Source organism: Sebastes fasciatus, chromosome 3 (genome assembly GCF_043250625.1).
Source record: "Sebastes fasciatus isolate fSebFas1 chromosome 3, fSebFas1.pri, whole genome shotgun sequence".
Lineage (NCBI taxonomy): Eukaryota > Metazoa > Chordata > Actinopteri > Perciformes > Sebastidae > Sebastes > Sebastes fasciatus.
In genome coordinates, this window is record NC_133797.1 from 21,178,566 (window position 1) to 21,250,654 (window position 72,089).

Genomic DNA, 72,089 nt, shown 5'->3' on the forward strand with positions numbered 1-72,089 from the left:
CCCTCTGTCTGAAACGCTCCATTTAAGTGCATTTCAATGGAATTGCAACGGAATTGCAACAGAATTGCGTTGCTAGGCGACAGCTTGGGTCCATGTTTACCTCCTGTCACCTGTTGGCATTCACATACACTGCAACGGGAAATAAACTGGGATCCATTTAGAATGTTTATGTTTAAAACTTTATAATGGTCTAAATATTGTATATTCGTGACATCACAAATGGACAGAAATCCTGACGGCTTGTTTCAAAAGCTCAGTTTCTGAATACGGGCTGTGTGTATTTCTCCATGGATTAAGCGTTTCGATACTTTCACAGTATTTATATAGAACTTAAACTTGCTTTATAATACAAAAGCTATGAATATGTCTTTTTTTTTTTTACAATATGGGACCTTTAAAATAAGCAAGTTTCTTGTTGTCTTATAGACTTTTTTTCTGAAGGAGATAAAACATGAATGATCCCTCCAAATGAGAATGAATGGGGCTTGCTGAGGTAAATCAAATCAAAGCGACCGCAGAGAGCCATGAATGAAGAGAGAAGAAGTAGGACGCTTCATCAACCTGCTGTTCCTCCTCTCCTCCACCAGGCGACACTGTTTCTCTCCTCCACAAAAAATAAAACGCGCTCCTCTCCGGACTAGTCTGATCACATGCTGGGAGAGGTTTGAAGTTGCAGCTTCATGTCACACACACATGCGTAACCGACAAAGTGAATGGCACAAAGTGACACCGAGGAGGCGACCACCAGAGTAAGGAAGAGGAGAGACTATACCGGAGTTGATGATCCACAACAGCTGGGTGAAGAGGGAGGAAGCAGAAGAAGAAGGATGATGAAGATGAGAGCCGCGGGAGGCTGTAGTAGTATCCCACCACCCGGGCTTTTTAGGAGTTGAAGCTGAATTTGGGACCAGTTTTTTGAGAAAAAGTTGTATACAATGGTTATAAATGGGTCTCACCTGAACAGCTCCTCGTGGCCAGCAGCAGCAGACCCCAGCAGCAGCCTGAACCGCCCGCCGTGGGTCACCACAACTTTAGGGTGCTTCCTCATCTTCACCATCGTCGTCGACATCCTGGGCAACCTCTTGGTCATCTTCTCCGTGTATCGCAACAAGAAGCTCAGGAACGCAGGTGAGTCAGAGTCACTGTGGTGCGTGCATGCATGACGACGTTTAAAAACAACAACAGCAAAAGTCACATTTTTGAAGTGACAACACAGGGTGAGAAAAATCCAGTTTTATGAATCAATGTCGTGCTGCTTATCGGCTGTGTTATTGTGAGTTTATTGTGTCATTTTTTTGGACGGTTGTCCATCTTCTGTCATCACAAAGCGTGAATATGCACGATATCACACCAGCCCCCAATGACGTGGCTTAATATTGTTGTTTTTTATTATTTCCCTCATGTTGTATCACTTTAATATCACTGTAAATAATTGTATTTGTGGTTGCTGTACAGTTCGGCTTTATTGTCAACTGACAACAATAACAAAAAACTATGTCACATTTTTTTTTAAATTGACAACACAGTGTGAGACAAATCCAGTTTTATGAATCAATGTCGTGCTGCTTATCGGCGCTGTTATTGTGAGTTTATTGTGTCATTTTTGGACGGTTGTCCATCTTCTGTCATCACAAAGCGTGAAGATGCACGATATCACGCCAGCCCCCAATGACGTGGCTTAATATTGTTTTTGTTTTTTTTATCTCCCTCATGTTGTATCACTTTAATATCACTGTAAATACTTAGTAAAATAATAGTTTTGGTTGCTGCACAGTTCGGCTTTATTGTAACGCTCTGTTGTGAAGGGGATTAAATGTCACAGTGTGGGTCAGTGACATGTCTGTATGGCAGACCACACTATACTGTAACAGTAGTGCAGCAATTATTGACACAGTCTGAATGAAGCCTGCATGGGGAAAGCCCGGCTCTCTAATGCTTCCCAGGGCTTTTCCACTATCGATGTTACTCCAAGCCTGCAGATTTAATTCAATAATGACATTGTTTTTAATGCATTAGTGCAGCTCCATGATGAATGTGTGTGTTTTTGTATGCACACCACTTCACTGTGAATTTAATTAACATTATGGGGCTGTGGATTAAATCCCCAAGATTGATACACACACACACACACACACACAATCACACAGCAGTGAAAGTGGTAAAAAGCTCGTAATGTAATAGTCAGAGAGGATAGAGAGAGAGAGAGAGAGGGGAAAACCCAGGAGGCTCCTGTCTGTCTGTCCTGCTGTGAGATCCAGCACACACACACACTGACTGGCAGCTCCACATATCATGGCTGTCATCATTTGGAGGCTGCAGTAGGGTGATTTGCTAAATACACTCCTGACATTACCGTTTCACTCACCGCAGAAAATGTTGGGGGTCAGAATAGATTTCCATCATGTTGGATAGAGAGCGGAGAGAGAGCCCCGACTGAGGGATATTAAGTGTTATCTGGGATGTACAAGGATATGATTGGCTCTTAACTGCAGAGATTTCGCCTGCAAGCTCCCGTTGCTTTACAGTTATCAGCGTTTGATAAAGCACACATGCAGTATAGGTGCCCTGGATTTTTTTTGTATAGAGCTGCTCGCTGTAGCCGAGAAATAGAATTTGTCTCTGAAACTGTGTGATTTTGTAAAAGTCACGTCATTGCATGTGAAATTGTGAAAGTACGATACAAGACTAGGGATGCACAGATTTTTACTTTTTCAATCCCGATAGCGATACCGAGTTCGGATCCGATACCAGTGTTTAATAAATAAAGCTGTATGCCTCACTGTGTGGAAGCTTGACTTAAACATTCCTAACTTTGTAAAACAAAATGTAACAAATAAATACATAGATAACATAACAGAAATTGACTGAATCTTTATTTATCATTCAAATAATAAATCGTACACCAATAACTTCTTCAAAATCTTCAAAATTAACAGGAATTACAATTCAGGTGTAAACCTTTTTTAATGCAGCAACAAATAGGTCAAAACTTAAACAGGAATTCAAATTCCAGTATATAATCTATATAGTATATAAACATAGAATTGAATTGAATAGATTGACCTCATTGTCACAAATATCCAGCTATTTGAGCCAGTAATGGGCCCGATATCTGATCCGGTATCGGTGCATCCCTTTAAAAGAGGAGATACACATTTAGGAAACTTTGAAGTTTTCCCATTAATTATGATTAATTACATGTAAGGAGGTCATAATGCAGCAGAAGCAGGGATTTAATCAAGCGTGCCTCATATTATCTGCATATTCATCACTATATGGTCGAGCATTACTAGCTGGAATCACCATTTATTTATTCAGCTCATTGGACAATTACATTTTCTTTTCGCCACGCCGGATCCACGACGAAGCATCCCGAGGAAAAGTCAAACGTTTGAGGGATCAAATGATGAAAAAACCCTTGGCTTAATTGTGTTACGCAAAAAAACGTCCGTGAATACTAACAAGTCGTACGCCGACTGATGACGTGGTTCCTCGTGTTCATGCCTCTGAGGCGCATTCGCTACTTTCCATTCAAGCTGTGAAGACGTGCATGCCTAACTAAAGGCTCTCACAATTTTCTGTTCAACGAGCCATTGGCAAATCGTATGCAAGTTGGCAGACATATTGATTAGTGTGAAAACTTTTCCATTCATACTTTCATCACTGCTGGAATGTTTTGGCGACGGGCGGGCTGCCACTGTTTGTGTTCCTGGCCCTTATCTGTGGGAACTTGATGCCACAGATGATTGTTTAACACACATCCACAAATCTCACCAGTCTAAACTTTCAGGGGTGTTTTATTTTAACTGCGAACATTTTCTGTCCACAAAGAACTCAATTTCCTCTTGTTGGAATAGATCGGATTTCCTCCACGGAAATACAAGTGGGCATAAATCTTCTTGGCATGAGCTAAACGCTGTTAGAGATTGCACAGCAGTCAAACAACAAGGGGATAAATTAACGAGTAATGGAATATACTCAGCGGAGAAGCTGGCAGGCGTTGTGGTCACATATTGCGCTGCGGTCTGTGCATGGCCAAACCCTACGTCGGTGCACGGAATGAGTGAGCGAGCGTGAAGCCAGCAACACATGGTGAGCGGTTTGAGCTGCATGACTGGATACAGAATCAGCGCTGTGAGCCCAGCTCACTGCCAATAAATCATAATAAATGTACCTGTTCTGTTGTAGATAAAGGCGTTTTTAAATTCATGCTGAAGAATAAACAACAGATGCCAACAAGGAGCAGTCTCAGCTGACTGCTTGTCCAGAGAGTGAGACGTTAGCTCACAAAATATAACACGAGAGAGTTTTATGTGGCTGTTTTTTTATCTTTTTGATGACAACAGACAACCCGGTCTCACGGGAAGTCGTATAAATAGCACAACATTACATGGACATTCCGTGTGTCATGCAACACATCTACGGTAACGTTCGCAGTTAGGTTGACGCAACAAAATAACTCACTTAGGTTTAGGCTACAAAACCACTAAGGGGCCGTACCCATGCCGTGTTTTTTGGGTGCTCAAACACGGGAGCGATGCCGTCGCGACGCGCAAGTGTTCCCAAGCGCCTATTTTTCTGGGCTAAACAGCTGCACCCCGAGATAAAAATAGTTCAACTTTTGGAACGTTGTAGCGCGCACCTATCATGTGACGAGGAACAACCAATCACAGCCGGGAGATGTCTTTTCTTTCTTCTGTCAATATCAGTCCACGGTAAATATATGGAGGATAAGTTTATTGTTTTAGTGCAGGACTACCCAGAGCTTTATGATCTGTCCCAGGAACTATTTTACTTCACCTTTTCTGTCCGAGAACATCACAACACTGAAAGGTCAGCCAGACTGACACGAACAAATCGAGCAGTAAAGCTACTGTGAGGGATTGACGGTGCTGGAAATCCATTTATCTCTGTTTTGATTGTGTAGTCATTGAGGCTTACTGATTAATTACCACAACTTCATCATCATCATCATCATCGCACCACGCAGGTATTTGTTGCTTAGTAACGGTGGGCACAACAGTAGCACAACCTCCTAAACACCTTGGATAAAAGGATGAAAGCTGCACAGCTGGCGTTTTCCACGCATTTTAGACGCAGCATGTGAAAGGCCCCTTAGTTGAGCAATTGTATGCATACAATGTCAGTACAGACTACATGGCTTCTAAAAGACACGCCAAAAGCAAAAAAGGCGTTATTGCACTCTAAATGCCTTGTGCATTTCCGTGTCATTCATACTTCTTTTCGTGTGAACGGGCTGCAACAGAAGAGAATACCAAACAGGGTCGCCCTGTGTGAATGCCTTTTCATCGTGTAGATTTCTTTTTTAGTACAACACTCTTAGCTTCTCCGTTTTGTTATATAATGTATGTCAAAGAAGAGAATATGCTGATTTGACACGCTGAGAAAAGGGGTTAACATTTGATTTAAAAGTGGAAAATCTGAGCAGTCCTTGATGGCCAGTGTAGCGTTTCGGCAAGGTTGTGTGTCAGCAGTCCTAACAGCACAACAGTGGCATCATTGCTCTTTTCCACTCGTGTGTAGTCAGCTTGAGTTAGTGGATGAGAACGAAAGAGAGCTGCAAGATGTCTGTAGAAAATCTGAAAAGTCGTATTCGTGTCACATCATCATGATTTGTTCCAAGGCAGAAAACTTTACAGGTTCAACAGCACGGGAGGTTTAAACGTACCTACTGTACCATTCACAGTCTGAGGTGACAGACAAAGACGAGCCTCAGTGTGCTGGGACCTCGGGTTCGGGTAGAGACAAGGTTGTCGTGTGACTGTGACAGTTTATCCTTTTTCAGTATTGCGCGACTTGGCTGACTGCCTGCACAATGTTATTTCCGATCGTTCATTACACCTCTAGTATCTGTTACAGCTCTCAATGTAATGAATATTTTGAGGCATTAATGCAGAATTAAGTGGTATTTACATGTGTCTCCATTTAAAAAAATGAATGTTTTAGGTTCCTAAATATCCATTGGCTTTGTCGGGAGATCCTAAAAGGAAATTGGCTCTGCGCTGTGGAGCTTAATAAAGAGATGACTGTGAAAAGAAAACAAATCCCCTTCTGTGGACGCTGTACGTATGTAGTAGATGTTGATTTCGCAGCGTCCTCTTTTATGTCATCATGAGGGGAGCCGTTTGAAAGACTTGTTTTGTGAGAAACTGTAATCCTTTAGACCAGGCTTTGTCCATGCCGCATATATCTGTATCTAGATAGCACGAGCGACGTGATTGAACTGGTGAACAACAAGTTTCTTGGGTTGGATTTGTTATGCCAGAACAGAGGTTAAGGAAAGAATGTGCTCGTGTCTCTTACGGATACATTTATTAAATTAAAAAGTTGGTTGAAGGTCACTTTGTTGAGTTGAAATTGAGTGGCAGCTGTTGTTTTTACTTTGCTTTAATGTTTCACTTGCATCTATAAATACCTGGCCCTGTCTACTGTATGTTGTCCTTTTCTTTTAATAATCCTCAGTTTAGTTCTCAAACAATATCAGTTTCTCAATTCATGCTGTGCTCAGGGACCATCTGGTCTTTTTTTAATTTTTTTTTATTATCAATTTAACCTTTATTTTACTAAGATAGTCCCATTGAAATCGGTTTTCCAAGGGAGTCCTGGCCAAGACGACAGCATAAAAGCTTCACATAAAAGCACAAATAACAGACTTAACAACAAAACAGCAAAAAGTTAAAAACAACATATGAAGTGACAGAGTTTGTGACGGTTGCTGGAGGGTGACCTTGAAGATGTATTTTGTTGATTGTTTGGAGCAGGTGATGCAAGACAAAGTTTCGTGTGAATGGACAATTAGGTTTTTATCTTATCTTAAGATCTTAAAACAAACAAACAAAATTGCATCAACCAATGAATTAAAATATCTTTAAATGTCCTCTATGGGCTGACCTTTTTTATTTAAAAATATGCTAGTTGTTCCATTCTACTATTGTATTAGGAAGACAAATACTACTTATTGTACTCTCTGAAACTGTGTGTTCCCTGAATGGCCAAACACCACGTTCAAAAAACTTTTATTGCAAAGTCTAGGTGAAGAATTCAGTAACACGTCTTTAAAAAGGTTGCAGGTATTGTGGAGCTACACGGCGTAATGTATCCTCTGCCAGCGGTATCAATACCGGCCTGCTGGATCATGTGTTCTCACCTCTGATGACAATGCTACCTCTTTGTGAACCCTGCTGTGCCCCCTTTGGCTGACACAGCTACAGTTTCACCCACAGTGACTGAGGGACAGGAGTGTTGAGAGCATACTGGCTAAGGTAAGGAAGTGATCAAATCATGATCAAAGCCATTATAGCTTTAAGTAGTAAGATGTGTTGTATCGAGGAAAGGAGTACATACTCTATGACAGTTATTAGTCCCCCTCCACTCAAAAATGTTATGACTTCACGTGGGTGTTTGAGCTTCAAGGTGCATGAATGATATATGTGCGGAGTTTGACACCAAAAGGCTGTTTTTGTCTCTGAGACGTCTCTCTGCGCTCACCTTAAAGTCGTAATCCTTAAGATTTAGATCGTCCTGGTTGATTTGGTGCCAGGCGAAAGCTTTTAATGTGAAGCAGCGACGGCGGTGGGATTTTCTGTTTGCATTAGCAGTAATTTATAACAGTTCTGACACTATGGAAAGAGAGTGAACCGTAAAGAACAAATAACCCCCATAAATGGTATCAAAAACTGTGTCGTAAGCATTATAACTTAGTTTAAAATGTGTGCATACTGCATAAGGATGACGTGTGTTGTGGAAACTTGAGACCTGAAGTGCACATACATTGAGAGTGGACTTTACAGAATCAGAGTCAGAATAACTTTTTTTTTGCCAAGTACATACATACAAGGAATTTGACTCCGGTTTCATGCATCTCTCTAAGCGAACGTACACAATACGAAAAGAAAAACAAACAAACAGCAAGGGCCAAGGACAACAAAGCTGAACAAAAAAGGTGAGGAAACAAGACAAGACAAGTTACAGTATGTACACAATTAGTGGAAAAAATAGGTGTATATGTTCAAAATGTACCTTAAAGGGAGATTTATCAAATATGTAATACTCTTATAAACATGGGAGTGGGTAAATATGATTGCTTTATGCAAATGTATGTATATATGTATTACTGGAAATAAATAACTGACACGAAACACTCAAAGGTACTGCATTTAGCATAAAAAAATGCATAAATCATAGCAGGCAGGCAACAACAGCTGTCAGTGTGTCAGTGTGCTGACTTGACTATGACTTGCCCCAAACTGCATTTGATTATTATAAAGTGGGCATGTCTGTAAAGGGGAGACTCGTGGGTACCCATAGAACCCATTTTCATTCACCTATCTTGAGGTCAGAGGTAAAGGGACCCCTTTGAAAATGGCAATGTCAGTTTTTCCTCGCCAAAATTTAACGTATGTTCGGAGCGTTATTTATCCTCTTTCACGACAAGCTAATATGTCATGGTTAGTACCAATGGATTCAGTAGGTTTTCCAGTTTCATATGATACCAGTAACATCACTCTAACTTTAAAACTCAGCCCGCTCAAACCTAAAAATCGCAAGTTGTGTTAATGCGTTAAAGAAATTAGTGGCGTTAAAACTAATTTGCATTAACGCTTTATTATCATGTTAACTTTGACCGCCCTAAAATACATATATAAAGCACCAATGACCAACAATAAAATAAGAATAAAGTAAAAATGTCTATGAGCAAATCAAGTGTAAACAATACAAATAGCGCAAAGAAGTAGATACTGAATGCATATACATGGACTGGTTGATTATGTACATGTATACATGTCTATATACTGTATGTACAGCATGTAGGATTTATACAGTGAAGTAGGAGACATACTGTGTGCAGCAGTTAAACTTTTGAAGTTAAAAATGTTTGCATGCTCATAGATTCAGAAGGATTAGATGTAATTTGATGAAAAACATATTAGAAACAAATTCTTTATGTCATAGAACATGTACGGAGGGGATCTATAATGTTTCTCCTTTGTGTGTGAGGCCGTTTCAGCTTTTCTATAAAGTATTTAACAGAGTTAAAGTGGGCCCCAAAGCTCAAGTTATTAAAGGGGCCCTCAATAACAGAGAAGGCCTCAGGTTAGGGAGTATGCCTGTATGCTGACGTTGACACCATTATCAGATTAAGCTCCTTATAAAATAAACTCAATCTCAGAGCGGTCGTCATCATGACTGAAATATTGGATCAGAATTTGATAGCAGTCCGAGTGTTTATGCTGGAGTTCATTGTAATTTGAAGAAAAAACACCAGGTAATGCAAACGGTAATGTAATAGACAACTTTATTTAATTAAAGCCCGTATTTGGCCGAGGGCTGGCGTCTTATCATTCCTACTGTTCTCTAATGGACACGCGAACGCGCGGGAGTCACAGCTGCTCGCTGGGTTTGTCAGTTTCTGTGGTGATTGCTGTGATAAGCATCGGAGCTGCACAGTGTGGTGGAGCAGCTTAACAGTATCAGGACGGAGAGAAAAGGGCTCAGTGGGTGAAAAACACGGACTAATTGGGGACCCACAACAGCCAGCAGGTCATGACTTTGCAATTAATTTATAGTTTGCCCGAGCTGAATAAATGAACATTGAGTGGGAGAGGATAAAGATCTCCTTCTTTTACTCATGAGGCACTTAACTCCCAGATATAGATTAGTTAATGCCCCTGCTGTCAGCCGGGACACGGAGAAAAAAAAATTAAAAAAAAGGAGCGCTTGCTATCGTGCCCCGAGGCTGCTTTGCACCTGATAACTTACAGTCAGCAGTAACCGTTTCTGTCAGTGCTCCTGTGTGTCCTAAAACATGTTAAAGACTTTATACGTTTTAATTACGCCTGGCTTGCAGATCTACTTTGCACAGATTTCCTGTCAAAGTGGCTTCTTGGCTCTCCGCGAGGATTAAAAGTCAAACATTACATCACACACAGATCTAATTAGGTAGCAGATATATGTGGCGCTGTGGCTCCGCTGCTGGGATTGAGTGTGCATGATGTTATCGTTGTTTGTGTTGCCAGCCTTATCTGGCTTGTTTGCTGTTGCCTTTCACTCTCGGACGGTACATGATAGCGGAGATAAAGACAAGAAACGGGAGGCAGCAGATTGGTGCGAGCCGGTCATAGAACGCTACAGTGAGGCTTACATTTTTATTCTGAATTGCCCTTTCAGTCATGTTTGTTGCTCCCACCATGAGCGACTGGGCCTCTGTTTTTGTAACATCAATAGCAACAATCATGGGGAAATTGCTCTGCAAAAAACACTCTGTTTTTCTCTACTTGACCGCACTATTTCAGCCTTGGCAGGTGCCACCTTGTCCTGCTGGGTTTGGGCCTCTTTCAAGAGTCATCAGAGGAAGAAAAATTGACCCAGCAGCAAGTGTTCATTTGACTTACTCGTTCCCAGGTGCCTCAGCTTCTAGACGATTTCCTGATTTTCTAATATTTGCCGGATTATCTGTACACACACACAAAGCCCGCCTGCAGTAATCCATTCTGTATACAGTATATGATGTGCGTCTGCTGGATGACAAAGAATGTAGGCTGTGTTTGTTCCACATTCCTCCTCCTGAGAAAACACCTTTCTGTTTCTTTCTTTTTCTGGTTTATATTTTACGTTTTTCCACATTCCCCTCGCCAAGTTTTTTGGCGCCTCATCTTGGCCTCCCACCTTCTTTGTACTCCTCTTCCTCCTCCTCCCAAACTCACTCACCCTACACGCACACTCAATTTTTTTTTTTTGCTTTTCACTTAAATTTGACCTTCCAGGCTTCATATTCCATGACACCCTGTCTGTTTGCATCACTCTGATCCAACACCCCCATCGTTCTCGGTGGACGTTATGTTGTCAGGCCGCATACCTGTAGAGGAATTCTGCCAATAGCGCTTTGCATCAAGCCGGTCAGGCAACAAGACGGTTATCACACAAACCCTGTGGATTCCAGATTATATAATGGTTAAGTGGGCAAAATGAATTAAGCTTGTTATTTTGATCAGTGTTAAACAACGGACCAGCCTGACATGGTCGAATTTAACAAGAGCAGGCGTCTGGCATCTGGTCTTCTCCGTGGCAACCCCCCCCTGTGCATGTTTCCTTCCTCTCTCTGTCTAACACCCTCGCAGAGTAGAGCATGTTTTCACTTCAAAAGGAAGACATAATGAGTCTATAAATACTTATACATACAAGAGAGCATATTTGCAGGCATTTAAGACTCCCGCTACCCCCCTTTGCCTCTTTTCATGCCTCCCTCCCTTTGCTATTTTTAATCATTTACAATATTATACAGTGAAAACTTCTTTCTGCTTGACGGGAGCTCGGGATGACGCACATGGGAAGCTTAGGGCAGTGAGATCAAGTAAAACCTAATGCTCATCCAAGGGGAACTGTGCATAACACATGCATACTGTAGAGCACTCACTGCAGAGCGGTAACTATTTGATTACACACACATAAACATAAGCTCAGAGAGATGCTGGCTGGTGATGAGAAAGGGTGCCAGTTTGAATTCCGGTTGGGAGAATCGGAACGGGGGGAAGCGAGAGACGCTCTCCTCTGTGCTTCATTCAAGGTGCCCTTGAGTGAAGCACTTAGTCCACCATTGCTACTCAGTGGCCAACAGTGGAAGACTGTAGTTGGATTCAGCAGCTTCCAGCTGTGAATGCGTCAGATTGTATGACTGTTAAAGCAAGGCACTGATGAAAAAAAAGAGAAAATATGCAGGGTCAGTCGATCCTCCTCGGATAGAATTTTGAAAAAAGGAAAAACACAAACTGACATCCTTATTTTCCAAATTCCTCCTCCCTTATCTCTTGTTAAAAACAGGGTACGGTTCACCCCGTGCACTCTCTGTGAGCCGACGCTCTCATTCAGTTGAATGGCACGTAATGATGATTATTACGGCAGACACATGAATGCCATTTGATATAACGCTGTGAACACTGTCCCATTCAGCCTTATCTGACCACGGTCTCTGGGTCCAGCAGCGTGGTTTATCACTCACTCACAGCACCGCTCTGCTCTACATACACACTCCAGACGACTGCACCGTTATAAAAATAACAATTCCAGGGACTACAAAGCGAAGAAGTGAGAGCATAACGTTCTAATAATACTCCCGAGGTTAGAAAGATGCATGTTGTCATCGTAAATTTAGTAACTAGGTTCCAACAAAGTCTGAAATAGAAAAAAAAACAAGTCTTTTGTGTGATGTTATCTCCTAATTTTGGAGCGGAGGTGTTTCATTTAGGGAGGATGGGCATGCTTTGTCAGAAAATGAAAACAGGACGTATAAATGGTAAGAGACAGTTCTGTTGTTGAGAGATACAGAAAAAAGAACCGAGTCTGACCATGAAAATCTGTATTTCCTAAGACATTCACAGAGTCACGTATTTGTTCCTTCAGTCTCCACAAGACAAGATTCATCCTGAATTTCCACTGAAACCCTCTGTGAACTTTTGTGTTATGCAACACAGCCAGTACAGTAGCAAGAAATGTTTTCTGTTAGATGTGACTGTGAAGCACACTGAAACAAAGTATCACTGTTAATACAGAAAGGGAGTCTTTAATCGATCCACAGAAAGTAAAGGAGACGTCAGGAGTCAGGAGACGCTTAAGCAATCTTCAGTGAAATCTTCAAGAAACAGATTTGTTATCTTAAAAGATAAAACTATGTTGTTCACCCTGGAAAAATATTCAATCTTTTTTTTTCTTTTCTCATTGCCATGTTCTTCATTTTATTTCCACTTTTGAATTGCCTTTTGAAATTAAGTACACCGACCAGTGAGAGAGTTTTAACAGACATTTTAAAAGACATTGGCTGAGATTTGGTTCTTTTTATGAGGATCTTGTAAATTAGATAATCAAAGCTGCTCTAAGGGGCCGTACACATGCTGCTTCTAAAAACGCGTGGAAAACGCCAGCAGCCCAGCTTGTTTTTCTTTCCAATATGCTTTGTGCTCCTGTCGTGCCTGCAGTTACAAAGCAACCAAAACCTGCATGCTGCGATGACAATGAAGTTGCGGTAATTTAGCAGGAAGCCTCACTGACTAAACTAAACACAATCAAAACAAAGATGAATGTATTTTCAGCACCACAAATCCCTCACAGTAGCTCACATCAAGAGGATCGAAGGTTCAAACCTGGCTTGGGGCCCTTCTGTGTGGAGTTTGTATGTTCTCCACGTGTTATCATGGGTTTTTCTCCGGGTTCTCTGGCTTCCTCCCACAGTCCAAAGACATGCAGGTTAGGTTACATGTTGACTCTAAATTGCCCGTAGGTGTGAATGGTTGTCTGTCTCTGTCTCAGCTCTGCGATTGGCTGGCGACCTGTCCAGGGTGTACCCCGCCTTCGCCCAATGTCAGCTGGGATTGGCTCCAGCCCCCCCACGACCCTGAATAGGACAAGCGGTTTCAGATAATGGATGGATGGAATTTGGCTCACCTTTAAACCGAATGTTGTGACGTCTTCTGTCAGAAAGGGTGAAGCAAGTAAAATAGTCCTTGGGATGCAAAGCTCTGGGTAGTCCTTCGCTAAAATGATTAACTTCTCCTCCATATATTTCCCGCTGACTGATATTTACGGAAGAAAAAAAAGATCTGCTGACTGTGATTGGTTGTTCCTCGGCACATGACACGCGGTGCGCGCTGCAAGTTTAACTATTTTTTATCCAAAACAGCACACCACACACTAACAGAGTCCACTCATGAACAACAAGAGTCCTGACTAAAAAAAAAACGAAATCTTGCAAAATCTCTTGAAATCAAACGTGACTTTAGTGTAAATAAACATGGTGGACGACGGGCAGGAAGAGTTAGCGATGTTATTTTTTGTACTACTTTGCACTGAAAATTCACAAAGGATGGATGGATGAGGTCATGGAGACACGTTAAATAAACCCTCACGTTGTTGCCACAAATCAACAAGTTGGTCCTCCATTTCTCTGATCCATCTTACTAGCACGTTATGCTTCACGTTTTGCATTAGCTCATGCATTAGCCACGACCTCAATGACGGCGGTGGTCGTCCTTCCGCTTCAGTCAGCTTGGTTCACAATTGGCTATCATTCTTTTCGATGTGACTGCATTATGGGCTGTCCTCAGAATTTCCCACACACAACAGGATATCCGAACGGAAATATTGAACATATATTATCTACAATATTTATGATTTGAGATGGGTGCAGCCAGGATGAACTTCCGAGCCAATCGGAGGATGTAAAAAACACTTTTAACATACCTCACAGCACAGGAATATCTGGAAAGATAATTTTTAGAACAAAAAGTGGGGGCTTTGCTGACGATTGTCGGAGGGGGAATCGGGCCCGAAATCGGCTCGATTCTCGTGTAGTGTGTACCCGACATTACTCTGCAGTTCTCCTTAGCTCTATGCAGCTTTACAGCGACTTTTAACAGACTGTTTGATGTTCTGCAACTTAACTGTTCTGCTTCAAACTGCTCTCATCAGCGTTGTTTCCAGCAGCTGTTTTCAGTAAAAAGTCTCTGATAAAGCCACTGTACTCTACCTGCTCACCAAACAACACACAGACAAAGTTAGCGACTACCTGGTGAACACAGTGGAGCATTTAGCTGCTAAAGAGACAGATATTTCCCTCAGGAGCTAAAAGCGAATATTGGATAACATTCATCAGCTGAACGCTAATGTAGCTCGGTTTCTGGATGTGTATAAAGGCAATTGTGTGCTAACAGCCAATCCTATCATTAACTGCTTGTTTGAGAAAACAGCCGCTCATCCATGTAATTCAGTCTAATCACCAATGAATATTCCCGTTATTAGATCTCTATTATGCAGCCAGAGTCCAATTTAGTTTTTCTTTGTCTCTGTTTTGCATCATTTAGGATCGCTTAACTCAATATCCACTTCATATAACTGCCTCTATTCTCTCTGTTATTTTATTGAAAACCTCTTAAAACACATTTTTAGTGGTGCCGAGGTACAATAAATGCAGAAACAACTATAATCAAACAGCAATAAAAGAAGAATACATGGCTTTATCAATTCAAACCAAAAGCAGATAAATTGTCAATGACAGTTGGGATCCATAAGAGTAGCAAATAAACCTTGGAATTGTCTCAGCTGTATTAATGAGGTCAACTAAGTTTTGTTGAAGCATATTCAAAGTATGTGGGGCACGGTAACAGAAAGCAGATTTTTCTAACTGTACGAATAAATAACAACGAATGCTGATCCCTCCTCCTCACTGAAAGAGCAGGGCAGCCAGTTTTTTTTTCAATAATAGGGAACGCTGGTCCCATTACTATCTCCTGCGATGAATCTTAAGGCTGAGTGATATACTCCCTCTAAAGGTTTGAGAGTGGAACTGCCCGCCCACCCATAAATAACGCCCCCGTAGTCCACTACAGAGACGAAAACCTCTTCAACAATTAATTTTCTCGTAAATAAAGGAAAGCAAGATTTATTTCTAAAAAAAAAGCCCAGTTGGAATCTCAGCTTTGGTAACAACAACAATAAGGAATTTAAAAGTACGTTTTTCATCAACCCAAATGCCTAGATGTTTATAATGTTGCACTCTCTCTATTGACCCATAAGTCCCGCCCCTTTTTCGTTCTGTGCTCCAATAACAGTTGAGCAAGCAGAACATCGGTCAACTTTCCCCTGTCATGTTATACTTAGATATGCTTTCTCTCCCTCCGGTGTTTAAAGGCCTTGAGAGTGGCACCATGAATAGAATCTGCACAGGAATAGAAGACCGTGTCATATGCATAAAGATGGAAGTTACAAATATAAATGGTGAGTAGGACTATTGTATAGAGTACTGTAAAGACCAGTTGTTAAGGGCTCTTATTGTGGATACATGAGTCAGTAACTCTTACAATTTGTTTTAACCGATGAGTGATGAAAGAACAGCGATTTTAAAATAGCTTTTCAACAGTCTTTTTCAGATAATACAAGTCACACTTAGCAGTGCAGAGGTGTACACTTAATTCTCAAGAGGCAGATTATGACACATTCTTCGTGGTCTGTCACATTTTTTTTTTTTTAAGTAATTAGTGGAGTCCTACGCGTCCCTCTAATGAGCAACAGCTTAGTGTGTGAGACTTCCTCATCACAGTATGCTTTCCTTTAATGACCCATAAACATGCTCTCTGTGATTATTGTCTAAATGAGTGTCTTTTGTCACACTTTCCGACACACTCAGACATCGCTTGGGTTCATTCCAGCGTTCTTTGGGTGCCGTCCAAAAGCAATAGGAAATTATGCAGTAGGAAGTTAGATGTTCTTGCTGCTCAGCGCTCAGTGACATAGTCTAAGCCTCTGTTTTCTCTTATAATATGAGAATTAATTCATGTGGCATGTAGTATTATGAAGAAATAATCTGATATATTTTATAGAAAATATTGCGCCGTGATAAAACTGTAGATGTGGATGATATCATTGCTGCTTGGGGACGTTCATTAACACACTCTTTGCTGACTCTTCTGCCAGTCGACCTAATATCTTCTGAAATCAAATTTCGACCAGAAGCGCTGTGTGATTCAACGCCAGGGTAGACGTTAGACTCATGTAGTTGCTGTTCACTGACTTAAGTAGAAGTAGATAAGACAAGAGGAGGGGAAATTAAGCGGTCATATTGAAATAGTCAGTGACAGCAAATCACAGTTAAGATGACATATAGCAGCATAACAGACTATTTCTTTATTCTGTTTCTAAGTACGTATGAATAAGGGATGACATTTAGTGGACTGAATAGTTATTTTGCTTATGGAGATGCATCACAGGATTGTCCTCTAAAGACCTTTTCATTACCCTTCTGGTGTTAAGGCAACCGTTTACTTCCTATTGGCTACTGCATTAACAAACATTGTAACAGGGAAAACAAAGGGGCCCATTTATAATGTTTATGTTGTATAATGCACGGTGGTGCAGTGGTTAGCACTGGCGCCTCACAGCTAGAGGGTTGCAGGTTCAAATCTGGCTTGGGGCCCTTCTGTGTGGAGTTTGCATGTTCTCCCCGTGTTAGCGTGGGTTTTCTCCGGGTACTCCGGTTTCCTCCCACAGTCCAAAGACATGCAGGTTAGGTTAATTGTTGACTCTAAATTGCCCGTAGGTGTGAATGTGAGTGTGAACGGTTGTCTGTCTCTATGTGTCAGCCCTGTGATGGACTGGCGACCTGTCCAGGGTGTACCCCGCCTTCGCCCAATGTCGGCTGGGATCGGCTCCAGCCCCCCCGCGACCCCTAACGGGATAAGCGGTTGCAGATGAGGATGAGGATGTTGTATATATATATCTGTGATGAGCTCAAATGAGAGGATGGGAGGATTTGTTGTTAGTGGTGCGCAATGAGAGCGTTGTTATGGATGAGGTCATTAAGGATGGCATTCAAGCATTTATATCTCCATTTAGAGCCGGTCCCAAGTTGTCTGGTTCCTGAGAATTACGTAACTCTGACGCTATCAGCTCCTCTATCAAGGCCTGTTCACTGCTATAAATGATTAAAGTTGTATTAAGTGTTTTTTATCTTTATCCGGGAGCTCAAAACAGAACAAAGTGCCTGAGATAATAATGTTAGCATGTAGCTGCTTACTTAACATCCAGCAAACACAGAGCAACATCATATCGTTTGATCTAATTGGTGTCATGTTTCTTGACCCCTGATGGGTCAAAGCTCAATATTTCCTTATCTTTTAGTTCTGTTCTGTCAACCAACTTGGTCTGTATCTTGCTAGACTCTTGACTTTGTTCACCAGCCAGCTGTTTACTTCCGCTGGGGCTAAAACGCTGTAAAGCTGTGTTGATTAACAGTGAGTTTGGCACAACGAGCAGCCGTTTCGTAGTTTGGTTCACTGTTCTTATCAGGAATCTCACGTAATGTAGCTGTAATGTCAGGAGACTTCCAGTACATTTTACCATACCGAACAACAACATACAAAATGTAGTGTTTCCAAAATATACCGCTGTTGTGCTTTTGCGTGCGTTTCATTAAAAACAGATTAATGGTTCTGGTAGCTAATGCTTGAAATGTGAGGTTAGAGCACGCGGGTGGTGCAAAGTAAAACCACCTTAGGGAATGGAAGATAAAGGACAGTGATTCAAGTGTATCAAAGGAGTCATAAGATAAGATAACTTGAGATAAAACTTAATTTATCCTGAAGGAAATTGCTGTGCAGCAGCCGCAACACAAAGTGGAAACAGTGCAAATAAAGAGTGACTGTAAACAAGCTCCCCAGGCCAACAGCAGTGACGAGGACCACTGCGAGTGATCAGCTATTACAAATTGGGATGTAATTTAACATTAGTATTAATATTGATAATGTACTACAGTGTTAACATGAGAGCATAACAAAGCTTGGAAGAAAAATAGATAAGGGATCAAAATTGATGAAGTTCATTCAGGGTCTACTCCAGTTTAACTTAAACACTTTTTGCTAATGAAAGCAAATGTACCATATACAGAACATTGACAGAGGACATTAAGAGCTACTCAGACGTACAGTAGACGCACTTTTGATTAATTTCTCAATAATCGATTAATTGTTTTCTTTTGTTTTACAATGTGACATATTCAAATTTCTTGTTTTGTCACAACCAGCAGTCCCAGGCCCAAAAGTGTTCAAATTATAACAATATAAAACAGAAAAAGAATCAGATCCTCATATTTGAGATTCTCGAAAAAGTAAATGTTTGACATTTTTGCTTGAAAAACGACTTAATTAAGATTAACAGAGTTTCAGCTCTACTCTCGTGTGCAAACTTACAGATGACCAACTGACTAACTTTGAGAAACTTCAAGTGAACCAGTAAATCCTGTTTAACCTGAACAGACAGATGCTGCCCACAGCAGCTTCATCAAGCAAGTCGGTCTGAACTGACAATCATACCATCATCCAACGTATTCTCATACAATGGTTTGTATATGTTACAAAAAAGTTATTCCTCCTTTTTCGTTCGTTTTCCTACGAATAACCACCACCCACGTCGTGTCAATATCCGTATGTTACATGCATACAGTCTTCAAAATAAACTTCAGCCTTCACAGGAAACAACCTGTTTAGTTTAAGCTTACAAAAGGACTTAGTTTTGTTTAGGAAAAGATTCTGGTTTGGCTGAAAATAATTCTGGAAGTGGCGTAACTTCAGTATGTAACGTATGTGAGGAATATATCAACCCTGACTTCTGATTTCACACAAAAACAAGAACACCAGTCTCCTGGGCGAAAGTCCGGTATTTTTTGACCCACCAATCCAGGCTGACCTCCTCCCTTTTTGCAGCTCTTCATATTTCCTGGTTCACGATTAAGTGAATAACACACAAATTGATTTTGTGGGATCTACACGATGTGTATGAGCCGAGCCTCGATCATCATATATTACCACTGGAATAGTGAAAGAGGTGTGAGGCAAGCTGTTAAGTTGGTGTTTTCACAGCAGCTTAAAATTATCTCCAGTTTTGGGGTCAAGGTTGTGTTGAAAAAAAATCCCCATGACTAGATTTGATGACTAGACTTATTTTACATCAAATGGTTACATCAGAACACATTTTAGCCCACAGTGCTTTCGTTGGATGGGAAAGTATAGTGCATAGTCGGCCTTCAGGGAATGGGCGATGGTGTTGCCAGACGATGTGAAAATGTTTCCTGCTGAGGGTGAAAAATGTTTCGAGAGCTGTGCGTCAAATTGTGCTGAAAGCAGAATACAAGAATCTGTCCTCCCCGTCTTTTGTAATTCAATTAGGCTTTAAAATGGGCCGCTGCAGATGCTGTCAATTATTCTGTGCAGAGGCTCAAATACAGTATCGGATCCAAAATGAGTAATTGATCATTCATTCATCATCTGTGTCCATTAATCCCACATGAGCTAAATCATCCTGTCAAGAGTCCAAATTACTGCCCTGCGCTGTAATTGTAGGCCAGGTGTATGTGTGTGTGCATGTCCCTGTCTCTGTTAGGACCAGTTTGATATTCAGACTGAGGACATTTTTGCAAAATTAGGTCATCCTGACTGAGCCTCACTTAGTTGAAGTTAAACTAATATAATAAGAATAAGAAGGTTAACTTTGGGTGAGGGGTTGAGGTCAGACATGTGAGGCTCAGGGTCGAGGGTAGGATTATGTGCTAAAGAATGAATGCTGTCAGGGCCCTGTGTGTGTGTGTGTGCGTGTGTGTGTGTGTGTGTCTATAAATGTGTTAATTTCTGTGAGGCTGAATATGTGAATTATGTTGTGATGTAGTGCTGAAATAATTATTCAATCAGAGTCAGAGCTGTTAAAGCTGCGGCTGGAAACAAGGTTAATGTGAGCAGTGAGACTGAACCCAAACAGTAAAGTTGTGGGCTGTCAAACCAAAACAATGAGCTAAAAGATGCTAAAACACTCTGTAGAGCTGTCAGGAACTGCAGGGTTGGTTGATAACTCTCTGTTTGTCTAGTTTGTCGATACGACCGACCTCTTTCACATTATACACTTGTCTAGTTAGTCGATACGACTGACCTCTTTCACATTATACACAGTCAGTTGATCCGTTGTTAATACAAAAATATTGATTAGCGCAGCTTTAAAGTTGTTTATCAAGCAAAAATGCAAATCATTCTATAATCCCAGCTGCTCAAATATAAGGATGTGTTGCTTATTTATTTTTTGTATTATTACAAATGTAATAACTTTGACTGTTTGTCTGATACAACAAATTATTAGAAGACATCACTTTGGGCTCTGGGAACTTATCTTCTGAGGAGTATTTTCACTATTTTCAGACTAAACTTATTGAAAAAATATTGAAAGATTACTTTATAATGAAAACATGGATTAGTTGCAGCCCTAGTTACACATGCATGTTGCTGAATTTGTTTTGCTTATTTATTTCCCAGGATCCTTCAGCTTTAGCGCCCCAACAAAAGCGACAAACTCTGATGCATCAGGGTCCATTTGTTCCATGCCTGAAGATAGAAATATAATATTGCACGAGGAGCGATGTCTTCCGGTATCATTGGGTTTGTTTGTGTCCCCCTTTTCTACCACCAGCTTGTTGATGTCATTGTTCCAGAATATCGTGTCTATTTGTGAGTAGTCACAGACTGGAGGAGAGAGGGTTTGTATGACAAGCGTGGGTGGTGATTGATGTGTGTCTCCCAGCTGCACTGTGTGTTTACACATGATGCTTATTTTTCTGTGTGTTTATTGTCGGTCCATGAAGCTTCTTTCCATTTTTCCGTTTCTGTATGCATACAATTGTGTGACTGTAAACACACGCATGCTTTATGTTTAAGGTAACCTTTGATCTCGTCATCATAATTGTGATGCACGGTTGAGAGACACATGAATGTGGAAAATACTAGTGATACAAAAAAAGATAGTGGGTTTTTAATATGGGGATTAGTGAGAATATGACATTCTGGCTGCTCTGTATGTGACTTTGAAACAGAGCTGTTACATGCAGCAAATAGGAAATTAGAGACTGTGTCCAAAGCTTATGCTCAGAGTGACACTCTGAAAAAAAAAAAAATGTTAAGATAAGCCGTTAACCACAGCAATAAAATACAGCTCATCTGTTCAAAGCCCTCAAATTGATGGTTTGCAAGTCTGAAAACACAAGTCAAAAGATGACATTAAAAAAAATGCAGAAAGAATTCCAACTATGGTATAAGGAGATTACATTGAGCTCTTTCAGGTCAATTGGGGTCAGATAGGATGATGGAAATAACTGCTGCACAAACCAATCATATATAATAAAGCTCAACAGATGCTGGAGCTGTGGTATGACCTCAATTTTCCATGGGAACGGCAACAATATATCAAAATATACAAAGGATTGTTTGCTTTACGACAGTTACATAACTCATTACATTACATATTCATCTCCCGAAACTATTATACAATCCTTTCTCTTGCATATTATTCTGACACCCGGCATAACAGTAGAGATATGTACCATGGATATTAATTGCCACTTAAATTGTATTGCGAACGTCAGTGCAGCTCCCTGCATACTAACCACTATAGCTGATAACGTAGTGTCACTGATGGGTCACCAGAGAATTGTCAGCGTACTCTTCCCTTTTAAGCTAAAGGAAATGCACAGTGAGAGAGGGAGGACCAAAAGAAATTGTTATAAACTGGATGCGTCATCTGTAAAAAGTTAGATGTTGAGCAGAATAAAAGTATCTGCAGACTATGCAGGGCAACTGTTGCAGTAACCTCCTCAATCACCGTAAAATTAACCATGTCAGCGAGCACGAGAAATGTCTGAGAATGAACTCCGGCTCTGACACAAATAGCTCTAGTATATTTGTAATGCAGATGTCACAAGATGTTATAAGGCTGTTGTGGTGAACAGCAGACATACAGCAACATTAGCATCAATTTGTTTTCTGTTTGTGTCCACCTGATGGATCTAAGTCTAATATTCACTCTCCTTTAAGCTCGTTTTGGTCTCCACCATGGTAGGGATAGGAATTGATACAATTTTATCAATACCAATTCCATTATTAATTCCTCTTATCAATACGATTCTTTATCGATTCCTAATAAATTGTTGGGTGTACATACAGGCAAGGCTCCAGACAAACTTTTTTCACTACCATCCCCGAAACCACCCCAAAAAAGGATTTCACCCATCCCAAAGTCAACGTAACCCGTCAAAAATTCAAAATGTTATCCCTTTACTTTGTTATTGTCATATACTGTGGTTATTTGCATACAAAACATACAAGTCAAATGATTGGGAAATAAGTGATCGTATTTTTATTTAAATATTTACTTTGATTAAAAAAGATTCTTGGCATCAGCGGTTTTACTTGTGTATTATGAGCTGCTTAGAGCTAGTGTAAGGCAGTGAAACAGGTCATAATTCCCTCTTTAATATCTATTTTATATTGCTGTGAAAGCATCTCCTTCAAACAACTGTATTTATTCAGTTTTCTCCTGAAATACATTTTTTACAAGATTACATTTGAACACATCACGATAACGTTATAATTTACCTTTGCCCAATACTAATTTAGTGAATAGAGCTTGAGCACCATAATGTAACTCAATGTAATACAATTATAGAATAATTTAGCTCCGCTATTTAGCCAAGCAGGACTGTGTCAGTGACTGATAACAGCTAACGTTAACTAGCTCTTCTCCATCATGGCCTCAAACAAACTGAAACATGATGTAGTGCGTGTGGGGTTACGTCATTGTGTGCAACAGTTGGAAATTATCCTTATGAGGAATCGATAGTCACAGAGGCATGCAATTCAAAGGAACCAGACAATTGGGAACCGGTTTTCAGCGGGAACCGATTCTCATCCCTAGTAGGTTGCATACAGTAAACAGCTGAATGCTGCTGGAAACAAGGTTGATGAGAACAGTGAGAGAAACCAAAACAATTAGCTGAAAAATGCTGAACTAGAGCAAAACTGCAGGTTTGGGTTCTTTGTGGGTCCGTCACTACCAGCGACACCCTTTTAAAACCTATTGATTAGTGCAGCTTCAAGGTACAATACCAAGGTATGATTGCCCCCCCTCTCCGTTCAGCTTGTGCCATCATCCATGTGTATTTTTGTTTATGTTGAGATCAGCTGTACGTAGCGGAACATCTTAAAACACTTCATTCAAATTGGACAGAAACAAAATAAAACTCACCTCAACCGTACTCTTTCCAACAATCACCAAGTGTGCTTTGGTCGAACTCAACTCTAATTTTACAGAGTTTAATGTGAAAAAATGCCGAATCTATAGCTGCCGTCGTCACCCCCCCACTCTCTCTCTGTCTCTCTCTCTGAAGGAAAGAGGCGGGGTCACGCGTCATCAACGTGCCATCAGTTACACTGCGCATGTGTTATACCCAGAGGTCTTAATGTTCTGGCTGATCGAAATCCTTAAAAAAAATTCTGAATCCGGATCGCCACCAAAATCTAATGCATTGTTCATTGTGCAACACCCCACCCCTCCAAAAAAAATAATTCAAATCCATCCCAGACTTTTGGAGTAATCCTGCTAACAGACAGACAGACAGACAGACAGACAGACAGACAGACAGACAGACAGACAGACAAACAAACCAACGCTGGTGAAAACATACTGTAACCTCCTTCAAGGCCCTTGGTCTCGGCGAAGGTAATAATATATCATCCCACATCATCTACCGTATGTAGAAACATCCAAGCTGTGACGACAGATGGCTTTGAGGTACTGGTGAAAACACTGGATTCATGGTTTCTGATACCATGCTGCAAGTATTTCACCCAAAACAAGATCCTGAAATTGTACAGCATCTGTCGTGAGAAAGTGGAGCAAACACACACACACACGGACACACACGCACCTACACACTTGGCATCGGCTGTGCAGTGTTATAAGCTCTGAGTTTCCATCATGTAGGAGACTGCCTCCACAACCACTGTAAAGTATATTAATAGTTAACTGTAAATAACTTGAACTCCTGGCATCCATATTTACTATCGCAGTTTCTCGTACTGTATCGATTTACGGTGATATAGTGTACATCATTACTCTAATATACTAAATATATGGGGATATAAACTTAAGTTATAGCTCCAAGCCCTATGCAGCTACCCTGAATTAATGTTTTTGGTTATGTGGCCAAGTTCACTGCCAGTTCAGGAAGTAATGTGAGGCACAGTGAACAATAAAAATGTGGAGGTCAGGGAGGTGGATGGGCGTTCATAAGCTGTGCAAATGTTTGGTCTTTCATATCTGTGCTTGTTTCCTTCCTGTCTCAGTTGTTAATTTAATTATGACAAGTTATTTTCCCGATTTCAGGAAGCAATTCTGGGAGGCTCCCCTGCTTTTTAGTTTAATGTTTCTTTTATTTCAAACTAACCAAATTATACTTTGTTTTCAGTGCTTAAAAAGTGTAATCCATAACAGAAGTATTATCCTTTTGTTTAAAACCTGTGTTAATGTGAAGACTTACAGGAAAAAGTGTTTTTCACTTTAACATGCAATGCAAAAGTTGGCTTTAAAGAAAAGGACTAAAAGCATTTTCACAGCTAGTGGTTAATATTAATTTGGCAGCTACTGAAAGTTTATAGAACTAGAGTAAAAGATGTGTACTGTATTTAAAAATAAAACCATTTAAAATCTACAGTACAGTACGTGTATAATGTGTGCATATTACGTTTTAATTTAACAGAAACATTCAGGATTTTACTGTAGCTTAGCTTGAGTTTTCATTGTACAATAACCTCAATAACCTTGAAGCATGTTGAGTGTGCTCATTTCATAATGAGTGGCAGTAACTCCTCATTAAATACTTGCTTTCCAGGGACCCAAATGACATAAATGGGATCAATCCAATCTTCTGACAGGATCAAGCTGCTTGGTAATTGCAAATGGGAATCCAAGCCACCCTGTAATTGGTTGCTGCGACTGTGTGTGTGTGTGTGTGTGTGTCTGTGTGTGTGTGTGACTCGGTGAAATGTGAGTGGCTGAAGGAGGCCATGTGCCAATGTTAACGTTAAGGTTACTTTATTGTCTCCCATGGGATCTTGGAGAAAGGGAAATTGCTGCATCAAGACCAGACATCACAATAAAACACATTAAATAAGAACACGTGTAAATATCAGCCTGAGATAAAAAAAAAAAAACAGCCAACCAATTCATCACAAGCCATTCTCTCTGCTAGGAGCTACAGTACAGAAATTCCAGGCATTACTCTCAAAACATACAAACTTTAGTAAATAAATTACACACAAACAAACAAATCCGCAGTTATCTCCTCTCTACCCTTCTGCATCGGATACCGAAGCACAGAGGCTTCCTTTAGTGACTGTATGCGAAGCACGGGGCTTTTAACTAATGTAAACCCACCCGCGGTATCACTCGAAGGTCAGAGCAAACAACGTAGTATTAAGAGTGTGAGGGTGCACTTATGAGTGGGAAGGAGGGGTGGTTATACACAGGACGTTCAACTAGGAGACCACTGTTTGTGGTCGTGTTGACTTATTTTGTCATGTCAGTTGTCACATGAGTCGCTAGTCAATGAATTTAACAAAACCACGTCTGTTTCCTAACCCTAACAAAGTTGTTGTGTTGCCTAAACCTAACTTCCTGTGAAAACCAAAGTTTATTTTAAAAGGACACTATGCATGTAATGAGCATATATTGACATTGACATAATCGTTCCTTTTCTAAACCGGGCTGAATATCTGAGCCTTAAAATCAACCGTTAGATTTCAAAACCAGTAGGGCTGGACCAAATATTCGACTATTCGGGTATTCATTCGTTGGGTAGGTAATCAATTTTCAATTTTGATATTAGGATATATCTATGTATGTGCTGTATAAATGCAGTGTATCCTAATACCAAAATATATATTTAACCCCTCTGGATTACAAACATACATAAAACACACCAAACCTTTTGTAAAATTCTTCTTTTTCAACAACAAATAACAAAACAAACAGCAATACTGTAGATTAACAGAATCCCTAAAAACTAATGCCTTTATTTAAACTAAAAGACGTGTTGCAGCAGTGTGCCGTCCATCTCAGCCAGGAACGGAGAAATGTCTGGCTGAGTCCTTCCCGAGTCATGTCACGAGACGAGCCAAGAGCCCTTGTAGCCGTTGCTTACGTCAGAGCGAAACACATGCGAGGATCGGGCAGAAAGGGCCGAGAAGAAGCATCCGCAGGCTGCATTACACACAGGCTTGCAGCCTTATAACGCCACCGTTTAGGAAGCCTGCAAACGTGACTTTGAGGTATAGTCTACACTCGCATGCACAGAGGGATGAGGACAGGAGATGCTTGGCGCGGACACAGCAGCCTCAAAACGGCACCGTATATAGGGGAGAGGGCCCGCAAGACGCTGAGCACGGACAGAGGCACGTGTGCGCCGTCCACATGAGGCTTAAAAACAGCTTTCGTGGACTCATCATGACATGTTTTTGTTTAAAAAATGTGGGGGAAGCCCCTTATCGTGTGGCGGGGGAATTGTGCTGCTTTAATGAGGAGCCTATGCTGCCTACTAACCGAGAGGTTAAAGCGCTCCTCCAGCGTGCACGGTCCCCCCCCGGCCAAAGCTTCGAATATTCTCTGCAGATTACTACCGAAGCTCCGGAGCCCAAAAAATTACATTTGGTACATCCCTAAAAACCAGCTGGTAATACCATAATGTAAAATAGACTCTATGGAAGCTGCTGTGGTTCAATATGCTGTATATTTCCTTCATATTTGTTTCAGAACCACATCCATCTACAGTATCCTTACACACCTTCAATATATTGAAGGTGTGTAACTAAGGGCGCTTTCACCAGCCAACATTTAGTCGGTTTTAATTGAACTCTGGTGAGGTTTGTTTGGGAGGTTGTGAACGCAGTAATCAAACTCTGATGCAGACCAAAACAACCGGTCCGAGGTTGCATGTGAAAGGTCGTCTCGGACCATTTCCAAGTGAACCAAAATGCAGGCTGTCTCTGTGGGCATTTGTTGAGCTGGACACAAGTAAACAACAGGAAGTCTGATGATTGTTTGACATCTGGGCCAGAGAGAAAGTTTGCAACGGAGAAGAGAAGAGAATACGCTAAATAAAGTCAGCAAAAATAGTGACGTTTATGCCATTGGAGATAAACTGAAGGAGAAGGGATTCGTGCTCACAGTAGATCAGTGCAGAGTCAAAGTGAAAACGCTTTGACAGCAATAATTAGTAAGTCCGTGATTCTCTGCAGAGAAGTGGCAGCTCTCGAGACGAAAAAGATAAATTTGCTCCTTCGTATCTTACACGCCCCTCAGCTAATAATTATTTTATTTGATCTGCTTTAATTTGTGCACTGTGAAACTGAACCAGACTCAAGAGAAAACAAACCAAAAGTATCTATTTCACTCTGATCCGGACCAGCCAAATGGACTATGGCTTGTGAAAGCGCCCTAAGAAACAGTAACTGCCAGTTCTAATCGGACGCCCTGTAGCAATTCAACTTTCCACATCAGCAGTAACCTTGTGATATTTTTCAGTAGCTCTATCGGAAATGAGTATAATATTCCCGCAGACACCAAAAACTGAGTCTCAAAAGGAAATGGAGGCGCTGATGGATTCTCGTACAGACACTTGAGTGTGCCCGCTGAGCTCTCTATCAATGTGGACACCCTAATATTCGTAAGAAATGACCTGTCTGATGTCCCGGCCATGTATGGCAAAATAATTATAATCTCGAATTGATCTGGGATCTAACACAATTTCTTCAGTTCTGCGTAAATTGATGTGTAAATGATGCTCATCAGACCAATCAACAAACCTGTCCACTTCAGCTTTATAGCTGATAATGTTGAGTAAACTGAGGATACTAGTGTCATCTTAGAATTTCACTACAAATTGATTAGGTTGGGAGCTGACATAATAATTTGTACACAGAGTAAGCAAAAAGGGTGAGCTGGCGCATCCCTGGGGGACACCTGTTTTGCCTCCGGCTATATCAGAGTGCTGAATTTACTTCACTTGTTGTGGCCTGTTTGACTTAAAAGATTCACCTTCAGCTGAACTAGTTCTTTTTTTTGAGCAAGATATGTGGATGTGGATGAATAGTGTTAAAAGCAGAACATAAATCGATAAAAAAGCAGTCTGGCATATGCAGCAGAACTTTCTAAGTGCTTCAAGGCCTGGTGCAGTGTTGTGGAAATGGCACCATTTGTACTCAATTTCTTATTCACAGCAAGTGGCTTAGTTGTTATTTTACTGAGTACAAGACTTTTTAGGGATTAGAATTATAATGGATATTTTCCCTAGCTTTGGCACCGTGTATGTATCTAAAGAGAAGTGGAAGAGTTGATGCCAGACGTACTGGTGTGAGTTCCTCAGCAAATGTCCTTTAAAGGTCACATATTATGCAAAATGCACTTTTCCATGTCTTTTAAACATCAATATCTGTCCCCAGTGTGTCTACAGGCCACCATAGTATCATAAAAGACCATCCTCTCTCTTTTTCTCCTCCTCCGTTTGTCCGGAAATGGGTGCAGAAATAAAAATTCGCTTTTTTCCTAGTCTTCTGACGTCATTAGGCAGAAATGCAAGCCATATATGGCTTTCCTGTTTCCAGTGAAACAGAACAGCACCCCCCTCACCCCATACCCCGGCTTGGTAACCCCGCCCACGGAGTAGCCGGCTCAGCAAGCTGCGTCCGCCATTGTTATTTCGACTGTTTACTAGTAAACATGCTGAAAGGAAAACCCGCTTGTTCTGTTGTTGGCTGCAATACTCCACACAAAAGCTTGCACCATGTACCCACTTCGGATCCTCTGAAGACCCAGTGGATGGACTTTATTTTCGCTGGTGCTGTGCCCAGGTTTATAAACTTTATTCTAGCTGCTATCTCTCCACTCGTCTCTCAGAGAGAGAGAGAGCTTCTCCGGGAGGGAGGGGGAGGGTGACGCTGTTGTTGTTGAGGAAGTTTGATTGACAGAAAACGCTGACCAATCAGAGCAGAGTGGGAGGAGACAGGCTGTGAATCAGTGGTTTTCAGACAGAGGCTGAATTAGGCTCTGAGGCAGGCAGACTCAGGCTGCAGTATGAGAAGAATAAAGGGTTTTTTGAACATTGCAGCATGTAAACATGTTCTAGTGCAACATTAAAATACATCTATGAACCTGGAAATGAGCATAATATGTGACCTTTAAAGAAAAGCAGACTTGCCATCCGGCCCCATTTCCTCGTTAATATGTAGCCTATAGTTTTAAAAACCTTGGTTCTGTTATTACAAACATTACAAATTACTTCATCTAAAACTTCACCGAATTCCTTAACAGAAATTCTGGTGACTGTGGCACTTGACTTTTTACACTTTTGACTTTCAGTCACATAAGGTCATCTGGTTCATCTAATCACTTGCCAAATATTTTTTGAAAGTTTCCAATAATGCCATCTCAGATGGTATCTGTATAACAAACCATCTGGCGTGTCAGGTTAAGGTCACATGGGCACAAACACCAGATAATCACTTGCCAAATATGTTTTGAAAGTTTCCAAAAATGCCATCTCAGATGGTATCTGTATAACAAACCATCTGGCGGGTAAGGTTAAGGTCACATGGGCACAAACACCAGATAATGTAGCCTAACCGGTAGTGTCAGGCTTCAGTTTATCATTTCAGCCATCAAACATGGCTCTGTGTAATATTCTAAAGCGGGTCTATTCAACTGATATGTAAACTTTATATAGTGTTCGGAAGAAGCTAACGAATGAGCCATCTCGCTTCCTTCTCATCTCTGTTGAGAGTTGCACATGCACAGTACCGATCGGGCAGGATGTACGGATTGGGTGGTGATACCGCCAATCATATTCTGATGTGACCGACCATGCTTAGTAGCTTTTCAAAACATCTGGCTATTGACAGTCACGAGTAGGGAAGTGGTCTACTGTGTGGTGTGTGTGTGTGTGTGTGTGTGTGTGTGTGTAGGAGAGAAGGGAGAGGGAGATACTGGTAGAGAGAGAGTGTGTGTGTTATTGGTTACTGTTATAGCTCTTTCTTTATTCTGCTTCTGTGATGTGCCTGGGTCAGATATGTGACCCAGGCACATCACAGAAGACAAAAATATTGTATATATTTTTTATTTCAAAAGTGATAACTACATCCATTTGGATTTGTATCAATTTGTCATAAATAAGCATCTGAAAATGTCTGGCCCATTTGCATTTCCTGGTTTTAAAGTCTGGACCAAAGGAATTTTTAATTGAAAAGCCCGGTTCTAAAGCCTTGAGGCTCTTTGTTGTCATCCACTAACCTGCGGGAGTTTCAGCACAACTACGTGCATAATCGGATGTTTCAACACCATCCATCTGCAGACAGTCCCTCTGTTCATGCATACAGTAGCCCTCTGTCTCCAGAGCTGGATGTGTATACTCTTGCGTAACTGACCTGACTTCTGTTGTCTTTCTAACCAATTGTCACTTTGTCTTTGGGAAATGAAGCAATATCTGGAAATAAAGACACAGACGAGGTTTGCGTTTCGTTTCTGTTCCCGGTTGAGTTGAAGATTAAATCTGTTGAAGAGTACTTTAGGAAAACAATTGCTGTGGCGAGCAGTCTGCAAATAATCAACGCTGCAAATTTGAGGTGTGTTGCTGTATGAACTGTAGATTAAATTGTCACGGGGATTTGGTGATTTGAGAAGAGGAGCACAGTGAATGGTTTGGGGTTTGTGTGTGGAGAGATACAGAGAGAGAAAGAAGCAGTGGTCACCATAACATTGTACTCAAACCGATCCTGTGTATCCTGGTTGAACTTTAAGTCTGTCTCCCTTATCTGGGTCAACCCATCAGCCCCCTACCATGCTCTGCCTTACAGACAGCTACTCTACTACTCAGACTGGAATCACCTGTGGAACACTGAGGCAGGATGGAGAGGAGAGGGGGGTAAAAAGTACCTCTTTTGTGAGTAGGACAGCCTCAAAAGTCTGTTTTCAGCAGATAATTTGTCTGTATTCTGTTCAGTCGTGCTCCTCTTTCATTGTGTTCTTTGTAGGGATTTTCACACAGGAAACACACAAATTCATACAGAACTGCTTGCCGTGATTTTGGTGGTTGTGTGCATGTTTGTGTGTTTGTATGTGTGAAGGTCAGTTTTGCAACAACGATGCTTTGACAATTGGGAAAACGTGCTTTCGAAGTAAGCCGAGCTTCACAAAACAGTACAATGACTGTAAAATGTGGTCATTGTGCGAAAATAATGTTGTGAAAAGTAATAATGTTAAGTTTTTTTTTTTTTTTAAATGCCCGTCATAGTCATAACACAGTCTCACGGCAGTTCTTGCAATAGTCAAGAAATTGTATCTATTTGATTTGTGTACATAGACACGAATTTCCCTTTTTTTACTTTCAACAACGTATTTTTCTTGTGCTTTTTCCAGCAACACGTGACACAGATGTTAATTTCCTTCAAATTTTAAATCAACACTTCCTGCTTTAATTTAAAAATAAAAGCCCTAAAGTGTTTTTTCTGTGGACAGAATTCTTTCATATGTTAACTCAAGGCTTTTATTCTGAAATATGAGCAGTCAGTGATGTGGAACATGCAGTGACTTAGAGAGCTCCATGAATTGATAAAGTACGGGGTTTAAATCAACACTTTCTGCTTTCATTTCGAAATTAAATTCCTCAAGCGTTTTTTCTGTGGATAGAATTCCTTCATTTGTTAACACAAGGCTTTTATTCTGAAATATGTGCCGAACAGTGTTCTAGAACATTCATTGACTTGGAGAGCTCCATGAATGAATATAGTACGGAGTTTTAATTGTCGATTATTACTATTATTTACAAATTACCACACGTTTCTTAACGTGAAAGGAGTTACCCTTTTTTTTCAATTGCTAACACACTGAAGTGACACATAAAGCACAATTATTGAAACTCACATTCTGGGAGCAAAACCTCAGCCCAAAACTCTAAACACGTTTTCTGCTTTGCACCCAATTCAACATGGCACTTTTTGCAACACACAGCACACGGTTCTCTACATAAGACAGATGAATCTTACATAAAGTATTAGCAATTGAAAAAATATATAATTCATGTTTTCTTTTTTGTCTCCACAAATGTTTTTGCTGTGTTTTGTCTGGGGTGCAAAATGCAACCTTTGGAAATACATGGATGTATTGACTGATTTTTACAATGTGGAGAGTAATACATATTTTCATCAGTGTGCAGTACAACACACTCTTGTGTGTGTTGTGTTTGGCCAATATATTCATGTACTTTAACAATATGTCTGAAAAAAATCAAACCTAGACTATATCGTTAGAAAAGTAGAAATGTTCAATTGAGCTCGGCTGTGAATAACTGTTTCAAACAGAATCAGATACTATGAACCATGTGTGTGCCATATGTTGACAAAATTGTTTTTTTGTAGTTTTTAATTAAGTGTTTCATTTTGCAAAGTTAGTTGTGTGTGTGGTTGTGTCAATTCTGTGTAGTGTTTTAACAAAATGAGCCCTGTTTTCAAAATCCTGCTTAATTAACCGTAAAAAACTGTAAAGTCACTCCAATTACCTCTACTCTAGCGTCAGCAAAATAAGCTGCACCTGCCACATTAATGACAGTTTGATGGAGCTGGAACTCAGCAGAAATACCTTTAGTCAAACAGCACTTAGCTTGAGATGGGGCTTTCTGCAGGCATTGTCCTATTTTTTTGTCCTCTGTAATCTCGGATGGTAAAAAAGAAGACAGAATATGCTACATTGCATACAAATATTTTTTTAGTTTTTCTCTACTTTAGAACAGATGCTGTAGCTGAGCCACAGAGTGTGGCTCACTGGGGAGCAGCTGCAGTACTGTAAATCTTAGCAGCACCAGCAGCTACAAGCGCTGTGACCACATGGTTCACCCTCCCCACAGCCCCTCAGGGGATCTGGAGTACAGTATGCCCCACACATTGACCTGATGTTTATCAGGATCAGCGTGACGGAAAGATAAATGTTTATACATCTATGACAATACTGGTGTTTAACACAGATATCAGAGTTGCTAATCTAGTTCATTTTCATGCCTGGTCTGACAAACAGGTTAATTTTTGATATCTTGTTTTGCCACTAGTTCATGACACATGAAGACTGTGTAATCAGATTGACAACATGACATTGGACAACTTGTCTAGGGGGCTTTATCTGGAAGACGTGACTGGACCTGTCAGGCTGTGTCAGGCCACCAGCTGTGGGGGCCTGGCTGACATCCAGTGTGACACCACCCGTGGTGTTTTGTCATCTCTGCTCCCTGACCAGAGAAAGTAAGCATGGCGGACAGGTATTTTCACAATACATGATCCTCAAAATTGCAGCGGTTGTTGTAAGAAAGAGGCCCAGCAATTTGCGATTGAGACTGCTTAGTTAGGTTTTTTTAAGGTATGAAGCCGAGGTTGAGCGGTAAACCTCACTGGATCTGAGACGTTGTTAACGTCTCACTCAAGTTTCTTTTCAGTGCGAACACCCACAGGACATCATAACACTGCCAATTATAAGAAGAGCTCATTAATCTTTCCTTAAATAAAGCAAAGACAAAATACTTACTTGAGATCTGAAATATATAGCTGTCAGTAGGGCGGCTCCGAATGTCATTTTTTTAACATTCAAAGCTTTGAATGTCTGTCGTCATATTTTATGTCCTCATTACCTTAATAAAAAAAGGAGAAAGAAGTAAGTTGTTTTTTATTGTGGTTATATAAATGTAATTTTGGGTGCTGTTAGATTGCTGCTAGACTGCCCCCCTTTATATGAAAATGTTGTTTTTGAAAGGCTAAACGCCAACAAGTACAGATTGAAGCAGAATATTTTGTCAGATAAAAACATGTTGTGAATTTCGAAAATTATTGTATCTATCTTTTTTCAATACATTTGGACTTTTGGACTTTACAACGCTCTGGAGTTATTGGAAATGTTTGGATCACACCAGTCTGAAACAATCCTACTTGCCATCACTGGAATCTAATTCTACAAATGGTGTTAGGGATGTCCTGATTCAGTCTCAAAGATCAGTATCGTGGGCCGATCAAGGTTTTTTTTTTTCTACCTGATCGGTATTGGCTATATTGGGCCCGATCCGATCCTTCATTTTACGTCAGCTGTCACACAGGTGTTTTTACTCGCAACGCTTTTATGCACAGCGACGCAAACTCCCCACTGTCCGTCTCTCCTCCACGCCGCTGAGCTCCATGTGAGTGTAAGAGTTGGGGTAGTGAGCCACAGCGAAACACACCTTAAACGCAGCATGAGACTGTTTATCTATGTCATTTACATAAATTATTTGCACTTTTTTTATTTCAGCTCAGTGTGAGAGTCCCTTGTGTTTTGTTGTCATCCATGGTGCTTGTTGTTCCACCGCAGACAGCACAGACACAGACAGCGGCGGAGAGCTGACAACAACCACACTTACCATGCCACTGCAAGTGCAACAAACACTGGAGGACACTTAAAGGCAGAGAGGAATTCCCTCGAGACAGCGACAAGGCCAAAAAGATTAAGGAGAGGGATTGTTATTTTATACAGTTATTATGTAGAAAAAAAACCACAAAAAAACATTAAGAAACTTTTCTTATTGCAATGCATAACTATTTAATTGACAAGCATATAAATTGGATTGATTTGAATAACTTTAATCACCATGTTTGTTGGTGTTTAGCCATTCAAAAACCATTTGCTCTCCCCCTCGTCGCACACAAAGGACGCACATGTTTTAACAGGCCAGTCAAACGAGTTATATTCATTAAAGAAATTTTATTTTACAAAAAAGACTTGCTCATTTAATCTGATGGATCACTTTATTAAATTTTATTTGAAGATTTTTTTTAGGGAAATATCATTAAATGTGACGACAGACATTCAAAGCTTCATCCGAAATCCTCAATAGAAGCTTTGAAAGCTAAAATAAAAGTAATTCGGTAGCCTACACCCCTAATTAAAATACAACACAGCTTTTTTCTTTTAGTAGTAGTAGTTTTATTGCCTAAACCTAACCTAGTTACATTTTTGTTGTTGTTTTGTTTCAGTTTACAACATTAACCAAATATTTAAAACTGTTTAAAACTGCGACCGTAATCCAGGAGAAAATACGTTTACCTCAAAACGTAATTGAGAATGCAGTTTAGTTGAATGGGAACATAATTTTGTAGGAGACTGTTTTTAATTTGTTCTGGACAAAGGTCGAGAGTATCTCGAAGGAATCTGCTACCCGGTGGGAAAACTGCATCAGTCTGATAAGAGAATTTCACCGTAGCACATTCTTGGATGTCATGAGTCAGGAAATAACCTTCAAATTAAACACGGCCATTTTTCTTAACTGCCACTGTTTGAGTTGTTATTAAAGCTTGATTCTGACATTTAAAAACTGTAATCTTCAGGCTACTTGCTTGATGCCAACTAGAATCACGTTGGCAGTGCATAATGCTGCTTTCCACTCTGCTGTTTGTGGTTGGTGCTTACCTAGGAGAGAGGGCACTTGAGGTCAGTTTTGTAAATCCCTTCATTCCAGGGTAGGAATAAACCACTCCTACCTAAATCCATGTCAAAAGTGCTTCCCTTAACACTATTTTCTCAGCAGATGAAAATACATTTTCTATACAGTAACGGAGAAGGCTATTGACAAATTTTGTCGTCCAGCATACATATATTATTAATAATGTACTGTGTGTTTTTGTACTCATGCTAGCCTCTTGAAATAGCTTGTGTAAGAGAAGTGAGGAGATTAAACCTGCCGAGAGTCTCATCATCCACGCCTGTCGCCGGCTTCATTCATAAACGCAATATCCGCAAATCCAATAGTGACCCAGGGACATAATCACTCAGCTTCTTCATAGGGCAGCCTCCAGCTCTCTCTCTCTCTCTCTCTCTCTCTCTCTCTCTCTCTCTCTCTCTCTCTCTCTCTCTCTCTCTCTCTCTCTCTCCCTCTCTCTCTCTCTCTCTCTCTCTCTCTCTAACTCTCTAACTCTCCCTCTGTGTTTTTATTCTACTCTCCCTCTCTCTCCCTCTTTCTCTTAGGATTATTATTAATGCAGTTCAAGTAAAGTCCCGACATCACAGTTGTTTTGTGTGCATTTTGTCACATTTCTGTGCACGCACGGGAGCTGCCATGATAATCCAATTTTTATTTTTTTTTCCCTGTCATAGTGGTAGCTGGAAGATATTTTGAGTGAATTCCACAAGACCTCTCTAAATGCCCCCAACACTCAGTCACAGACACACACAAATAACACATTTTATACTCTCATTCATCAAGGACTCATCTTTATTCAAGACTTCCAAATCTGCTGGCACAGTTACCGATCACTGAATCATGTATGAGCAGTCAGGCGCTCAGTAATGATGAAAGAAAATTCACAAGAATGATTTCTTAGAAGGAGAGAAAAGGTGTAGAAAGGTAAATCACAGAGGGCTTTGTATTTAACATCGCAATGGCAAAGACCAGCACAAAGTACTAGGTCATGACCTTGCGCGGCAGCTGGATTCTAACGATGTTGTGAGATCACGCGGAAATCCATCTTGTCTTGGCTTCAAGTAATGCGTTTGTGTACGGCAAGCCAGATCAAGGACCAACCGGTGTCCTGTGAGGACATACTGGCAGCTACAGGCGTAGCTTAGGTGTGTGAGACCCGGTGAGACCAAAGTGTGAGACAACATAGAGAGGCGACTGTTAGCGTAGATGCTGCAAAAGCATCAGTTATATCAGAACTTGAGAGTATTTTTTCATTGAAATAACAGCAAATTATGGCACTGAAGGTGATGTTTTTGATTCAGTTAGCTTTGCTTTCATTAGTTTGATTGACAGATGGTTTATTCAATCACCCGGATGTCAACATTTTGATGTGCACTGCAATGCAAAGTTTTTGTAGTTATTTTGCAGCAGCCTGGTGTTTGCAGTTGCATTAATCAGGGAAACCACACTTCTTTCTTTTGATGGCTGGAGAGATTTGATCAACGTTAGGGGAAGTCTTTCAGCATAACAGACCAATTTTAAGCAAAATATAGATACCTTGCCTTGCACTGCCTCATGTGCTTGGAACTGCCATCCCTTGAAGCCACTTCTTCCATCTTGTGCACAGCACTGGGTGTGAACATACCAAAGCACCAAAGTACATTTCAAGGTCAGGAAAATGCCCGTGTCTTAAAGCACAGTTTCCACTAGTTTTTGCACTGCAATGAAAGTAGTGCCATTTGGATTTGAAATTCATGATATGAGATATGCATTTGGCTCTACATGTAGTGTCATTATAATTAAAATGTACATATTCCTGACACATTGAAATGTATTCATGTTCCTGGGGTGTTCCTTGGGTTTTTCACACTTTTTTTAACATACATTAAAATGAGCGTTCTGCAGTATGTTCTTCCAAGGGCGGAGTACTAAAAGACTTTACCTGCTTTTTGAAATCTGGTGAAGGAACGCCAAGTTCTGGTCACATGACCGGAGCACAGCCAATAGGAACACTCTTTCAATGAAATGACCTGTGATTGGTCAAAGTCTCGCATCACGGGCTAGATTTTTTAAAGCCTGAAAACAGAGCCATGATGAGGTGCAGAAGTCTAGTTATCTCTCAAAACACCTGAATTACAATATGCTGAAAGGTTATATGGAATTTTTGCCCAATGATGCCAAAATTATACTGCCTACTGCCACTTTAAAGGCAAATTGGGTCGAGGCTGTTCTACCTGTCGCTAACCTTCAGCACATGCACATTATATCTCATATGGAACTGCACAAAATCTGAAATTAAACTAAACATTCTTCCTACTTTTAAAATATTACCTGAACATTTTTCTTCCACTTTAAGAAAGAGGCATCAAATCCACACTAAATATTCATCATCAGTGTACAGTCTGCAACATTTGGTAGACAGCTGTCTGCACAGATTGCCAGTAGGTGGAAGTCTTAAATGGATATTTTGCTGGAAATAAGTCAATATTCTGAAAAAAAATGTTTCGTTGGAGTGATGGTGAGGTTAAAATATAAGTTTAGTTTAAGTGATTTTCGGAGGTTTGACTTTAATTTTTTAGGAAATACATATTTTTGCACAACTTTGGAAGGAAAAAGGACCCCAAACATATACAAAGTGATGGCTTGTTGAGCTGTAGGTTTTATTTGATTTTATCTGGGCTTCTAAAACAGGATCTGAACTGGATTATTTTACATAGGAAAACATTACTCTTTTTTTTAATAGTCGTTTTGCATAAATTCTATTGGATTTAGACCAGATTTCTTGCAATGATAATAGTATTGTATATATACTGTATGTGAACTGAGATAATTCAGAATAGATCTAGGATAGGATACAAAACAACTTCTGTGTTGAGATATCAGGAAAATAGACTGTAGTTCAACAAAAATAAGTAACATGTATGTGTAAAAACATCTAATAAGAGTTATCACAAGGGAAATATATTCAATAATTCTTACCAAACTAAGCATCTCGGTTATTGTCAGAGAGGTGACAAAGAATCCAAGGACCACTGACAGAACTACAGAGTTTGCTGAGATAGAACAGTTTGACTGACAACAGTCAGAGCAGCACTTGCTGGGCGACATGTCAGAGTACTGAAAGACGTCACTGCTTGAAAAGCAGCATGTCACAGAGAGCAAAACATTTGCCTGATACAATGGAAAATGTAACTCTTCAGCTGGAATCCAAAGCAGTCTGGAGGAAAACAGACAGCTCACAACCAGTCTAACAACATCCCTGCTGTAAAGCGTGAAAGTGACAGTCTCATGCTGTGGGTGCTCTTTTTAGCGCAGAGGGTCACGGGCCTTGTGAGGTTGGAGGAAGAAAAGCAGCCAAATGTGAAGTCCTATGTTATGGTGACAGTTTGTGTTCCCCCAGGAGGTATATACAGTCAATTCAGTCAAGAGAGACTATTTTTTATGAACCCAAAGTCTCATTGATTAAACGAAGATCAGTTCTTGGTTTGGGGTTAATGCACAATTATGGGTAATAACCGTATAATTGGTCAGCCTTGTGTTGCCTTCAGTGTTTATGCTGTGAGATGAAAGTGAAGGTGCAGCTGATTGGGGAAAATAAAAGTACACTGATTAGTAAGTGGATATGAGTGGAAAGTATTAAGCTTATTTGATTGGAAGCTAACCTCTTGACTTTGCACCTGTTTGAGATTTGAAAAAGAGGGCAAAACTTGTGAATGGAGAAGAGCCAAGAGGCGGAGCTTAAATGATTGGATGAAAGTAGTCAATGAACAAGTAGAAGCAGACGATTAAAGAATAAAATAGTCTCCCCTGACTGCACTTAACGCTAAGCTCCATATCAAATCACAGGCCTTCCATATCACTGCAGTGGCTTCAGGACAAGAATGTGACAGTCCTGGTATGACCCAGCAAAAGCCAGATCTTAAATCCCTTTGGAAAATCTGTGGAAAGACCTCAGTATAGCTGCTCACAGACGTTTCACTTTCAGTTGACTGAACCGGAGTAACTGTGCTTTGAAAAATATGACAAAATCCGAATTCAGATGCTCCAGGCTGATACAGACTCTGAGGTGCCATTACTGCCAAAATAATGAACTATTGACTTGGGTGGTTAAAACATATTTGGATGTGTTGCCTGCATTTCATTGTCAATATGTCTATATATATATATATATTTTTTTTTTTTGTGATAGTTGCCAAAAAAAATAGTCACCATATTCCATTTTAGAGATTATGCTGCAACACCATAAATTGTGAAAAATGTTGAGCTGGCTGGATATTGTCAAAATGCACTGTTTATCTTTGTGTGTCAAAATTCATTGCGCACTACAGTGGGAAAAATGCTCAGATGGGCTTCACTTGTACCTAAATCGGTTGAAAGTGTGGGATTGCAGAAATGGAAAAGGGACACAGTACCAGACCATATCTCTCCTCGAGCTAAATGAAAACTCGGAGTGATACGTCAATCACAGGACTAGTCATAGTGACAGAGACAGTGAGGGCGAGAGTCCAACAGCCAAAAGAGCCAGCTGCCTTTAGGCCTTTCACGACATGACCTTGTCAAGGTCAATGCTGTTAATACTGAGTGACTTGAGTTTAAAATCCTGTAACAGGGTTGTTACAGTAAAAGATAGCCAAGGGAGGGAAAGGGAGCCCCTTAAAGATGACTGTTTGCACGCTTTGTCAACACCTTCTTCGAACATGGACATGTTCTCATTTAACAGTAAGCATGGAGCTTCACTTACCACAGCCAGCCCTCATCTCTGCACACACATATTCACTTGTTTTGCACTGACAATCATTCCTAATCATAACTATAATCACTACATCCCCAACCCTAAGCTTTACCATTAACCAAGCCTTAACCATAAAATGTAATGATCTTGTAATGTTAATCTTGGGGAGTTGAGTCCCCATATTATCAATGTGAGACTATTGTCCTCACAATACCATTAATATAAGTAAACACTTACACACATATGCACATTTACTTTAACCTTAGAGCTGCAATTTTCTTTTTTATGTTAATAATAGATTGCTCATAGTGACAACCCCAAAAAAAATATCACCTGACTCAGTTTCCTTCAACTCTATGAAGTGTTATAGCATCTTTTAGCTCATTGTTTTGGTTGTGTGGCCTGCCTTGAACTGTACCTTGTTTCCAGTAACGGCAGGCAGCTGTTGTGAGCAAAAATAGCCTGTTGAACCCACAGTACGCTACTTGCCCATCACCGGCAGATAGACAAAGTTAGCGACTATGGTAAACATAGTGGAACATTTAGCTGCTAAAGTGTCAGATATATTCCTTTTAAGTTGGTGGAGACCAAAAGCAGAGCTAAAAGGAGATACATATTGGACTGACATTGGTCAGGTAGATGAAGACACCACTCCAAATGAATGTTATTGTGCTCTGTTTGCTGGATTTGTAAATAGGAAACTGGTTGCTAACATGTATGTTAGCCACAACAATCTTAAAAGCTTGTTTCCCTGCCTCCAGGTGTCTGAAAAAAAGCAATAATTTCTGCTTCAACCATCACAATTGCCTATGCTTAAACCCAACACAAACACTAACTTTAACCTAATTCTAACCTTAAAACCAAGTCTTTCAATTATCCAGTGGAGTTTTTGACCACTAGTGGCACTATGGAGCAGTGTTTTGATGTTTTTTTGTTTATATCATGCACATGAGCACCCGGGAAACAAAAAACCTCCACAGGGCGTGTTTAACCCTTTAAATAGCCCTTGCTATGCATATTTTGGAAAAATGTTCTTACGTTCCATAAAGTGTCCTTGATGTCAAGGTCCTCACAAAGATAGATAAATATGAAAGTGCACACACACACACACACACATACAGTAAAGCTCTCTACTAGCCATGGGATCCTGTGTCAACAGCAGGTGCACCTAATTCCCTATAGAGGGCAGCTGAATGACAGATATAAAAGGACAAAACTTTATTAATAGTCACACGTGATCCCTGGCAGTGGAATGGTTGGTATGTTCTACAGGAGATAACGGGCCACCGGGTTGATCAGTAGTGTGCTTCTAATGCTCAGGTGAGACTGACAGGTCCGCCTGCAGGTCGGGGGAGTGTGTCTGATACTGACAGACCGAATGTCAGCTCCGAAATGAAATTGCATCTTGCACTGCAGTGATTGTAGAGATATACGATGGGCTTAGTTCCCATCTGACATGCAGTAAATGCATCTTGTCATCTGTGACAGGGTGTTGTCACATAGGCAACTGGATCTGGACTTGTCATTAGGCCTCGTAATATGGTACCATACATTCAACACACTAATGTATAAATGACAGCTGCGAAAATGCTGTGTGGCTAGATGTTTGGATCCTCCGACATCCTCATGACAGGCCACTCAACGGTAAATGATTCTAAAATGCAGAGTTTTGCATAATTAAGGAAAACAGGAGACTCAAAGCAGTGTGTGCTTACACACACAAGTCAGGCTGTTTCTACAGAGAGTAATAAGATATTTGCTCTCGTGTCTCTTTCAAGGGCATGTCGTGTATTTCACTTGAAAGAGGTTGAGGATCACAGCCGCCGTCTGTAACCTCTCTATGTGCAACAGTGTGTTCTCCAACAAGCCATGTCTAATTTCCCCATCAGTTTGGGAACAAAGAATGCACTTGTGTGCCCTTGATTACCGGTCGGCCTGTACATCATGTCCTTCCTGGCAATTAGAAATATGCATTATTTAGTGACAAGGACCCCCTCGCTTTCATCATTCACCAACATCAAAAGGTGACAATTGATGCAAGTTGCAGTTCACATGCACCAAATCATCAGGGGGGAAACTACCAAATGTACATACACATAAACAATACAAATTTTGCAGACGCATTCCCTCTCAACATCTAGCCTTGAGGCCCTTTCCCTGTGGCTTATGTAACGACGTAGAAACAAAAACAAATGGATGTCTCAAAAGGATTGTGCTGGTATTTTTTGCATGTTTTAGCATATTTACAAATCATGTATACTTGAATTACTGCCAGCCATTTCCAAAGCATAACATAGCTTTTGGGTTGTTTTTTTTTTTAAATGAATCAGAATCAGAATCAGAATCAGAAAGGTGTTTATTGCCAGGTGTAAGGGGTATACACGAGGAATTTTCTTTGGCTTATTGGTGCGAGGCAAACAGTATAATAACAAAGAATAGATAAACGTTAGAATAAAATAAGAATAAAAAATGTACAATTTACAAAATAAGCTATAAAATAAACATGGTATAAACAGATAGTGCAAATATTGTCGGTGTGCAAACAAAACAATCAGGTATCAGAGGGAGAGAGAGGAAGAGAGAGGGAGAGAGAGGGATACTGTAGGGGGTGGTATTGAGAGTGTATGAGAGAGGGGGAGAGTCAGTGTCGGGGTAGGGGGGTAGGGGGGGGGGGCCGTAGTGTGTGTGTGAGGGAGAGACAGTCACAGGGGGGCGGATGGGCTGTTGGAGAGCCCCACTGCCATAGGGAAAAAACTGTTTTTGTGGCGTGAGGTTTTGGTCCTGATGGACCTTAACCTCCTGCCAGATGGTAAAGTCTGAAAGAGATGGTGTCCAGGATGGGAGGGGTCGGCCACAATCTTCCCTGCCCTCCTTATGGTCCTGGAGGTGTACAGCTCCTGGAGGGAGGGAAGGTTGCAGCCAATCGCCCTCTCTGCAGCACGGATGACCCGCTGCAGCCTGGCCTTGTCCTTGGCGGTGGCAGCGGCAAACCAGACGGTGATGGAGGAGGTGAGGATGGACTCGATGATGGCCGAGTAGAAGTGCACCATCATGGTCTGTGGCAGGTTGAATTTCTTCAACTGCCTCAGGAAGTACATCCTCTGCTGGGCCTTACTGATGAGGGAGCTGATGTTCAGCTCCCACTTGAGGTCCTGGGCGATGGTCGTGCCCAGGAAACGGAACGACTCCACCGTGTTAACTGGGGAGCCGCGCAGGATGAGGGGGGGGAGCGGGGCTGAGTTCCTTCTGAAGTCCACTGCCATCTCCACTGTCTTCAGAGCATTCAGCTCCATGTGGTTCTGGCTGCACCAGGATGCCAGATGGTCAACCTCCCATCTGTAGGCAGACTCATCACCCTCGGAGATGAGGCCGATGAGGGTGGTGTCGTCTGCAAACTTAAGGAGCCTGACAGATTGGTGTCTGGAGGTGCAGCCGTTGGTGTACAGGGAGAAAAGCAGTGGGGAGAGAACGCAGCCTTGGGGGGCACCGGTGCTGATGGTCTGGGTGTCGGAGACTTGCTTCCCCAGCCTTACGTGCTGACTCCTGTCTGTTAGAAAGTCTGTGATCCACCTGCAGGTGGAGTCAGGCACGCTCAGCAGGGAAAGCTTGTCCTGTAGCAGAGCTGGGCTGATGGTGTTGAATGCGGAGCTGAAGTCCACAAACAGGATCCTGGCATAGGAGCCAGGGGAGTCCAGGTGCTGGAGGATGTAGTGGAGGGCTAAATTTACTGCGTCGTCTACAGACCTGTTGGCTCTGTAGGCGAACTGCAGTGGGTCCAGCAGGGGGTTGGTGATAGTCTTTAGGTGGTGGAGCACAAGGCGTTCAAAGGTCTTCATTATAACGGAGGTCAGGGCGACGGGTCTGTAGTCCTGAAGACCTGTGATCCTTGGCTTCTTGGGGACCGGGATGATGGTGGAGGCCTGCCCTTGAACTTTGATTTCGATCATCACATGGAACATCTTCAGTGTCATAGTTATTGCTCTGTGATAATGCAATTACCACATTACCAGACAGCAGTGAACCTTAACCCAAGCTTGAAATTGTCCCATCAGAAAACACCTGAGTGACATTATGGATGTTTTTTTCTATGATGTTCATGTTAACATGTGTTCTATACTTTTTGTACTGTAGCTTTCTCCATACTGAAACAAATGCCAGAAAAGGGGAACAAAGCAAATATGCAAAAACAAGCAAAACTAGTGGTACAGTCCTTTTTTCTGAGTGAACAATTTGGCATTCTCTTGGTACAATCACTCACGCTCTCTTTGTCTTGTTCATTTGGATGACCAATCTGCTGTGCTTCTGTTGTCAATGACTCATGTGCCCTCCCTTGTCTCTCCTGTGGGTGTTTGTTTTGTCTGTAGGGAACATCTTTGTGGTGAGCCTGGCAGTGGCAGACCTCGTGGTGGCCATCTACCCGTACCCTCTGGTCCTCACCTCCATCTTCCACAATGGCTGGAACTTGGGTTACGTTCACTGCCAGATCAGCGGCTTCCTCATGGGCGTCAGCGTCATCGGCTCCATCTTCAACATCACCGGCATTGCCATCAACCGATACTGTTATATCTGCCACAGCCTCAAGTACGATAAACTGTACAGTGACAAAAACTCTGTCTGCTATGTGTTGCTAATCTGGGCGCTGACTGTGGTGGCTATCGTGCCCAACCTGTTTGTGGGTTCGCTTCAGTATGACCCACGGGTTTATTCCTGCACATTTGAGCAGTCGGCCAGCTCGGCGTACACTATCGCAGTGGTTTTCTTTCACTTTATTTTACCCATCATGATTGTCACATACTGCTACCTGCGCATTTGGATACTGGTCATACAGGTGAGGAGACGGGTCAAGCCAGACAACCGGCCCAAGCTAACGCCACACGACGTTAGAAACTTTGTCACCATGTTCGTGGTGTTCGTGCTCTTTGCCGTTTGCTGGGCGCCGCTCAACTTCATCGGTCTGGCCGTAGCGATCAAACCAGAGGTGGTGGTTCCCCTCATCCCTGAGTGGTTATTTGTGGCCAGCTACTTCATGGCCTACTTCAACAGCTGCCTTAATGCCATTGTGTATGGTGTGCTGAACCAGAACTTCCGGCGTGAGTACAAACGCATTGTAGTGTCAGTGTGCACAGCACGCATCTTCTTCCAGGAGAGCTCCAACGATGCGGGGGAGAGGCCCAAGAGTAAACCATCACCACTCATGACCAACAATAACCAGGTCAAGGTGGAATCCGTCTGATCCAGAACTCCGAGATATACTGCGCGGACATGAAAAGATATGCTGTAACTGAGAGTAAAAAAAAAAAAGAAAAAAGGTGAGAAAAATACCAAATATAAATATATAACAGCTTCTTTCCTCTGAGCTGTCCACAGACTGTCATATGGTGCTATCTGACCTCTTAACAATCACAGTAAAAACAGGGGTGCATATTATCTTTGTCTTTTATCAAGCACTTTTGTTTGACTCGGCAGTACCTGTAGTACAGTAAATATATGATGTCCGTTTTGTTTTCATGTTTACAGTGATGATATAAATGTATCATGCATTATATAAATATTTATTTTGTATGAAATGTCATGTAGATACAGTATATGGTAAGATATATCAGGTTCCAGTTAAATGAAGACATTTTATGAGGCCAATAAAAAAATTCTACACAACTTGGTTGAAAATATAACCAGAAGAAGTTTATCAATGAAGTTAACCAACTTTGTTAACCTCATTTGTGACATTGTAACACTAATTGAGTGCAAGCAATGTGGGTTGCTGCTGTCTTATTATACCCTGCAATACATTAAGTGGAATATATATTTTAGTCTCTCTCTCTCTCTCTCTCTCTCGCTCTCTCTCTCTCGCTCTCTCTGCCACCTCGTGAGTTCATTATACTGTATGCATGGATATGCAGGAATTGTTCATATGCAAAATAAAATCTGATATTGATGGATGATCTGATTTGGTACTGTGTCCAATTTACTCTCTAATGCAAGTTTATTCTGTAAATGTATTCAGTATTTCTGGTTCATAACTTTGGTTAGTTATATATAACATAACCAAATGCTCACTTAAACTAATGCAGCTTTATACAACAGAGGTTTTTCTGATCTTTATTCTAATTTTATTGATAATAAATAGGGTGGATATAATTTTTTTAAATAGAATAAGGCAATACAATTCAATTGCACCACATACTACAGTCTCTAAACTGGTCATAAAGTTAAATCAGCATCTCTCTTACAATTTCAACAAAAACTAAAAATTATATCTTTCATTAATGACCCAGTGTGTCGGAATTGGCGGAATCTAGCGGGGAGGTTGCAGATTGCAAAAACGTGAATGGCCCTATCTAACACCAGTGTTTGGTTTGTCCGTTGTGGGCCACTGTAGAAACATGGCGTTGCCAAATAGCGGACTCCGTGAGTAGGGCCAAATCCGTATGTAGATATAAACGTCTCACTCTAAGGTAACAAAAACACAACAACGTGATTACACATACACTAAAGAAAAACAGACTTATTAATATATATTCCATATCTGCCAGTAGATCCCCCTAAATGCTACACACTGGTCCTTTAAAGAAGAACATATTTCAGAGTTGTTGAATTAGACTAGGTGTACCTAATAAACTTGCAACAGGGTGTATATAAATTGTTCTATTTGCCCAAACCAGTTTGTTTCAGGAGTGCCTGAGCGGATCTTCTAGATTCATATTTATGCCAAGGATCAACTATGACAGCTCTGCTACGAATCTGCCTGAGTAATGTGATTTTATACTTAGTGGAACACAACAAATTAATATGATTAGAGTCATTCCGATTCCGATACCATTATTGTAAATGCCTCTGATACAGCCTGAAATGCGGGATCGGGTATCGGCGAGTATGCGCATCTATGCATCGATCGGATATCTCGTTATCATATCATTCATCAGCTACAACAACAAGTGTCACTCGCTACCCAATCCTTACATCCTGTCCGATCGGTACCGCACATGTGCAACTCTCAACAGAGATCAGAAGGAAGCAGGATGGCTTACTCGTCAGCTACTTCCATCATCAGCTCCGGAAAACATGATCACTGCGTCCAAAATCGATGATGGATGTAGCTAATGAGTGAGCCATCTCACTTCTTTCTCATCTCAGTCGGAACAAAATGTCAGCAATTTGGCAATATTTTACACTGGAAAATCCCACCAGTTCAAATGGTGACGTGTTTTGACGATACACATCGCTCAATACGCAAGTTCAGGTATCGGAAACGGTAACGGGAAGGAAAAATTGTATCGGATCATCTCTAAATATGATGGGGCTTTGTGTTAGGTATTTACCCCCTGTATTGTCAGTCTCATATTTGCGCTAGTTAAACAATGAAGCTATATCAGGTTATGTCTACAAACAAATTCCAAGGTGAATATACAGTATAAGTGTTGGTTGGCATGAAGGACACTGCAGTGCATAGGAGGCAGGGACTGTATAGCCTCCTGTACATCTTGGTTTGCATGTGTGTTGCACAGCGTGCGTGGGCAACCCGGTTAGTGGACCACAGACAAAGGCATCATGCATCACAGAGGAGAAAGGCTCAACTATGCATTTAAAATCCACTTGGCTTACATAACGGCCGCTGACCATCATCCTCAAAGCAAAAGCTGAAAGAGCCAGCTCCCAGCAGACTCCCTGCCCCCTTCTGCTTAATCCCAAGAGCTGTGGGTGGTAGGGAAGGACTGGGTTGTGGATGAGCAAATGTAAAAATCCCAGGGATTTACACTGCCCCCAAACAGAGTTATACTGTAATCTGGGCCCAAAGATTTTTATAGCTCAGGATGTACAGCAATAAAGAAGAGAAAAGTCAGGTGTTACATGAGCAATGGCACTGACTTAAACCCATCTTCCATTACTGATTCAATGCCAAGAAAAGGAAATAGAATGTGTCCTTTACTGTGGTAAGGCCATAGATCAAAGCTCTAGCAGAGCATATCCTTCGAAAAGCAGAGCACAACAAAGCCCACACCGGCTTCAGGAAAGCTCTGCAATCTGTGAAAACTTTGACAGGAAGGTGGGAGATTTCTTAAAAATTCAACAAATAAAAACATAGCTGTACTCTTCATGACTATGTAACACAAGAGTGAGTGGGAAGATTTGTTCATTTGAGCGTCTTGATTCACTCTCGACTTTGGGAACAACATGCTGTAAGCTAGGGCTGTCAATCTATTAAAATATCTAATCGTGATTAATCGCATGATCGTCCATAGTTAATTGTTATTAATCGCAAGCTAGTATGATATGGTTGCTACAAACGAAAAATCGCAAGTTGCATTAAAGTGTTAAAGAAATTAGTGGTGTTAAAACAAATTTGCGTTAACACGTTATTATGACGTCAACTTTGACCACCCTATGGGAAACACAATATGGACATAAATAACCTTTAAAAGTTGCTATGGAGAACACATCATGCAAACAGCGCAACACTAGCAGTTATTTGGAGTCGTACTTCTGTCCACACGATGAATGTAAGGCCAATACTCACTCTCCTTTTAGCTCAGTTTTGGTCTCCACCATCATCTGAGGGAAATATACGGCTCTTCACCAGCTAGTTGTAATTGTCTGTCTACTGTTTGGTGCTGGACAGGTAGCGTACGGTGGGTTTATCAGAGCTTTTTTGCTGATTACAGCTGTCTGCTGCTGTTGGACACGAGGTTGATGAAAGCGGTAAGCAAACCAAAACAGTAAAGTCAACAACAGTGCAAACAGTAAAAGGCCCAGAGCTGAAAGATGCTAAAAAGCTTCAGCTACAGAGTCGGTAATAATTCTCTGTGGGTTTGTCAATGCAAGCAGCAACTTTTACATTACATAGTCATTTGATCCATTGTTAATGGAAAAATATTGATTGGTGCAGCTTTAGGGAATTTTAACAAAAAAGGGAAAAAGAAGAGAAAAAGAACAACAAACACCTAACATAAAAACACAAATTCATTGTAATGCCACTTTCTTACAAATTTCTTTATCACATAAATGCAACTTGCAATTTTTAGGTTGTATCAGGCTCAATTTTAAACCTAGAATGAAGTTACTGGCATCATTAAAAAAAGAAAACGTAAGGAATCCATCGGTACCAACCATGTCATACTAGCTTGTCGCAAAGGAGGCTAAATAACGCTCAAAACTTACACTAAATTTTGGCGAGGAAAAACTGGCATGGTCATTTTCAAAGGGGTCCCTTGACCTCTGACCTCAAGATATGTGAATGACAATGGGTTCTATAGGTACCCACGAGTCTCCCCTTTACAGACATGCCCACTTTATAATAATCACATGCAATTTGGGGCAGCACACTGACTTGAATTTGCCATGTTATGATTTGAGCATATTTTTTATTCTAAATGCAGTACCTGTGAGGGTTTCTGGACAATATTTGTCATTGTTTTGTGTTGTTAATTGATTTCCAATAATAAACATATACATACATTTGCATAAAGAAGGCATATTTGCCCACTCCCATGTTGATAAGAGTATAAAATACTTGACAAATCTCCCTTTGAGGTACATTTTGAACAGATAAAAAACAAGAGATAAATGGGTGGTTAATTACCTATGGACGATCATGTGATTAAATAATTGATTGACAGCTCTAATAAAAACATAATAAACCTTGAAATTTGCTGTATATCTAATTCATTTAATTTACCTCTTGTCTTATTCTGTTGTCACTGGTTAACATTGACGTGCAGCTCTGTGACTGTGACACTGTAATAGATTTTTATAAAAACAAAACAAAAAAACCCCGCTATCATCTCGAAGGTGCCACTGTGTCTTCGATGTTTGTTTTGGCCGACTCTGTGTCCCAATGAAAGATATTTCAAATTGCTGGATAATGCAGCTCTGTCCTCCCATTTTTCCCTCGCAGAGACATAATCCACAGAGGATTCAGTGCTGCCACCTGGGCCCCTGAAAGCTCCCCAGAGCTGTCGAAGCCTGGTGTAGGAAAACACTGCACTCTATAGTCTGAGAAAGACAGCAGGGAGAAGATCATAATGAGCTCACCACCAGTGGAGTTACATAAAATGACATGACAAAGATATGTGTTGAAAAGAGGTGACCATTAGCAACCTAGTTGTGTTCCAACTAGAATGTCACCATACAAAAACGCAACAACTGTTGGACAAAATATCACTGAGCACTTTCATACTGCACTTCCACAAAACCATCACTCCTCTACTTTTGTGCTAAATTACATGAGTCCTGTTGTAGAATATAATATAACATGTTATAGAATATCCAGCAGCATGACAATGAGCCCCTTGTCAGAAGTGAGTCTTCCTTGAAATTTTTTTTTTATTTTTGCTACTGTACAGTATATTCATTTCATTCTTTCCGCCAAGAGCAGCATCTTCGCTTCCCGCCTCATTCAGGTATTCACTCTCTCTGAGGTTTTTTCTTGCCTTTTTCTAGCTTTCATCCAATAATGGAAGTTGTTTTCACATACCTTTTACCACATTTCCCAGTTGAGCGTGTCAGCTCTGGTTTCTGCGTGATCACACAGGAATGATACGGACTTCTTCATCTTCCGCATAAAGGGAAAAAATGAGGTGAATTGAGAGAAATATACAGACGGAAAAGAAAAAAGTGAGTAACAATGCATGCTGAAGATGCTCTTATTTTGTATCATTAAAAATATTTCAGAATTTATAGGATACAGTGAACAAAAGCTTTTTAGATTATCTCCACATTCTAACAAAAACCAAGCATTATGCACCCTTTTCATGTTTGCCATAATGGAGATACATGTGCAATCTTTTTTTTCTTCACCACTCTGCAGCACTAAACTGATGTACTGGAAGAGGAGCACATTAGCAACCCATTTTTAGGTTCAGAAACGTCAACATTCAAAGTATCCGTGGTTTGCAGAAACGTCCAATGCCAAAAATATGTTTCATAAATAAACAAAAAGAAAACTACTTGGTTAAAGGGACTGTTGGTAACTTTGTAAGCATATAAATGTAGCGGGTCGGCACACATGCGCGCTCGCATATGCGCATTCGCGTGTAGCCGCTGTACCCTCCTCCTCTGCCTGCTCGCCTTCACTGAGACAGCGCGCGTTCTCGATCAGCTCGCTCCACCTCTAGACGTGAACGCGCGTTCACTACACACTGCAGAAGAGTTAGTTTAGCTCTGAGAATATCTAGTGAATATACAGGGGACGTTTGTGCAGAAATAACTGCTGCCGCTCCTCCAGACCAACAGAGGTTTTCCGTGTCTTGTGAAGTGACGGAGCTGTGCAGAGAGTTACGTTGTCTTCTCGTTACCGACCTGGTGCCGGTGTCTCCTCTGCTCTCTCCGGCTGCGGGCGGAGACAGCAAGGAGACACGCTGCAGAGCCCCGCTGCTTCAGCCTGCACTTAGGCAGGAAAAGCCAACACTAGGATCAGATCTAAATCATGTTCATGGAGAGACCTTCATCTGGTCAGCTAACATTACTGCCAAGCAGCTGAAATATAGAGTGATATTGTGGTTTTAGCTGATGTGTGTCGCCTCACTGTTTTGAGCGATGCTCGTTCAGGTATATTTAGAGCGAGCAAGCGCGAGCCCGACGCTGACTTTCGTTGATTTCACGGCCACAGGTGTCGCTGTTAACAAGCATTTCTGAAAGTTACAAATAGTCCCTTTAAAGTTAGAAAAAAGATCATGTTTTTCTTCAAATAATAATGTAACAAGGTAACACAACCAAACCACGTAGTTAGGTTTAAGAAAGAACAACATGGTTGGGCTTAAAACTACTGCGTTTGTACAGTGAAAATGAAACTGAAAGTTGTGAAACACGGGACACGAACGAACAGCTGATTGTAACATGACACACAGGACACGAAGATCAGTCTCCTGGATGAAAGCCTTGTGTTTGTTGGACTTATCCACCGCCCCTTCTGCCCACCTGTGTCTCTTTTTGCTCTTTAAACTACGTCACTTGCTCTGGCCGAAAGGAATAACGTCAACATTCAATTTATCTCTGGTTTGCTGAAACATCCATGGGACTTCGCGACTGGGCTGCACATTTCAGCTCATGGCTTTCATTCAAAAACACCAGTAAACATCGGAGAGTTATCGTTCCAATTTAGTTTTGTTTCTCTCAAACACCCAGTTGACAGGTGGAGTAGCAGCAGTATGTTGCCTCTTCATAACATTGCGCCTGAGTAACACAAGCTTGTGAAAACATTTTTGTTTTACCCTAAATGACAAAAATTATGAATGATTTTTGGAACATATTGAAGTTTCCGGTTTTGTTGCACAAAATGATCTACTTCATTTAAATCAGTCTGATCCTTCCAGTTAATCCTTCAGTATGGAACAGCACTCCTTTGGTTTAGTTTGAGTCCAACCCCCAGAGGGTGATTGTTTAAAGTGGCGTAGCAAGGAGGGATGTCCAAGTGTTACTTTCTTTCCTCTGGTGTACCTCAAGGATTGGTGCTTGGACCCTTTCTCTTCTCAAGTGGCTACACACCACCTGTCATGGTCAGATCATCTGCTCAGATGGTTTCTCCTACCACTGCTATGCTGATGATACCAGTGCCTCGAAGTGGGCCAGTATTCACATTTCTACATTTTACTCATATTCGTATTCTGGCTTACCGTGACTTTTTCTTGCACATCTCACAAGCTGCCAGTACTCTTTTCGGCCTGAGGATCCAGAGAACCCTTTCCATATCGGATTCTCTGATACATAATATACGGTGCAGAGCCAGTGTTTTTTTTTTTTAGGGGTAAGTAAGCTTTTTCTCATTTTAATAATATTTTGAAATATAGAGAAACCATTTCTGTTATAACAAGATACTTTCATGCCAACAGAAAATGTTTATGAGGAGAAAAAGATCCACTTAAAGTCCACTGGGAAGACACTGCAGTCTATGGATATCAGATAAATGGACAATGATTTAGTTATGTTTAGCACAAAGTGATTTATGTTTCGGCAGAGTAAATACCATTAAAGCCATAATATATAGGCTTTATAAATGTAAACAAAGATATTCATTTTAAGGCTGATACCATTTACTCTTGTATACTCTTCATTATGCAATATGTGTTTTGTGGCTTTGTAAAGATAAATAGGCACAGCTTTTCAACAAGTGCTGCCAGGGTTAAACATATTTGCATTCATGGCACTGTGAAGTGCTTTTGATGAATGTGTGCTCTTAATAGCATGTGTTTTTCGCTGTACATTTATCTTATGATCTATTTATGAGAGCACTTTCGTTAGCCCTTAGCAGACTTTCTTGCATAATATTACGTAACAAGTGTAACATTACATAACAAGCCTAAAGTCAACTCTTTACTTTTGGTTTCACTCAGTCTCCTGCGGTCTCCTGGGTAAAAGTCCTCATTTTGTATGATCCATTCATAACCATCACTCCACACTTAGTAGACTTTCTCCCTAGTTATACTCGTTATTATTAAGGCTGTCAAAGTTAACGCGATAATAACGCCTAAACGCAAATTAGTTTTAATACCACTAATTTCTTTAACACATTAACGCAACTTGCGATTTTTAGTTTGTAGCAACCATATCATAGCTTGTCCCAAAGGAGGCTAAATAGCGCTCCACACTTATGCTAAATTTTGGCGAGGAAAAACTGGCATGGCCATTTTCAAAGGGGTCCCTTGACCTCTGACCTCAAGATATGTGAATGAAAATTGTTTCTATTGGTACCCACGAGTCTCCACTTTACAGACATGCCCACTTTATGATAACACATGCAGTTTGGTGCAAGTCAAGTCAGCACACTGACACACTGACAGCTGTTGTTGCCTGTTGGGCTGCAGTTTGCCATGTTATGATTTGAGCATATATTTTATGCTAAATGCAGTACCTGTGAGGGTTTCTGGACAATATTTGTCATTGTTTTGTGTTGTTAATTTCCAATAATGATAAATATATACATACATTTGCATAAAGCAAGCACATTTGTTCACTCCCATGTTGATAAGAGTTTAAAATACCTGACAAATCTCCCTTTAAGGTACATTTTGAACAGATAAAAACCGTAATCATGATTAACAATGGACATTCATGCGAGTAATTGCGATTAAATATTTTGATCGATTGACAGCCCTAGTTATTATTCCACGTTACTTTCAATAATGGTATACAGTATATTGATATACTGTGTAACTGGCTCTGAGTGTTGCTCTCTGTACTTCATCACTTGCTCTTACTGAATGCAAACATGTCCACATTCAACGTATCCGTGGTTTGCAGAAACATACAATGCCAACATTTTTTTCCTGGCGACTAGGTCGGAAAAATATATTTATGTTCCAATTCGCTCAGAGGCAGAGATGGCCTAAAAAAAATAACTAAGGAAGACCTGTACCTGAGGCTTGTCTCACTAAGCTGGATTACTAATTTAAGTGTTCAATTTAACACCTGGAGGCCTCTTAAATCTGCAACATGGACTTAAGTCAAACTGTTCCTTGTTTAATTCAGAAAAATCCCCTCAACATCCCAATCTCAATATCCACTCCATTTCGTATGCACCGCAGATTTACTCAAAGTGCTCATAAAGCCTGCAAGGGAGCCCTCAAGTACTTGTTGATTTCACAGAGTGATATTTTGATGCCATTCACTTATCAGGAATAGAAAGAAACATGAGGCCCGTCAAATGGTTATGATGTCGACGTGACATTTTTGTTGAAACAGCACTCTGTGTTCAGATTCAAGGATCAGCGGTGGACAATTTCACCTCAGTTTTAACTCTCTTATGATTTCAGTATGACTCATGAGCTACAGTGACATTTGGGAGCTCAGAATGAGAAATATGGTACGCCTATGCAGAAACACACATCAGAGGAGATTAGATATTGTAGGAAAATTGCTTTTGAGAGAGGATAGGTTTCAAATTGGAGCTATATTAGCGAGTAGTTGGCATTAAGCAAGCATCATCTTTTTTATTCGTACGAGTGTGTACAATACTGTGTGTGAGCAGCGGCTTATTTAATCAGAGGATACTGCCAGGGAAAGGCACGAAGATGACTCATGTTTGGGTTTCAGTTGGCTCTCAGACAATACTGACATTCCTTCTAGCCCTCGTCTTTCTTTATTACTTTGAGATATTTAAACATCCCGTTCTGTACCTGTGGACGCCGTTTCATTGCTCATGAACTCGGTGCTCCGGTCATGTGTGAATGTGACTGTGATGACGGAGAGCCATGCGGACAATTCTTGAGGAACACTTGCCAGGGGAGTGTGAGGCTGATTGAGTCCTGGTAGAGTGAGGTGTCCTAATTAGTGTGATACCACTTTTAATCTGTGAGATAATTAGATTTTATTTAAAAATCCCTTTGCAGGTAATGTCATTATCTGCCATGAAACACTAACCCTGCTGTGTAGCTCACACACACACTGATACATACATATATACCTCGTATATCAACGGCTTCTAACTCAACATACTTTTTTACTTGTCACAGTAGGAAAAGCACAGGTGTTACTAATTATTTTAAAAATGTCCCTGTTCTATTCGTAGCCAATAGGATCGTTCTAGATGTACTGTGCCTGGTTGCCTGGAAAGCGAACGAGACCAGGCGGGGGCAGGTTTTTATTTTGGTGTGAGTGTTTTAGATTCCTCTTAACTGTGCTGAGATTCAATCCCATGATTCTACGGGATTCTGGAGGCGGTGTACTTCACCACTACACCAGACTATCTTCAGTGCCAAATCAACCTCCACAACCGGAGAGAAAGACGAAGACTGGGGTAGGAATCTGCAGCAAAGTCATTGAATCAGTGTACATGTAAGCATTCACGACACAACCTCTCTTTATTCCTGGACTACGGGCAATGATGGCATTTATGAAAAGCTTTCTTATCCTTTTTTTTCCTTTCCTAAAAGTAATTTTCTTCTGTATTTTTCAACCTATTCTCCCATGTTTTGTGACTAAGTGACTAATGGGGACAACACTTTTTGGAACTTGTCCAGTACTGAGGGAGAACGCTGCAGCCGCCAGCCACTAAACAGCTGTAATGTAATCATTTGGGGCAACCTGGTGCCATCAATTTAAATCCACTAAAAGTGCTTGTTTTTGCCACCTACAGGCTCTGAGTGTTATTATAAGTGTCTAACAACATTATGGAAAGGACCCTACAGAGAAATAAAAAAAAATTCTAACCTTTCACGTGATCCGGTCTGTTTGTTATTGTGAGTCTCTCTCGGAGAACTCTCATCGGGAAATCTTGCGTTACATCCACATTGTCGAAATCATCTAAATATTCAGCCATGACATTGAAAATCTTTTAGATAACATGAAGCTAAGCTTTCTGTAGTCCAACACAACAAACTCTGACAACGCCGGTGGCCCACGGCACTCCATTATCTACTCTCACTCACGTTTCCACCGTTGTCTTCCGGCACCAAGTCACATGACACAATAAAAAACAGGAAGTGAAAGGTAAGAAACATTTTTTATTTCTCTGTAGGGTCCTTTACATAACGGTGTCAGACACATAATAACATTCTGAGCCTGGCAGTGGCAAAAACAAGCACTTTTAGTGGACGTAAACTGACGGCGCCAGGTTGCCCCAAATGATGACATTACAGCTCATTTAGCGGCTGGCAGCTGCAGCGTTCTCCCTCAATACTGGATCAATTTCAAAAATGTGTTGTCCCCATTAGTCACTTAGACACATGGGAAAATATCTTCCAGGTTTAAAAATACCAAAGTTATCTTTTAATTCAATAACCCTGATGGTTTTAGTTGGACTGGACTAGGTCGTGGATATTTTAAGCTGAATATATACTCATCAGGTGCATGCAAGTAAAAGGCAATGTCTCAAAATGCCATTACTTTCACTTTACCTGTCGTGCTGATATTGAACTACGGAGGGTGCCACAGTGCCTGAGGTCCGCAGCGTCTCTTAAAATGCGTAAAATCTTTAAATGAGGGAATTTTTTTTCCACTTTTAAAGTGGACTGATTTTTCTTAAAGAGTCTGTCAGGATGTTAAATATTCTGTATAACAATGAAATCATATTTTCAGAATAAAAAAATATCCATGCTATGGTAAAATTTAGATTTTCATAGTTTTTACAACAGAAACATCAGTGAAGCAAACAGAAATAAATAACTGCCCAGAGCTGTGAATGTACGAACAGCATGGTAGTTTAGATGTCTATGTCTTTAACCGCTCGTTGCATTATTTACATTGCAGTGCAGTCATATTTCATTTAATGTTGGCAGCTATTTTTAGAACCCTGAGAGAAGTGTAGGCACGAAAGATTATCTGGGTCACATGTAATACCATGCACGTCTTTTGTGTGTGTGTGTGTGTGTGTGTGTGTGTGTGCCACTGTTTACTAATAGGTACACAGATGTACAGATATTGATGCAGTTGATACAGTTAAGAGAACATGCAGTTATAACTGATAAACTCACTTTGACCTTGAAAAGTGTAAAATAATTGACAGCCTCGTGACGAGGCGAAGATAATCTGTTCTTTTGTTTTCTCTCGCTGAAGTTCTGTCAATGTCAAATGAATTTGCTGAGATGAATTAATGTTTGTAGTCCTCACGGTTAAATGGATAATACACTAAATCATGTCAGGACCAGCAAGTTCCTTTTGAAATTGCAAAGTCAGGAGTTTCCATCCTTTCCATATGTGCTTAGGCTGTGTCCCAATTCAGAGGCTAGATCCTCACAAGTCCCCATTTCTAGAGCGAATACATCATATCGGGCCGACAAGGACTACCATTTCAGTCCCATTTCCTTCAAAGGCAACCAAGAAATGCTTATTTTGCACGAGTGGGGTATCCTTTGCCGTCCCAGATTTTCCATAATCCATCATGCACGGGTCCATTGTAATTGCCTGGAAACATTCCAGCAAATCATCATGATCTTATAAACTCAGAAAATATCATTTGACTACATATCAAACAGGCCATCATGTAAGAAAAGATGCTGCAGGGCGTGAATAATGGAAGCCAGAAAAGTGTTATTTATATGGACACATTTACCAAGCACTCTAACACGGTTCATTTTCTTTCCTGTTAAAATGAGAAACACAATTGAATGCAGGTCTAATTTCAAAGCCTTTGTATTCTTTTGTTGACTGTCCTTCTATTGTGTACCTGAAGTGTAAGTTCAGCTGAGTGCAGGCAAGCCTTGCTGCCTGGATAGGTTTTGTTGGTTGGGTGCACCCAGGAGTATGTTCATGTGACGGTTGGTTGGAGCTGACACTGTCTTACTGCAGTTGCAAGTCAATGAATGGGATAGTAGCCTACAGTTGCTCTGATTAAAGAGGTCAGTGGTCATCAAGTGAGAAGCAAGTGGACTCAATAAAGGCCATACAACTTTTAAAAAAAACACTCTTGGAGGGCAAGAGTGAATAATATACTCTTTTTCCACCAAAATGACTGTGTATGAGACGGATGGAATTTGTGGCTGAGATAACAAACAAAGGGAAACAGGAAAAGGGGCGAAAATGAGTGTGTCCACCCAGGTGTCATGTTTCCATCACTGTCGATCGGAGCTGAATAAATACTCGTGAAAACTGCAGAATCATTTGCCCCAGAAAGGAATGCCGATTGTTACCTTTCACACTAAAGACAAATACCAGATGTTAGTGGGTGATAGTGGGTTTTTCGTTCAGTGGGAAAGGGGATCTACACTACAAATACGCAGCTGCATTTGCTTCATCAAATAGAAGAACAGTGTAATAAACCAATCAAAGTATACACTGACCACACTTGGTTCACACTGTGGTTTTATATGGGAATGATTTGGGTAAAATAATCCGCTTAACAAGACATAAATGAAAACACTAAAATCTTTTTTACGGTGTGCCATCAAGCCTGAACAGTATAAAGCCCTATTCTCAAATTCACTGCTTTTACTGCGCTCTGCCTTTGCATGGCAGTATAGGAGATTAATTCTAAAATGGGAAGCAGGTGTGCAGATAGGTGTGAGACTCAGGTGACTGGAACTGGTGGGAACACACTGAGGGCACTGATGTTGTTAAACATCATTAATGTGCACTGTCCCATATAAATAAACAAATAAATAAAAGATGCATTTTGGTGAGAAACACTGAATGTAAACACAGAAATGTTGGAAAAGGACATATGAACTGCTTAAGATGTATATATATATATATCCATATAGCTTGCATAAAGCAATCATATTACTCAAGAACTATAATAAACTGAAGATAAGTTATAGCATATTATGAACTGTTTTTGGCAACAAGGGCACATGAACGTAACAGCCTGTGTCTGGCTTCGACAAAGACAGCAGTCTTACGTTTCATGCTCTATTCATGCCTGTTCAGTAACTGAAATAGGGCATTCCTTTTTCAAGACTATTGTGTTTTCATAATATTAAAATTACACAACCATAGTGCCAGTACAGGCCAACGGAACAGCAAAGGTCAGTATCACACTGAAACCAAAAAGACAATTACTGCTATTAGATCATAAGAGGGTCATTTAGCCAGATTTAGACGGGCTATTTAGATACAAGCAACACACACAAACACACACATAATCTCCATAGATCTACAGTAAAAATATACATATGAAATTAAGGAGAAATGTGCTCATGTGTATTTTCTCGTATGATTTTTCTACTGTGACTGAGTTTGAGTGGTACTGAAAGAAAAAAAATGCTTGCCTTACATTATTCATGCAAATTTGACTACTGGACTGTTGGTATAGTAAGTTAGAGTGTGTAGGAGTGTGTCTGCGTGTGATTGTGTGGCAGCTCAGCCTCAGACTGATCTCAGTACTCACTACTTCTTCCTGGTATTTCCCTCCAGGCTCTCTGCTTTTCCCTCTACTCCCTGTACATCTATAGGTAAGTTCATTAAGTCCCAGATAAGCACACATTTTTTTGCTCAAGTTAAAAATGTTCAATTTTCAAAGTTGTGTCTATTCATGTCTTTTAATTGACTTTGTATGCATCACTCCACATCAAAAAAATGTGCATTGTGGTCTGTCTGAGCATCTTCCTGGATGTAATGCGAGGTTGCCAGGCAACCAGCGCTATGGCCAGAGTCATTCGTGCTGGTCAAGAAAGTCTATTGTTTATGCTGAGCTAAGGTAATCCCCTCCCAGCTCAAGTTCTCTACTTAACGCACTGACATGCTGTTTTAATTCAGTGCTCGAAAAGAAAGTACATAAGCACATTTGTTACATCCTGCTCTGCTCTGAGTTTTTTTTCTTTATTTCTTTTCATTCATTCTGTTTCCTGTCTTATTTTGAAATACTCACCTTGTCTCTCGTTTCTGATAACTTCACTTCCTGCCGTTGTATGCTTCTCACCTGTGTGATTTCCTCACCCAGTGTGAAGTGTTCAGCTGGTTTTCCCCTGTGTTAGTTTGTTCTTAGTGCTTTGTGTTCCAAGTTCATTTCCTATTGCTAGTCTTGTGGATTTACTAGACTGCTGGGCCAACTGCTTTTGGTCTCAGTAATTAAGTAATAAGTCACGTGAGGCCGTGATTGACTGTACAGTGATTTTATACCAGCATATACCTGGCAAGGTTTCTTATTACAAACACACAGCAACAATAAATGCAGTTTATTTATTGATAACAATAAGCAATGTAGCTCGGTCAGTTGCCAAGCAACACACAGACACAGTGGAAATTGTGCAATTGTTGAAGTAGTTCAATCATGTTAGCACTCTTTGCCGGTTCAGGGGTGTTTCTTTCTGGACAGGTGCGCTTTAATTGTGCATTGCCAGAGGCAAGGACATTGCTACACCATCTTCTCTCGCTGTAGTTTGGGCGCCAGTGATTGAAAGGATGATTCACATTATGCCCCATCACTGACATGATTTCTCTGGCCTCTAGGCCGGCATCACAGGGTTTTTGTACAGTGGTGCTTCAAAAGCAGTGGTTGGTGTAGGTTGTAGCAGTGTTGGCTGCTTTACAAATCCGTGGCAACAAAGCCAAGGAAGTTCCCCCCAATGGGCTTTAGTATACTCAAAAAAAAAAATCAAATTGCAGTTGGCCTACATTATAAACCACATAGAGTGGTGTAGGAATGACGTATTTTTGTAGGCCAACCCGGAAGGGTTCCCTCGACAAAAAGCCAGTGGGGTTTTTCCATTGGGTTTTGGGATTATTGCAGAAAATAATCTCTGTGGTAAACAAACATTTATGATACACGTTTTGTTCCGTAAAATAATAATAAAACATGGTTTTCTTAAAAAAAGGTTGATATCATACGGACTTGTAGCTTCTACAGGAGCATGTACCATCCTTTTACAATCTCGTAGCTCGTGGTAACTCTACCTTGGATTGTTATGACATTATGGCTAATAATCACATCAGCGATTCAGAATATGAATGGGATTTTCACTGTCAGAACCTCACTGTTGAGCTATATTGTAATGCATTTAAGGGGTGGCTGTGGCTCTGGAGGTAGAACAGGTCCAATAATTGGAATATCGAAGGTTAGATCCTCAGCTTCGCATGTTGAAGTGTCCTTGGGCAAGATACTGAACCCCGAATTGCGACCAAAGGCTGTGCCATCGGTGTGTGAATGGGCATTAATTTAGATCCTGATGAGCAGTTTGGTACCTTGCATGGCAGCCTCTGCCATCAGTGTATGAATGTATGTGTGAATGGGTGAATTTTGACATGTAGTGTAAAGCTCTTTGAGCGTTCAGAAGACTAGAAAGGCGCTATATAAATGTCCATTTACCATTTAATTTGGTCACAGCTGTGGGTTTGTAGAGTATTTTATAACGGGTTTGATTGTCACTCAGCCAATCATAATCAAGAACCATCTGTTTTATAAGCTATTTTCTATACAATAAATCATTGAAATGATTCTGCTGCTTCCTCTACTTCCTGCATTTGGGTCCAGTTCCTGTTTAATTTTAGTTTCCCCTTTAATTATTATAATAAGTTATATACAGTAAATGGACTGCTTATGTACAGAAGCCTCCCATTATTGCTGAACCATTGATCATATTAAACCTATGAGATTTAAGTATTTAAGTCTTTTTTTAAAGTCTTCTGTAAGTTGCATTTTTAGGTTTTATTTCATTAAAACTAAAGGAAGTGCATGTGTAAGTTTGTTTGATTACATCAGTGATGCTGACACCATTTCACCACCAGTTCATCTCCTCCCACGTGTCTGCAGACCCCACATGAAACAGACAGATACTGTACGAGTGCATTGACATCTCGAAGAGAATTAAGGAAGTCTTGATGTTTTTTTCAAACGGATAAATTGCTGTATTAAAAATGAGTGGATAGTTATTTTTAGCTCCTTTTCATTATAAAGTGGCATATTCAGACCATCCAATCAATCCCTTCGATGGAGGGATGATGGCATCTGAATGTGGAATTAGCGCTTGCCTCCACAGCGCCTTTTGTACGATTTTTTACTTTTAATGACTGCACTAATTAAGAAGTCCTCCTCGGGTCCTGGATAAAACAGGAAAAGCAATGATGGATGGGTTTAGAGACAAAGAAAGAGAGGGAGTTGAGAGAGACGGAGAGAGAGAGAGAGAGAAAGAGAGAGACGCTCAGGGGCGGCCCCAGTAGGAGAAAGTGGTCTGGTCTGTTTCAGTTCAAAGCCGGGGTCCCTGTTAGCAAAGGTCCAGGCAGTGACACTTTCTCCTAATGAGGAAGCAGGACAGCTTTTGGACATGCTGGGAAGCCATTAATAGTGTTAACTGGGCTAGCTGGACGAGAATACATCCTCCTTGACATAGCGTGTCTCTCTTTCTCTCTTTGTGGACGTCTTGCACACAGACATTACTGTACATACCTCAACAACAACGTTTTTCATTTCTCTTTCAGTTCTGCTTTATTTTAAAATATCAGACACCTAAGACGAGCAGATCATTTCTTCACCTTGACTGTCATGGCTAATGATCAGTGAACAGAAGCTGCCGTACGGATATAGACGTATAATCTTACAGCTTAAATACAGCTGCTGAATATAATTAAAGATACTTAAGGTCCTTATGTCTTTGTTGGCAGTCATTATGTTGTCCAAGGCAGTAATGTTACTCCGAGAGTGGAAGCCACTAAGTGTAAATGTGATTTAGATTGAAATGTCATCCTTAACGGTTGCCTGAAGATACTAAAAGTATCAGTATAAAACTAAACTTACTTACTTACTTTTAAGTCTTCTTCATATAATACATACACATTTTTATGGTTAAACATTTTAAATTTGTACATGGAAAAGCTATAGGCCTACATGTTTTATTAATTTTGCTGCTGTGTGCCCCAATGACTCAGCTGGTGTTGAAATAACATGAATGATAAGTAATGTTTGGTCAGAAATACCACAGTTCAACTTTCTGTTTGGAAGCTAGTTAGCTTAGCTTTCATTTCCACTTTGCAAACCTAAAAAACACAATGTGTATATAGGCTTGCTTAAAAAAAGTGTGTATGTGTGTGTGTGTGTGTGTGCGTGTATGTGTGTTTGTGTGTTCAATCTTAAAACAAATTTTTGTGACTCTTTCCTGTGTGTAGTTTTAATTATTGTCAATCAAATGTTCAAAAACTAGAGGTCTGTATGATGTGAACAACATTTTTAAATCACAAATACGGCAAGGACTTTTTGTCTGTTTTGCACACACACACACACACACACACATTCAATGAAAATGAACAATCTACGACAATCTAAGTATGTTACAAATGTTTATTCACATGTGTGTTCGTAAAGTACAGCACAGACGTGGCCAAATGATTGTGTGTACACCTATACACTGAGTCAATTAAATTGAACTTTAACTACATAACTAAGTATAACACCAAAGTTTAAAAAAACATGCCACTATACAAAAGGTTTGTATGTTCTTTCACCTTGTCAGCCAGCCAATGATGAGTCACTACATAGCTACTTCAAAGTAAAAGCCTACCACTATTTAAACAGTAGGCGGCATGTTTTTGACTGCCCAGGTCCCTTACTGGCGAACATATCGCTTATTTTGAAGCAATTAGCGGTGTACCTTTCTCAATCCCAGGGTGTCAAATATCGAGGCTTTTCCACGGCCATCGGCGTTCGGTACCGCCTCACAAGCCATGCCCACTGGGCATTCCATTAACTGTAATGTAAACCCATCCGCGACAATAAACGCTCCAAGAAATTGTGCTGGGTGACGTGGTTTAAAGAGCCAAAAGACACACACAGGCGGGCAGAAGGGGAGATGGATGGGTCCAACAAACACAAGGCTTTAATTCAGGAGACCGCTGCTCGTGTCCCATGCGTTACGATACAATCAGCTGTTCGATTGTGTCCCCTGTTCTCAACATCAAATGTCATTTTCACTGTACAAACATTGCATATTTAAGCCCAAACATGTAGTTCTTTCCTAAACATAACTATAGTGGTTTTGGTGCCTAATCCTAAAGTGACGCCAAGGGTAACTATAGTGGTTTTGATGCCTTTTGGGGTCTTGGCAAGGCGTGACGCCAAGGGGCGGTATGTGACGAGTTGGGTTGAAAATGTGTTGGCTGCGTCTGTCCACCTTTCCTTTTCTTCTGACCATCCATTTCGCCTTTTCTAAAATGTCATTGGCAGAGAAGCACGTAGATTGATTCAATGTGCGTTGCCATCAACCAATCACGTCTCACAGATTGAGAAGTGTGCCTTGCAAACAGGAGCTCCGGCATGAGTTCATGAGTGTCACGCCTGATGCGTGGATTCTGAGAGGTCATTCCTGCTTGCTATGTTATCGCTGGTTAAGTTGAGTGTTCATGGCCGGCCAAAACGACTCTCAGGCCACCGGGAAATGTCCCGGTGCTGCCGATGGGCTGTCCAGGAGTGCCTAAAACCCATTTCTACTCCACTCTTGAGTAACCTCCAGACAGTCACCCTGGAGACCATATTGCATGTAAACGTCTTCTACGATCATTTACAAGACAATTAACGAATCTGACTTACACAGCCAAGGATATGCAAAGACAAATTACAGCAAATGACCACACGTCTGTTCAAAAGAAGTCAAGGAAACAAAAAAAAGCGTTGTACCCCTGCCAGGGTCATACTGCACAAGAGCATTTCTCAAAGGGGCACAATACCAGTGTGGCTGCCAAATCCAAAGTCACCTTGTCTCATTGGCTGGATCCGATGTGTTACGCTGTTTTGTGACAAGACTCCAAATACCATATCAAGTTAGCGCTCATAAATCCGCTGCTCAAACTGCTACTCGTTTATTTGTCATGCTCAAGGAGAAGAATTATTCTGTGCCATTTTATTGCTCTTTATCAAGCTCACATCCCTGTATCCGCTCACTCCCGGTCACTCTATTACGTGACACTGATCTTAAAGGAAATAATATGCCTTAAAGTCTCATCTGTGAAAGTGAATTGAATTTCTTTGCAGCTTTTACGGTTCAACATTTGCAAATCAGGATGACATTTGACCTAGCTTCACTTGTCAGAATCTTAACAACTTTGTCTTCTAAATCTTGAGCATGTTAATTCGCCAAATCCCACAGTAATAACCAGTCAGTGATAGAATCCCTGGATATAATAGGGGCTTAGATTCTTTTCACTTTAGCTTGGAAGGATACATGCCAACATGAAGCTCAGACTTGGGTTGTTGTACTGCAAAAATAAAGACTACAAAGTAGCACATTCAATGACGTGCAAATATGTTGGGATTCATTTCCATTTTTTCTGTGCTCTTTTGCACTGTATAATGTAAAACTTTTACATTATACAGTGCAGTAAAAGGTCCTGGTCTTTTGCATGTTTGAATATATAGAAAATGATTGGTCCCCACTGTAAAGTTATCTTCAAGGGTAAACCGCCCAATGAAAGCAAAAGTTAGGTTTTAATGTTGTGGAACTGTAGAGATGAACCTCCTGCTGCAGGTGACTGATTTGACTGATTTGATTCTTCTACTCATGGCCTAAAACTGAGACCTGAATCCAGCGTCTATGAACGAGCAATTTTATCTTTTTCGTCTGGAGAGCTGCCAATTCTATGCAGAGAATCGCGAACTTTGATATATTGCTGTCGAGGTTTTTCATTGTGACTCGGCACGGATCTATTGTGTGTACAAATCCATTCTCCGCCGCTTTATCTCAAATGACTTTATAACCATCTCTATTTTTGTGGACTTTATTTAGCATATTCTGTATGTTCCATTCGGCCCAGATGTCAAGCAAACATCGGACTTCTGCAGAAGTCCAAGCCAGTCCTCTCCCACTTATGTTCACCTGTCATTTACCTTTGTCCATCTCAACAAATGCCCACACGGGCAGCCTGCGTTTCGATTTGCTTTGAAACGGTCCGAGACCACCTATTTGAAAGTGATCTCGGACCGGTTGTTTTGGTCCCCACCAGAGTATGATTTCTGCATTCACAACCGCCCGAACAGACCAGAGGTTGATCTGCACCAAAGTCCGTCTAAAACGGACTAAATGTTGGCTTACGAAAGCGCCACTAAGACAATGTGTATTTCCTACATTACTGATTGTTAGCTCAGCAGGCTAATGCAACGCATAGGCTACACTCTATACAGTAATGTAGATGTTTACTCCAGGGTGCATCAGTACACTGTGACATCAGTGCCAAACAGACTTGAGACCTTCAGTTAGAGGGCAATGAAACACTGCTCTTCAGCCTGTGTAAAGCTACCTTTTAATTTCTTACATTTGGGAATAACCAAAGCTGAACACAACCCGACCCACACCGCGACAGATTTTCCTTTCCTTTATCTTCACACTGGAATAACCTCAGATCAGCATGATAAAGGTGGTCATACACTCCCATAGTACCACTCAGACATATTAAAATTGGTAAGAGACTGAGCTGAGGGTCAAATGATTCCATATAATAATACATTTTATTTAGTGGCGCCTTTCTGGACACCCAAGGACACCTATATATATGGCTGACATTGTCTTGTTTTCACCTCAAAGTACTTTAAAGAGGAATTCTTCTACTAATATTTAGTATATCTTCTACTTTAATATTAGTACGTAATCTAACAAATATGTAAAAATAACATTAAAGCAATGAGACTAAACCCCATTTTATGATAAATTATCCACAGTTCTGTGTTTGAAACACAAATTTATTTTCTGTAGCAGTTTTTTTTCCAGGGAAAGAGGGATATATTCCCACGGAAATATCAACCGAAGTAGCCACACCATGACAGCTGGTTACCATAATGCATACATCTGATTTTCTTACTGTAGAACTTCCACAGACAGCTAATACTATAAGTTACTAAAAATACTAAAAGTTCCTTTAAAAAATTGGACCCAAGTTTTACTATACTTATCTTGATTTTGTTTCACGTGTATCATCTCAAAATATCAATTCATGATTGGCTTTGCATCCACCTATAAAAAAGAATAAAAGTGAACCAGCTTGTGTACTTGGCACAGAAGTGACTTTACTCTTCTACTGTACTGAGCACTGCTGGTATGCGGTGTGCTGCTCTGAGGGTAACATATGGGGTTAATGAACTGTGTTGTACAGGACATATGTCTTCTCTTGCTTGGTAGAGAACAGCTCCTCCTTTTTCCCAGGTGGCTCTATTTGCCTGAATACCCCACTGTGAATGGTGGCACTCCAAAGGTCACTGTGTTATGTATGCATATTCCTGTAAGCTTTGTGTGATAACTTTAATGGCTCTACTTTGTCAAATGGTTTTAAGTAGGTCATAGTTGAGGACAGTCGCTGTGTTTCCATTCACATATTTTTATGCGCTGTATTGCATTAAAACTTCCTCAATTGCGCAGAACAAATTTTTACGCTCACTTGAGTTGGTTTTTGTCTTTGACATGTGGAAACGCCTTTGCCGAATAAGTTCTGACTGATCAGCTGTTTCTGCTGTCGGCGTCATTACGTGTGAATGCTTGTCTTCATCTCTGGACGGCATGAAACATGGCCAACAGCCTACTGGCTGACATAAAAAAGAACAATTAGAACTTGCCCAATCAAATCAAACTTTAAAGCAAGGAATCTTTGTCTGTCTGTATATGGGTAAGTGTATTTCACCTGTGTTTCTGACCACGAGTAGCCGGATATGGGTGTGTTTTTTCCCGTGAACCAGACTGTATTTCACAGGTGTTTCTCACCCTGAGTAGCCATGACATGGGTGTGTTTTTTCCTGTGTACCAGAGTGTATTTCACCAGTGGTTCTGACTGCGTGTAGCCAGACATGGGTGTGTTTTTCCCTGTAAACCAGAGTGTATTTCAACGGTGTTTCTGACTGGGAGTAACCGCGACTTGGGTGTGTTTTTCTCTATAGCCGAGTTTAATCCCTTCAAACCAGTTAATAGAAACGAGACTAATTTGCATTTCTTTTTTCCAACATTTCAAAAGTTTGCTTAAAAGTTGCTTGACAATTAAATGAAAACACAGCAAGTTGCTAAATGACAAAAAAGGCATTATGTTTGAGACAGGTCTGACACTTTTCCAGCCATAATATGTAGAAGCAGCACTCTGGATTCCATATTTGGGCCGGTCTGGTATGATTGAAATGGTCATGCCCCCCATAATTAATGGAAGTAGATTACCACTGCTGTCAAGGGAACAAGTGCACTTTCAGTCAAGAGAGCTAATCAGCAGATTGAAGAAGTATTTTAGACAAAGAGGTCCAGTGGTTTGTACAAGTATTTGAGTGATAGTGTGAGACACAGGGCGAGTTAACTTGGTATTATAGCTCATTATTTAGCAACAGGGTGAGCTAATTAAGGTTTGTGTGTTGGAGATTTCACTGTAATGGTGCGATGGCGTAAAATTATAGCTTGTCTGACCACAAGATAAATGTATGATAAGAACATGCTAACAATACAAGCTAATTGCTCTCAAAGAGATGCTTGTTCCCTTCTTGCAATGCTGCCTTAACACTGATTAAGTTATTGTGGGAGGCATCGCAATTTTCACCCAAAGGAAAGTAGGCCTTCCAGTCTATTAAATATACATTTCTCATTGTGTAGATGAGTACTTTTTTCTTTACATAATGTCTATACATCTCTCCTCTCCTGAACTGTGATATGGCGAGCAACTACTACACACACTCATATTTTGACAGAGTTTATAGAAAAGTATGTCCACCGCCTGTGTTGTGAGATGATGTTGTCCTTGCACTGTGTACCCTGTACGCTTCATTCTTTAAACTGTCAATACATCTCTGCAGAAATGGAAAGAACACGATAATACTATACTGCAGTGGGCGAAAAGAGTTTCATTTGTTCTTCTCCGTCTCTTTGCAGTCTTGATGCAGCTCAGGCTGTGACAAACAGCCCTGTCCTCACAAAACTTTGTCATGTCGTTACTCACTTCTGAATACCTTCAGATGTACATTAAGTTCATGCCCCAACTATTCATATTTGAAATATTAAGCTTTTTCAAATATCTTTTTTTTTAATAACTGAAGTCCATGAGAGGAATGTCAAACATTGCCCCTCTTTGAGCTCTTTCCACATTGTGATACTTTCAGCTAGAATGTTGATTCAAACATTACACAGGCCACCTCCCTTTGCACTTCATTTACTTTAATTCAGCTTTTAGATAGCTCTTATAGTACATTTTCAGTGATCACAGTTATAGGTGTGGAGTTTTCTTGTAAAAGTTTACAATCTGTGTTTCTGACCAAACGTGTTGAATGCATTTCCTTCGTTTTCACATTTTCAAAGCCAATTGTTTAGATATTTTAAATGTTTGTTTGCTTTCTAGCTGTCTTCTTCCCCACTACTTTTGTCGACACCTTGCTATGTTTGCTCCATAGCACTACTAATGGTCAAACACTTCACGGGGTGCCTTTTAATTGTACTTCTTTGTAAAGAGCTGTGGATTCTAAGAGAGCTCCCACATCATTTTACTCTTCACAGACATATTATGCATCATGATGTTCACAAAATGTAAAAATCTAGCAAACAGGAGCTATTTTTTTTTCTGCTCTGACCCCAGCGGATGTTCCTTTTAGAGTCATACCATTTTGCTCTCAGCAGTCACATGCATTTTTCCTCAGAAAATACACTTTTACACTCTTTTATTTCTCTATTCACAAATTTCCATACAGCACTCCATTCATTCCCCATATGTCATATATTTTGAGATTTATCATTCAACTCCAATAACAGTGTCAGTCTGTTGATGGACAGTTGAAATTTTTTTTTATCAAAATGAAGCAGCAGAACCACAAACGGTCGTGTCCAGAAGGGAACCCGCAAGTTGGGGAAACTCTCGCGAGATGGTTAAAGTTAGGCATTTGATCTCGAACAGTTAAGTCTATGCATTGACCTTGATTAGTTAAGGTTAGGATAGGTTGTCGGACAGCGAGACTTTTGGCAAGTTTTTGCAGATCTCAGATCAGATTTCGCAATTTGCGGGTTACCTTCTAGACAAACCCACTCCTCTTTCTTCTCAAAACATGGCACCAATATTACCCACAATGTAACTCATCTACCGAGGATTTGATGAGACATTCAGGTCAAGCCCCCAGGAAGAGCGCCAGGCTTTGAAGCACATTTTTGTAGTGGCCAAACGGCGGTACTACAACTTCTGTGTCCGTCACGTGATGCCATTGGGCCCCAAGACTTCTGTGACTCAGCGGATCTTTTTTTTTTAAGTAAATCAACTTCCCAGTAAGAACACTTGAATATCCCTTATTTAATTCATTAGGTCTTAAAAGTTGTGAAATACACTTTAGCCGAATCCAGATTTATTTCCCTTCCTCCGTTCATGTGAATGAGACCCAGACCCGGGCTGGACCGAGGGCTGGGAGGCGGAGTTAAAGAAAATGAGAGCAACTTTCATAAGAATGAACAGGCGTCCATTGCTGTATCCATACATCCATGATTCAGGTGTGTTATGCTAGTAGTGGTTAACGTGGCCTCGAGGCAGAGATTAGGAGCTAAAAAGGTTTGGTAACCTCAGTAGTGCAGCAGTATATGCAGTAGTACTCCCCAAAACCTATCAATCGACTTTAATGTGTAAAAGCAAGTCACTTCCCATTTAAAATTATATTTCTACTTTTTTATTAGTATTTACTGTAAAGTACTTGATTAGTAGAAAGTGCTCCAACAGTATTGAAAACTGTCAAACTCACTGCACTCTTTCGGACATAGTGATAAAGTGTGTTTTGTAACATGAACTTGTAAGAGTAATCAAGCAGGACAGCCTGGCTATTTACAGATGGTGATAAAGAGAGAGAGATGGGATCCCAGTGTATTGAAAGAAGAAAGATCAACTCAGCTGGGAGGTAAGGACAGCGTGATAGAAAGAGTGTGAGTGTGAGTGTGCGTGCGTGTGTTCAGTTGGCTTGCTTGCTGCATGGTTGGCATATTCTCAGTTGGATGAGAGGACATTTATGTGATGTCAGCACGCATTAACCTCTCTGAAAATACATCGGAAACAAACAGGGACACATATGCCCAGATCCCACCAGCTCTAAGTAACAAGCCTCTGGAAGGAAAGGCTATGCTGGACAACACAGAACAGATCCAAAAATAGAAAAGGGAAGATGAAAGTGGAAGGCTTCTTGGTTGGAGAGCAAACACAAGGCTTTCT

The 72,089-nt window shown here is 40.7% G+C and overlaps 1 protein-coding gene across 1 annotated transcript; it reads left to right on the plus strand.

Annotated features, from left to right (window-relative positions):
- Positions 1-612: 612 nt before the first annotated feature.
- mtnr1aa (melatonin receptor 1A a) lies at positions 613-46,551 on the plus strand. The gene is made up of 2 exons (XM_074629553.1): positions 613-1,128; positions 44,981-46,551. Exons 1-2 carry the CDS (start codon positions 936-938, stop codon positions 45,847-45,849), a joined length of 1,062 nt encoding a protein of 353 aa, XP_074485654.1. The 5' UTR covers positions 613-935; the 3' UTR covers positions 45,850-46,551.
- The last annotated feature ends 25,538 nt before the right edge of the window (positions 46,552-72,089 follow it).

Excerpts from the sequence above, each read along its gene's own strand:
- mtnr1aa (XM_074629553.1), top strand. The coding sequence starts at position 936 with ATGGTTATAAATGGGTCTCACCTGAACAGCTCCTCGTGGCCAGCAGCA. Across the intron at positions 1,129-44,980 it reads CAAGAAGCTCAGGAACGCAG|GGAACATCTTTGTGGTGAGC; the intron begins GTGAGTCAGAGT and ends TTTTGTCTGTAG.